Below are 72,089 nucleotides of genomic sequence, written 5' to 3' on the forward strand. Positions count from 1 at the left end.
ATACTATGAAGATATAACTACATATTAAACATTCAACGTAATGAAGTAAGGCACGCAGGTCAATCACCATCTTTTTTTTTTTTTGGAAATTTCATGTTTACCACATTGTTTGTACCATTATACATGTTAATTTTTACTAAAAAAACATTTTCAAAAAAAAAAATAGACATTTTCAAAAACATCTTCTTCATGAAGAGGCAAAAAATTCTTACACCTTTGTTCTCTATATATAATAAATAATTATTTAAATAAATAATTTCTTTTTGTATTTTTTATTTATACTTTTTCAAATTTGATTTTTTTTATAAATATTTTCTTTTTGATTTTTGTTTCGAATTTTCTTGTTAAAATTCAATTTTTTTAAACTATTTATTTATATATTTATTTGAATCATAAACTTTACATTCCAAAAACCATATTCCACCCTCTCCCCAACTCTCAACAATAAGTCTAGATTAGTTAATGTAAACATGAAAAGTGGTATTAGAAATCTTGTATTTTTGGTAATTTCCCTTTTATTTTCAAAAAGAAAAATCTCCATCTCTTTTAACCATTTTACTACTTTAAACCAACAAAATGCATGAAAATACCAAAACCAAGATTAACATAAGAGTAATTGATAGGATCAAAATATTATAATGAAATATCTCTTATATAAGATTAAAATTATATTATTTAGTTAAGTTTTTTTTTAAACAATAAAAATTTATAAACATTTACACTTTCTAAAAAGAGATATTTCTAAAACAATTATTTTGATTTATTTTATTTTAATAAAAAATTTGTACACGTGGTATCCTCATTAGTAAAATTAGTTGATGTAGCAATCAAGTTAACAAAAATTAGATGATGTGACAGCTGATGTGGTGTCTAATGTATGATTTCGCCAAAAAAATAAATAATACGTATATTATTTGAAATTTTCGAAAGTACATGTATGTTTTTGCACGGTCATATAAGTCAGATATGAATTGAACATTTTGAGTATAAAATGACCTTTTTTTGTAGAATTGACGACGGAATTCGATTCTGTCGTCCCGAAGAAATTTGTCTTCCTCATCAAATCTCACCGTGAAATTTTGGCTCTAAAACGCCGCCAAGAAGAAATTACGAATCATCTAGTTTTGGTTCATACACGAGAGCTTTCGCTACAGATTGAAGACGCTTTTCAAGGTGACATCTCATGTAGATAGGCAGTGTATTGACTCTTGGGAAATAAAGATTGATATTATCACAAGGATGGGAGATTGTGATGCCACGCTTGGTCAAACATGTACAATATTCTACGTGTTATAGTATTTTACGGATTAATAAAATGGTATACATTATTTTTTGTTTATAAAAAGAGTTGATAAATTTTGACTAGTGAAAACCAAGAAAAATATATCATTCAAATTTAATTATAAAACACTAAAATGTAATGAAACGAGTTAGAAATATATGAAAAATATTGTTATTTAGTAAAAAAAAAGTATAATAGTTTAATCAGTACAATATACGTCCAATAGTTTTATATTTATATTTTTATATTTATGTTTCTCAATTCCTTATATATATACAGTATATATATAAGAGGGAAAAAACAATGCACATGAAATTAATGGAGAAAAACCTGCGCGATCTAACTCTAGTGATCAAAATGTTGTAATTTTAAGCTAATATTAAAAAAAAGTTGTAATTTTTAGATTTGTTTTTTTGTAGTTTAGATTTTTTTTGTTGGCCGGCAAACACATTTTGTTATTAATAAGTCGAACAAGCTTTCCATCAATAGCTAGCTAACCAATGTATATAGAGTAAAAATGCTTACATATGAAAATTAAGACTTATAGTAGAAAAAATTGTTTTTAGACAAAAAAACACATACATTTGTCCTTATGGGTTAATACCAATCTAATCTTGTCCCATTAATCTAATATTTCATGAAAATCCTACTATACCCTTAGTTTAATTTTTAAAATATAATTAAAACTAACGATTATATATTAAGAAAATGTTAAAGATAAAACAAATTAGAAAAAACAAATTCATATAAACATTTTTAGAACCCAAAAAAAAACTTCTACATTGGTATAGGTATTTACAATGAAGTTCCTATTTTTCATTTTTTTTGTTTATAAAACTATTTATTTAGTTTATTTTTATAAATAGGAAATGGCATTATAGACCAAAATTGTAAAAACTTGAGATTTGTTTAATGGGACAATGTACCTATTTTTTGGTCTAGAAAAACAATTTTTCCCTTATAGTATGGCCATTTTTTATGAAAAATGAAGGCCTTTCTTTGGTAATTCATCATAAGTATAAACTAAATCTCTGTATAAATGAGAACAGTATCGATATTTAGTTTAGTTATTTAGAAACATGCACCTATACATGCAGAACCGGTCCTAGACATTTTTGGGCCACAAGCCCAAAATAAATAAAAATGGCTGGAAAAAAAATTAACACAAGGGGCCTCGAACCCAGCCTTACCTTAGAGAAGAAGAGCACATTTGACCACTACACCACAGAAAGTTTTCAGGAAAAAGTGGACGCTAAAATATTTATTATGTTGGTGGCCGGAAGCACATGCTTCACCTGCTTGGGCCGAGAGCCGGCTCTGTATACGTACCATTTCATTAACTAGCGCAGTACCTGAAAAAAGGTGCGTCATCTTGTGAAAGACTAATTCTTGGGTATAGGTTCACCTATAGGTCACCGGCCATTAATAAGTATTAATAAGTTGCCAATTCATATTCAGTATTTGAAAAAAATAGAAAGGTAAAAAATAATTAGAAATAATATTATCAACTGAAAAACAATAAGAAAACAAAAAAAAACAGAACACTACGGCTTGTAAACCTTGTTTTGTGACTAAGAAGAAGAAGAAGCTACAAAGTCGTTAACATAATTAACCATATAGTTGTTAGATTTTCTAACATAATTGAGGTGGCAAACATCAAAGTTGTTTAACGCCGTGGTAGATCATTCTTAGGGTTAATCGGTTACAGAGAAGATAGATTACATAGAAGAGACGAAGCTGTGTTAGTGATTTTCGAGTCTCCTAATCCTTGCTTTCAAACCCAATTTTGAATAAACCTCCGTCCAATGTACTTGTAACCCTAACAATCTATTTCTTTTTTTTGGTCAACTAACCCTAACAATTTATATATAAGAATGTTCTTGCCATTGGTTTGACAGAAAGTTTGAGAAGGAATGGAGAATAATCAATTAAGTGGTCAAAAAAACTATTCTTGGTGGTCGGGATCGATCTATTTTACAAGTCTAAGGTGATTCAAGTTTGATAAATCAAAATTTGGTTAAGGTTTCAAACTCTGCATATTCCAAATTATATAATAAGAAAATGCATCATTAAAGGAGTTGAATTCGTAATGTGTACATGTGGTCACTTATGTGTGCGGTCCTTTGGAAATGAAATGCAAATCCAACTTTGAGAAGCTCGTGGTCTAGTTTGTACCCAAGCGCATAGAACATACGGAAAGCGTTCTTGCTGACTTTAATTTCAATCATAGTTCTAACCATAACAGAGACTTGATCAGCATCAGCTCATGCACCTCTCATCGCACCTCCAACATGTTTAACAGTCCTATAATGACAATTTTATTGATTAGATTAGAAGACTTCTTTGATAAAACAATAACATACAAGAAGGTGGTAGGTACCATGTAGGCTCTGGGCCGTCATGTTGAAATTGTTGAACTTCTGGCTTGGCCTCACCTCACAGCCAGCTCACTCTTGCTCTTACTCTGTTTTTGTTCTCTTTTTGTCTCAGTTTTGCTTGTGTTTCAATCATGACACAAGCTAGCACACACTCTCTTTACTCTCTCACGTTTGGTTTGTTCTTGTAGAGAGAGAAGAGAGATAACTTTGTATGTCTACATTTTTACTTACTCCAACTCTTATTATTATGAGAATTGGATTTATCTTTCTTACAACACCACATATACATACTTATAGTAGTTTCTCACTAAGTACTACACATGCACCTAACAACTACAACATAGGTGTCCTCAACTTCTCTTTGGTTTGTAATCAATGTCAAGTGGCATCTTCTCTCACATTGACTATCTTCTTCTACGTGACTCTCTCATTGGTCACTTCTTCTTGTTTGTTCGTTTCTTGCGCTTCAACCTTCCTTCTTCTTTGCTACTCTTCTTTGCTCCTCTTCTTCTTCTATGTGACTCTAACATCAAAATAATATAAAATTCTATAACCAAACAAGGATAAATACTAGAGAAGAGGCAAGGAAGAATATACAAACCACAGAAACGTAGCCTACGGATCCAAAGACGTATCCAGTAGAGATGAAATCAAAAACATCTTTGCCAAATTCATTAGTTTTTGAGAATTTGACGTGATTAAAGAAAATCTAACAACTATATGATCAATTATGTTAACGACTTTGTAGCTTCTTCTCTGCTACTTTTCTTTGGTCCTCTTCTTCTTCTACGTGGCTCTCTCCTTGGTCACAAAATAGGTTTACAAGCTGTGTGTTCTGTTTTTTTTTTGTTTCCTTTTTTTAGTTTTCTTTTCTTTTTCACTTGATATTATTTCTAATTATATTTTACCTTCTTTTTTTCCCAAAAAATTGGATATGAGCTGGCAACTTATTAGTGGCCGGAGAACCTATAGGTTTTAGGAACTATTAGTAGTAGTCCTAGTGAAATAGCAATGGCACAGAGCCGTGACTACTAACAAAAAAAATGAAACATTGACTTAGGACAAATTTTTGTTGAACTTTTATATAGGACATATAACAAAAATGTTATTTAGTTTGACATATTAGTAAAAACACTTTCTTGAACTATAATCACTTTAACATAGACTATTATTGATATTATTAGAAACCTTTTGCTATATTCACAGCTTAAATTCTAAAATCTAATCTATTAAAATAGAGTCCTATTTTTTATCTACCATTTACAAGTTCTCATTTATTTTTGGACTTCCTTTAGAATAGCACGTGTTTGGACATAGAAATGTGTTTGGTTCCTTGGATATCTAATCTATTAAAACAAAGTTCTATTTTCTATCTACTTTTAACAAGTCATACTAGGATCCTCTAAAAAAATAACATATTTCATTATTTACATTAATAATAAAACAAATATAAATATAAATTTATTTTTAAATATAAAAAATTATGTTGAAAAAGAATCTAACAAAATCTTACCAACTTTCTAAATATTTTTATAAAATAACACTTAATTAATTTCGTAAATACTAATATAACTTTATAATTCAATGTTAATTAAAAATTTATTATAAAACAAGAAAATAAAATTCTATACTATTTTATATATTTTTAGTTATATTATATATTATATTAAAATAGAAGTACTTTATGAATTAAATATGGGTAAATTTATCTATTTTATTTTTAAAATATTTTCATTTAAATAAATTATCACTCATCATCAAAATGTATTTAAATTCGTAAACTATATTATATTTTTTAGAAAAATAAATTTATAAACATAAATTCATTAACATAGGTTAAACTATTATATCTACAACAACTTATTTTTTTATTTTGAAACTCTCAACAATATATTGTTTAAAAAATAATAATATACAAAAATATAATAGTTTATAACTAACCTTTAGTTCATATACTATTTAAAAATATGTTATTAGAAAACTATAGAATTTTAATTATTCATTCAAAATTTTAATGACAAATCAAATTTTAATTATAAATTTAATATTTATATTAATTATAAACATATTCTGAGAGATGTATAAAAATCTTACCGAAATTAAAATTATTTATATAAAATAATGTATTTATTTAATAACAAAACAATTTCAAAAATCATATAATCTCCCACCTCAAATATAGTTGTATAATTTTCTAAACAATTTTGACAAAATATAAAATTTAAAAAAATAAGTATGCAAACTTAAAATGATAATGTTTTAAATTTTTCAAAAGGTATAATCATAGATAATAAAGAATAACTTCTTGAAATGTTACACGGAAAAACAAACTATGTTATAAAAATTAAAGTAATCTAATATTTTGAAGTCTTAATTTAATAACAAAAAAAATTAATATCATAACATCCAAAAAATATTCTATATCAATAAAATTTACTAAAATAATATGATGGATGCTACCATGTATACAATTTACTACAGTAATAGGTTTATATTCACAATATATAACACTAAAATTAAAATTATATACTTAAAATGTTTATAATAAATCAAAAGTATACATTCATAAGATGAAAAATATCCGCACGAATGTGCGGGTCAAAATCTAGTTAATTAATTATATTGCACCTCAAACTTTTTTCTGTCTTAATGCTAATTTTTTATATTTGATAGAAAACATATTGTCCATCAATCAAAATCCCTATTAAAAAATTATTAGAAGTAGTTTCTCTTTATCTATTATTATTTAAGTGCAAAACAATATTGTAAAAAAAAAAACTGTAAACATATTTCGCTTGACCAAAAAAAAAAATTGGCTTATTATGGCATCAATAAACCTTCGCACGGCTCTGCAATCGCATACCAAACGGCCAAATATAAATAGAAATGTGTTTTCAGATAAAGTTAGGTGATATCGATAACTGATGAAAGTAAACTACTGATTCCATGAAGCGTAGTTCTAAATCGCAAAACCATCAAGTCATAAAGGTGTGATGTAATCATTAAAGTTGAAAGTTAAGGTTAGTAAGTGCATGTTCTCCACAAAATATTTCTCAAAGATTGCAAGTTCGAAATGTGTATAATATATAGATTGGAACTAAAAAGAAAATATACAGATTGGAACTACGCTCTTTACTCTTTATTATCACTGCCACCAGTTAAATAAAGTTATAGACCGAAACAGAAAGATACTTTGAAGCAATAATGCAATTTTCCTCGCAGTCACAAACTTACAATAACTAACAAGCGATGAAGAGAATCTTGCATTTGATAAGCCACAATAACAAAAAAAAACAGTCGAATTTTGAGAGAGAGAGAGAGACTTGATATATTTCAGTCCAGTCCATAATAGAAGCAAAATGATTGTAAAAAACAAAAGGATATTAAATACCAACGACGAAAGTCGCAAACTTGGACATCTCGCTATTATTGGTAGAAGAATGTGGTGGATGAAGAGTCAAACCCTTCAGTTCCACTCTCAACAAGACTGTTTTGATCCACAAAGGCATCAAGTTCAAAGAAATAATCCATACTAGTATTCGCCACATTCCAATAGCTATCGGTCTCTGGATAAGTAAGTTCAGCTCCAAAACAAGTACTTGGAGGAAGAGGTGGAAGCTCATGATCACAATGCTCATCATTAGTGTTTATAGATTGATAATCACATTCGGACTCATGTGGCCACCCATTGTATGAGAACTCATTAGAGTTTTGGTTTTCGGTGTTGGTCGATGAATAGAGATTGTTGGTGGTGATATTGTTAGGAGCTTCTGGTTGAAAAGAATGGTTGAATAACTCGGAAATGAAACGTTGGGATTCATCAGGAGAGATGAAGGAAGTTACTGAGGAGCCACGAGGCATATCGGAATAGACAAAGTTGGTCTTAGCAGTCAAGCCTCTTATGGACCGTGCAGCTCTATCATAGGCCAATGCAGCCTCCTCGGCCGTATCAAAAGTACCTAGCCAATACCTCTCTTTTGTAGTAGGGTTTCTTATTTCAGCTGCATATCTTCCCCACGGCCTCCGCCTCACTCCTACATACTTGATTTCTTCATTATGTTGTTGTGGTTGCGGCTGTGATTGTTGCTGCTTTTGCCTATTAGTCTTTTTTGATCTAGAGGAAGAACAGACATTTGAATTACCATTTGATGCAGATAAGTATTTGGAATATTTCCAAATATCTTGTTATTTATTTTATTAGTTATATTAATTTAGATAATTACCTTTTATTTATATTTTCTATATTTTAATGGTTTTCCTATTTTAATTAAGATTAGGATTTTTTAGATTAAGGATTTATTATAAATAGGCATTGAAGCCTAAAGTTGTAGGGAGACTTTGATAATTAATAATAGAGCTTTTGCTTATTACCTTAAAAGAGATTTGATTCAGTTCATCTATTTTGAGTTGCCTTGAACAAGATTCGATTAAATTCATCTTATTCAGGAAGTTGGTCTCAAGAAGCTATCGAAAGAAACTCTTGATTGATCCAAGAACAGGTCTCGAAGAACCCTAAATTCTTAGATCGACCGTTCAACCTAGTTGTCCGCTGCATCAGGTGGTATCAGAGCTGCGTCTCTTTGGTTTCTTAATCGAAGAACGATTCTGGATGTCATGGTGAGTGCGAACATCTATCCTATCCAGGACGAAAGTCCCTTTGTTGAGAGAGAAGAAAACTATGAGATCTATCGAGAGATCTATGGTGATCCGATCTACGATGTCTATGAAGATGATGTCCGCGTTGTCGATTTCGTTTTCAGTGAAGATTTTTTTGCAAATTTCGTCTGTGCAAAAATCGGGCAAGACGAGATTCGTGCAAAATTCGGGCGAGACAAGATCCGTGCAAATCCCGTACAGGACGAGTTACGTGCAAATTTTGGGGAAAGTCAGAAGATTCGGTTTTATGAAAATTTCGGATTTGAAGATAAATATTGGAAGATTTCAGCCACGAAAAACCTATTCAAGATTCGAGGACGAATCTTTTCCAACCCGGAGAGAATGATGCAGATAAGTATTTGGAATATTTCCAAATATCTTGTTATATATTTTATTAGTTATATTAATTTAGATAATTACCTTTTATTTATATTTTCTATATTTTAATGGTTTTCCTATTTTAATTAAGATTAGGGTTTTTTAGATTAAGGATTTATTATAAATAGGCATTGAAGCCTAAAGTTGTAGGGAGACTTTGATAATTAATAATAGAGCTTTTGCTTATTACCTTAAAAGAGATTTGATTCAGTTCATCTATTTTGAGTTGCCTTGAACAAGATTCGATTAAATTCATCTTATTCAGGAAGTTGGTCTCAAGAAGCTATCGAAAGAAACTCTTGATTGATCCAAGAACAGGTCTCGAAGAACCCTAAATTCTTAGATCGACCGTTCAACCTAGTTGTCCGCTGCATCACCATTGAAATCCATTTTTTATTAGTATACTTCTGCTTACACTCAGAATGTGAAATGAAGGGAGACTATGAGATGATTTGTAGTGATGAATTTTGTTATGTAGAACAATGGAAATGTGTATGTTTAAATAGATGAGGTAACCTTCACTATGTGGACTTTCTCGTTTATTCTAAAGGTCTCTTTGGGGAAATTTTTAAGATACAAAAAGTGGGTCACATGCATGAAAATGTGCAAAATGAGATGATCATCACCATCTAATAATATGATTGAAAGTGGAATGAGTTTGTGCCTTTTAGGATTGGCCCATGTAAATCATGTAAGATTACGAGACAATCTGCAATGGAGATTTCTTTTTCTCTATGTTTTCTAATCTTCTTTTTTTTTAGAACTAATCTTTTTAATACTCTTTCTTTTCTTTTACCTTTACGCATGCTATTATTTTTGGGAACGTGAGATTCTTTGTGGCTACTTATGATCACTTGCAGTTGTACCATATTTTTGGTTTTCAATTATGGACTTTGATAATAGTACTTTTCCCCAATCAACTCATGGTCAGAAAGTTCGTTTACTTATCATCCTAAGTCGTTTTTGTTCTTTCATCCTGTTTGGTTCGCCATCGAAATCGATTTATCTTTCTCCACTGTTGTTTCGGTGTAACTATGGGATCTCAGTTCGACATGCAGGTCATTGCCACTTGCACTATGACTGTTTTCTTATCATACATGTGGTACATCTACACACGTAAAATCATATAACCATTAAACTGAACTAAACTCAATTCCACCATGCATACAAGCGATGGTCAACAACGTAAACTGATGTTAAGCAAAAAAAAAAACAACAAAACTGATTTTTTTTAGTTGTTTTCTGGCTGAGTTTTTTGAGTTATATATTTTTACCTGCTTATTAATTGAGTGAAACGTGCTTAACATATATCGTATCATCTAACTGATTAAAATAGAAGTTAGAGCTTAGTTCTAACTTCTAATAGATAGTTATTAATTTTATAAATCAAACATCCACATGAAATAATAACGCAAGTTTTTTTTTTGGTAAAATAATAATAACGCAAGTTATTAATCGAAAGTAAAATATTAATTTTTCCTTTCAATTGCTATAATTGGACTACTTTGCCATTTACCAAATTGAATATATGCGATCTTCACTTATTTTTTGAACATATGCTAACTTTCACTTTCTTCTTCTTTTTAATAACAGAACTATACGTGAACTTTTTTGTTGTTGTAAATTAACTATATGTGAACTTAACTTTTTTTTGGTTCATTTGCTTTTCAAGTAATAGATCGAGTTGCCTTATGAATGTATGTGCCACTTGATCTAATGATGGGCTAATCACATGCTTTACAATACTCATGATTGCAATCTCTCGGATTCAAATGATTATTTTCATATATTTTCATCATGATCTATTCTATATTTTAATTATTTACATGATTCCACGAGGACTAAAAAGGAAGCAATCTGTACAAATATTATAGAAACTTTGCTATAGAAAACTATTTGTTCTTGTTTTCTTGATTTTATTTTGTTGTGTTTACATATGACTATTCCCAATGCTTTTATGATAAGTAGCATGAACTTGAACATGCTCTTTGTCTACGAAAGAAAGTAAACTACAGATGCATCGTACGGTATGATATTATTGTTTATTATTATTTCGTTTATACGTACGATCGATTTTACAACATAGAAGAGTTGTTGAGTGTTGCTGAACGTCAACAATAATATATAACCTTAGTACATATAAACGACTTACATAAATATATGCATAGATTTGTGCATAAAATCAAGTTTGGTTTTGGGTTATTACAATTTACAAACGTGCCAAAACTAAACGAAACACAATCGTTAAATTTAGTTACGTTTAAGGTTCAGTTGATCGTAAAATCTAATGTAGTTAATCATTGTCGTCACTGTTCTGTTTAAAAAATTGATTTTTAAAATGATGAGAACGTTCTGTTTTAAATTTGGCTAAGTCCTCGCATGATAAAAATATAAACCCTGATATTTTTTTGAACTAAACGAGTGTATAATCATGGACAAAGATTCAATCATGGACTTATCATTACTAGGGGCATAGCCCCCGCACAAGCGCGTGACCGGATACGTTGTTCATGCGCTTTGTAGTTTTGTGTACGGGATTTTGCCTGAGACCATTACCATTTTTAGCGGATTCATTCCAAGATAAACAAGGTTTGACCAGAATTTCGGAATAAAATCATGGACGACTTTCGTGTAAGTCGTCTAGCAGACAAAAATAAATTTTTATGTTTTATTTTTCAATGAAAGTCGTTTAGATATAACAAAATATTGATTTTTTTAATTTTCTACGGGACGACTTATGGGTAAGTCGTCCAGGAAAAATCAAATTTCTGACACAATCCGGTCAAATGCAAAACTAATATGTTTACCCTAGACGACTTACATGGAAGTCGTCTCAATTTTTTTTTACAAACAAATATGGACGACTTCAATGTAAGTCGTCTCTAAGAACACATTTAAAAGTTAATTGCAAAACTAACCTCTGCATTGACGAGAAGACTTCCTTGTAAGTCGTCTACAGCCAGAAGACTTACCCAGAATTCGACTGGGCGAACATATCTGAAAAAAAAAACTGATTTCATAGTTTCAACTAGTGAGATAACTTGTTTAGCACACATAAGTCTTCTCCAAGCATCCAAAATCTCAAACAAAAGTGACCCACCAAGAATCGTAAGCTTCAATGGCTCTATGAACCATAAAAATTTTATAATCAAAATCTTGAGTTATTTTGGATGAATATGAAGAGAAAGTGAAAGAAATGTTGTTTTTAGTTCATAAGAATTGAGAAAAAAGAAGTGTAAATCAATTTGAGAAAGAAGAAGTGTAAATCAATTTGAGGTGCATTAAAAACTTCAAATTGATTGTTCATGGTGGTTGGTATATTCATGACAATGACAATCTTGTAAATACTTGAAGATGATGAGCTTGAGAGAGTAAAAAAGTCATTTTCGAAAAAAATAATAATTTAATAGTATTTTCGTGAATAATCTGAACTTCTGGGGTGAATAGGACAAAATAAATGTAAAAAAAACATAAGTTAGTTTTGTGGTTGACTTTGAGTTTTGAGTCAATTTTGCAAAAAACCCATTTTTTTAAATCATCAATAGTGTGTATTTTATAATTAATAAGAGTTTACAAAATAATTGTAAAGATTTATAAAACCATTTATAAGGAATAATATATCATTCAGAGAAGCTTATGAAACTATTTATGAAAATTAACATGTTTGTAAATGTTTTAAAATTTAAACCAGCATTAAGTTATAATAAAACTATTCCACGAAGTCTTTAATCATTGCGAAAGTTTATAAATTATTTATAAGAGCTATTAACTTCTTTTCTTAATTTATAAAACCATTTAGTAGGATTTATGAAACTATTTATAATAATTTTAAATTTATGTGAAATTATTTATAAGAGTTAAAATTTATAAACCTTTTGTAAGTTATTTCATAAATGTATAAATTAATTTATAAGAGGTTATAAAATCAGAATCAATCGTAAAATATTATTTTCTTCACAATATCATCATTTGAAAAACTGTTTTCAATACATCAAAGATGAAAAAGATTTCTCTAATTTTATTTAGAAGGAAAATAATTATAAACCAATTTAAATCAGTTGTCAAACAAACAAAAATATTATAAATAAAAATATGTTTTTAAATTTATGATATATTTGTTACCAATTTAAAAAGAAGCTTTCAAATATTTTCCATTTTTTTGAACATTCAAAAGTGTAATATACTTGAATATTTCTGATTATAGAAAATAAAATCGGACACTAATTTATCTTAAATCATTTTTTTTAAGAAATGACTAATATTCTTGCGAACAATTACATTCAAATTTTATATAACTGGAACTTCTTATCAGTTTACGTTACAAAAAATATAACGATGTTATAAAATCAGAATCAATGGGAAAATAACTATAAACAAACTTATATCAGTTTCCGAAAAACCGAAACAATATTATGAATAAAAATATATCTTTAAATTTATGACAATTTTTTTTGTCAAACACATTCAATAATAAAAACATTAATTTGAAACATTCAATTAAAAAGGAAGCCTTCAATATTTTTTCATTTTTTGAATATTCAAAATTTAGAGCCATATTATAACATTTTAAATACAAAGTAAAATTCAATATATATATATATATGAAGGTTTCTTATTATGGAAATTCTAATCGAATAAAATTTTATCTTAAATAATTCTTTAAGAAATGACTAAGATTATTGTTAAAAAATACATTTAAATTTCTATAGTTAAAAATTCTTATATCAGTTTACATTATAAATAAAATAAAAACAAACTCATACACTTTTCTTAAAATAAAATTATCATCACAAAGCTAAACTATACATTTTTATTACCTTGAGGGTATTCCGAACCTATGGAAGGGTCTACACTAATCTCTAACGGAAGCTGTAACCCATGGATAAATCTTTCTCCTGGTATTCAAATGGGCGGAAAGTAAGGGCTGATATCCATGTGGATGTTCAAGAGTAATGTGATTTAGTTTCACGCAACATGTCGATCGAACCTAAAACGCATTGGCGTTCCAAGTCCTTTTCATTACCACCCTACCACCGGAGCTCAAAAATATATATAGTTATGTTCCTTCTTAATAATTTTTGTGGTTTTATTTTAGTTGTAATCGTGGATTTATTCGTCACATGAATTCATGTTTTTATAAAAACAATTATACAAAAAATTTGATTTACAAACCTATTAAACTATATATGTTATCGACGCGAATGTTATAATGAAATTCTCGTTTTTAATGAAAAAAATCTTAACCGCCTATATATGTTTGTTGATAGAAAACTCTAATTAAACATTACAAAATATCATTCCTATACTTGTAAGAAACAATCAAATAGTCAAAATAAATTAAATATTTTAAAAATATTTTAAAAATATATGCCAAACATTCAATTTTTAATAACAAAAAAAATATTATAGCAAATATTATAGCATGCCAAAAACATAAATACTATTACATTATATTAAATTTTTAAAAGTTTTGTATCTGCAAATTCGCTGAAAACCATCTAGTTACTTTTTATCAAATAGATAAAAAAAATAAAAAAAGCATTAGCCAATCAAACTAAGACAATTTTAATGAAAATTCTTGTATGAGCGACACATCATAAAAAGTTACATAAGTGACTTCTTTTTAATCAATCACAACTTAAATATATATATATACATACAGCTATGAGAAAATCAGGTACCTAAAGGAAATATTTCTTGATACCTTGTGATATAGTCCAAATTTAACTATTCAATCAGAAAAATGGTTGAAGAACTTCCCAGCATTTTGTTAATATATATTAAGATTTTTTAAAAAATTATACAACATTATTAATTAAATTTTACCTTCAACAATTCCAATTATAAGTACAAAGACAAGTATCTCCACCAGCTTTAACATCTTTAACACATTTTCCAACTCCATTGTATCCCTCATAGCAGTTTTGACGACAATCAACAATATTACATGGATTTTTTGGATCCATAAATACAATACAGTTTTCATCATCTTCTCCTTCAGCTACTAGAACCACTAAAGACATTAAGAAGGTGAAAAAATCATATTATGATATGAAAAGCCCATACATACACACAGTTATATATTTTATGTAATCGAAATGATTCAATTATATATTATTGTTTGAAAGTTGAAAGAAAAAATTACCTGAGAACACAAACATGAGTATGAGGAAATAAGAACATGATAGTTTTGCCATAATCAGTACCACAACAAAACAGACTACTAATAATTTGTGAATTAGAAGCTGTAAGAGAATTCTTTGATTTTTAGTGATTGTGTTTTGAATGTTTTAAAGTCTATATTTATATACTCCTTCTATTTCATAAAGTTACATATTTTAGAAAAAATATTTATTTCAAAAAGATTCATTTTTTTTATATTTTCAATGCTTATTTTTATCAAATAACAATAATTAATTAAAAGTTTTAAAAACCTTAATTGCACTTATTGGATTCTTATTGGTTTAGAATTATGGGAAAAAGATAATCACAAAAAATATACATTTATGTGATATTTTATTAATAAGTTAAAAATCTAAAATATGCACTATATTGAAACATTGATGACTATGATTTAAAAATCTAAAATAAGCATTATGACATAAATATGTGAAGATTGTCAGAGGAAAGTGAATGAAAGTTAACAAATGCAAAGCTGACTACATTGATGACTATGTGTACTTTCCGAGATCTCACCATGAAAAAATATTGTAATCAATTAAATAGAAAAAATATATTCTAATTCCCTATATATTATTTATGAACACATTAAAATGATAAGTTTCTATTTTTTATTAATTTCATTTTAATCTTGTTGAGTTGTCATCACCTTAAGACTTTACACTGCTTATGTGGCAGGTTTACAATGAGTCTACAAAAATATTAAACCAACATTTTAATCTCTAGGAAAATTTATTAACCCCTTATATATTAATGTATGTATGTTATTAGAACTAACAATAAAGTTTTGTATCAATCCCGCGTATATTAATCACGTTTGTTAATGAAATAACAATAATATATAAGGGATTGTCTTACTATTAAAAAATCCTTTTTTATTAATTAAGAAACATTGTAAAAAAAAAATCTTGCTTTTGTATGTTAATTACAACCAAACCAGCTGATGTGTGGCTCTTACAGACACTCTCAGCCTCATTAAGTTAATGTCTTTAAATTACTAGAATATTTATATCTCTGCTATTGAATAATTCATTTACGGACCATATAATCATTTCAACCACTATGAAGAATCATAAAGAACACACAAGAAAACCCTCACTTCTGCCATAAACCAGTCAAATACAAACGTAAAAAATTGTTAAATGTTCAAATGTGTAACTTGGTCTTTAGAAATAACACAAAATATGTGTTAGTAATATAATTTATGAACTGTTCTAATTTATCATAGAGTTGGCTATACAAGCATATTCATTAATTCATTGATACAGCTGAATAAAATTTTCTGTTCTAATTTATAGTTTCTTAATATTCTTTGGACAAGGGTTTACAGCATACTAAATAGCACACTACTATATAGACATATATTCATATTCATTTATATTTACAGCATACTATATAGCCTCTCTTACTTATTAAAGGATAATCAAATTTTAAAACTATCCTAGCTTTTATATTTTTTTACAACCTATCATTTGCTGATGTGTCGATTTCTCATGCTTTCTTAGCCTACATTTATAACCAGTTTTCCATTAGACTAATTATGAATAATCTCATTGGTACTACACTACAAAAAAAGAAGTGAATTACATCACTTAATTGGTATCACAAAATTAAATGATTCTATTTTAAATCACTTATTTATAAATGAGACAAATATATATAATTTAACATCAGTTATACTAAGTGATGTTTTTTTTTATTTATTTGACATCAATTCAATAAAATGATATATATCTTTTGTAATTTGTATCACTTTAACAAAATGATACTATTATATATAGTTATATCAATTATATAAATGATGTATTTGTTTGTTTTTGTTAATATCACTTATTAAAATGATACAAAATTTACATCAATAAAAATTGATGCTAACAAAAAATATCAACTTCGATTATAACAACTGATATAACTATTTTTTCTTTAATGTCAGTTAAATATAAACGATGTCATTTGATCTTATTTTACATCATTTAAAATGCTTGATATTAAACAAAACTATTGTGCATCACTTATACAATTGACATATATATAAGTATAATTTTTATTGTTATTTAATTTTTGTGTACGCTAGATATGTAACTGCACCAACTCCAAAAAATAGAGATCACGGAAGTTACGATTTTTAAGGCTTTGATTTATTTTCTTTAACTTAATTAGATATTAATCTTCCTATAACTGCTTCACCTCAATAAAGTTATATCTTGTTTTATCGTGGTTCTCATTCTGTCATTCATGGAGTTTTCAGTTTCTTATAAACTAAGAGTTGAAAGGATCGGATACTAGGATTTGCTAACCAGACGAATCAATAGAAAGATTAAGAAAAGGTGTATTTTCTTCATCTTCTTCTTGTTTTTTTATTGCTTAAATTCTCACTTTTTCTTTTGAAACTTAAAGTATTTAGAACATTAAATTCATGGCAAATTGATCTTTCATTAATGTTAAAATCAGGTACTGGAAGAGGTGATGATGTTAAGGAAAAGAGGATGATGGAGAATTCATCGACAAATCTCGTTAAGTAACTTCACTAATTAACGAGTATAATCTTCATGCCACCAACAGAGATTGATGACAGAAAATAAGAAAAAGGAGGAGGAAGAAGAAGAATTCGAGTAAATTTTCATGGCTAATTCAGTTGAACTGTTTTACTATCTTTTATTATGAATTTATCTTTTTCTTGTTGTTTTTTTTTTTGAAGCTGCGCTATATAATTTTTTGAGCCATAATGTATTTAGTGGAACAATAATTAATAAAAACATCTTATTTAATTTATCTATTAACATAAATTTATTTACTGGCATTATTTAACATCAATTACATATAAATAATAATAATAATATTTTAAATCAGTTGCTATGAATAATATAATAATTAAAATTATTTTGAAAACGTGATATTAATTAACTTCAGTTATTTATAAATGATATAAATAATTAGAATCAATTATTTTAACCGATGTTAATACTTATATCATTTAAAAAACCTGATGCAAATGTTAATATCATTTTTTTATAATTGATACATATTGACATCACTTCTAATTGTTGATGTAAAAATTTAATATTTTTGTATCAGTTCTTAATAAAATGATTCAAATTATTTGCATCACCACTTTCAGAGTCATTTATTTAAATGATGCAAAATGATTTTGTATCATTTATAATTGATACAAATATATAATATAAATGATGTTAAACCATCTATTTTTGTAGTGCTACTTAAAATCATTGTATTATATTCTCTTTGTTTCATTTTAATTTTTTTTCTTGACAACCTGTTTCATTTTAATTGTTATTTTAGATTTGTAAACATAAATTAAGAAAACATCTAATTTTGTATATTTTCTAAACAAAAATATTTTTAATGATACATCTAATCATATTTCAACCAACAGAAAAATAAATAGAAGAATATAAAGAATCATATATCATATTAAGTTAATAAAAGTTTCAATGAAATTCTAGAACAACACGTATTTTGTAGTAAATTATAAAATGATAACTAAATGAAATGGAAGGAATATTATATAGTAGATTGGTTTTTGGAGTCCCCTGATCGTTGATGTAAAAAAATATAGTTTGAAGGTAAAAATAATTAAAATCAATTTTTTACTTGGATCAATTTCAATAAAAAGGTTATAGATTGGTTAATTGATTCGAGATTATAGTATAAACGAGATTAGTATTGACGTATGATTTTAGGAATATTCATAGCTTAACAACTTGGACAAGTGAACCGGATACTGAACAATTTGACCAGACATAAGTCATAAAAAATCCATTAATCGGCAAAGTAACTAATAATGTTATAAAGCAAAGAAACATTAGTTATTGTAAGGGTACATTTTTAGTAATACATTAAATCTAAATCTTTGCTAAGTAGGACTTTATTTAAATGATTAAAGGTTGATTTATATTGTGATCCAACATATAAATTTTTTTAAAAAAGTGTAAGATATACTAGAGCATCTCTAAAAAGACTCTCTATTTTAAAGTTTGCAAACTCTACTTCAAAGTTAACTTTAAAATTATTTGTATTTTACACTATGGTCCTTATATTGTTATAATTAATAATCCCTCCGATATAAATCTACAGAAACTGTTATAAATAACTAGCACATATATAAAAAAAATTATGTGAATATATATTAATAAAATCTTACATTAAACATATAAAACTATAAATTGAAATACATAATTAAATATAAAACTACAAGCAAGATACCACAATATATCATAAAATTATTATCGTAATGCTCCATCTTCGGTTACACAAAATTTGTTTGGACAATATTTTAGAAATTTGGAGGTTTCGGAGCTAATTTACCAGACTATTAGTGTTGTTGTAATATTTAAATTTGTGTAATAATTATGTCTTCATGTATCTTATTTGAAAGTTTCTTTTATTAAGTTTCTTTCATTAAGTTTCTTTTGTAACTCTAGTCTTAAAATATAATAAATATAGTATTATAATATTATAAATCTTATTTTAAATTTTTTATTAATTTTATGTGTAAAATATGAATCTATAAAAATAATTTTGAAATATTTATGATATTTAAATTTTTTAACGATTATAACGATAAATGAGAAAATACTTAAGAATCATAAATGTGATGTGTAACTAATTATAAAGATCAAAATGTAAACAAAAAGATGAATGAAAGAAAAATAATTGGAGAAGGTTAAAAGAGAAAAAAGGAGGAAGAGGTAAACGAAAATAAATGAGAGAAATGAAGAAAAAAAAAAAACGAAAAAAAGAAGAAAAGAAAAGGAAAAGACTGAGAATGGAAAAGAAGAGTAGAAGAATAAAGAGAAGAAGAATAAAAGGAAAATGAGAACGAAAAGGTGTTATATTATGTTTATATTAGGTGATTAGTTGATTATCCGTGCGCATGCGCGGAATGAAATTTATATCTATTATATCATTCAACCATAATTATATCATTTATAAGCCCAATATATGTTAATCTGAATATCTATTAAATGTGATTTTTAATCATATGGTTTGATGATCATTTGTATTTTATTATAACAAATTTTTAAAAATATAGATCATAAAATTTTCAGTGAGACTTTTAACAATTTTCATTATTTATAGTCATTTTATATGGTTAATATGATTGTTTAATTTATTTTAATAATATAACATTAAAAATAATGGAAGATATGTAAATTGTTTTCAAATATTTATTATTAAAATCTTTAATTGTCAAATATACATTTTATTCAATTTTGGTAATTCTGTACCTTTTTATTTAAGGAAAGAAGAAAAAATAATAAATGTATATTGTTAATTAATTTTATGGTTAGTTTAAGTATATAATACCCCTTCCGTTTCATAATAATGATGTTTTGATATTTTATATTATTTTTAACTTTATTGAAAATTGTGTAACCAATAAGAGTTTTGCAGTCAATTCTTCAACTGGTTGAATGATTTTTAAATTTAGTTTTTAAAGAAAATAATTTTTTTTTAAAAAAATTGTGCATTAAGCCAAAACTTCATGTATTACGATACGAGGGATTACATGTTTAGTAAAATAACATATTTCTCTCGAGACTTTAAAAAATATTTTAGTGATGACATTTGTTATAGTTAAAATGCTTTAATGCTTGTCTTTAATATATAGGGGATTATAGCTTCGGATGTTTTGCTACTTCAGTTCAGATTTTAGTTCAAGGTCGGGTTCGGGTGCGGTTTCGGGTATCGGATAAAGTGTCCACCTTTACTTATGACTTTAACAAAAAAAAATGAATTTAGCTTTTATTCACTGTTTCTTTCAGGAGCAATTAGTTAAAATCTTTTACTTTGACCCCCATGTCACAAATTCGACTCATTGACCCTTTTTAATATTTTCCTTCGTAGTATCATATAATTATTTTAACAACTGACCCCTGTAACAAATTGTGCCGACTCCGTCAGTGAATACAACGCAATGTAAACTGTTCATTTTTCCCAAAGTTTAAATTTATATCTCTACTAGTAGTTTTTCGACGCTACGCGCCGGGTTCGTCTGTTTTATTATTAAATGAATTTACAATTTATTTAGTTTTAGTAAATAAAATGTTTAAAATTTTTGAAGATGAATATATGTAGAAAGAGAATGATATTTTTTTCTGATCCATTTGATAATGGTTAGCGACAGTAATGTATTATTTTATTTTGTAATTGCTTATGTCAGTGTGGAATAGCATAAGTGGTTGTGACTGATTGATTCAATAAAAGTAGTGTAAAAAGCTGATAGTCGTAACAAAGTAAATTCAGTTGAAATTTAAACATACAGTAAAGTTGATGTCTGAAAATGAAACATGTAAATACTTGTGTTTGTTTTGTGATTATCTTGTTTGAAGGAAGATAATAAATTGTTTTCTCCTCTTAAACTATTAACAATATTTGCATACTTTATATATGTCAATGATATGGCAATTTGTTAGAGGCTTCATTTAATGAATCTAGTAAATGAATTCTTAATCATGCTCTAGCATTGATCGGACTTGGATTGATTATTTTCCCATGATAGCTTATCCAATTTTTTTTTTATGATCCTGGTATCCGGAGCCTCGAGAGGAATCGACTAGCGCCAATGACCGTCCACCGGAACTTAGTCGGGGAAGCCCGCAGAGGCATTCAGGAGGGCTGATGATCATCCCATGTAAATTCCACCAGTGGCCACACATTAGCAGGCTTCTCTGTATTGGGCTCGAAGGTCCCTCAAGATAATCACCTCCCAGCGACACTCGAACCCATAACTTCCATGTTGAGTTTAACCACTGAACCACTAACACGTGGTTATCCAAAAATTATTTTTCCTCTTCAAAAATGCATCTGCACAAATGTTAATTTACCATAAAGAAATGTACTATTATCATTGTTACTATATGCGGATTGGCGAAGACGAAGATGGTTGAGTCCTTTGATAGATTTGTGTTGGAAGAAGTACTGATTTAACCCCTCAATGTAATGAGCCTCTAGATTATCATTATCCAAACATTGATTTATCCTAAGTGGGTCCGCTGCAAAATATAGTAGGCTAAGGTTACATAAAGGTTTGTATCTAAAGAGTTTCCGTCATAGCTGTCAATGTTTTTGTCTGAGCTATAAGTGTTGACTAAAGTATCTGATACCATCTTATTTGTTTTTATGTGTTTTTTGAATATAGTGGAGAAACATGAATCTTATATCTTTATTTCTTTTATTTTCAATTAAAAATAATAAAACATTACATTTTTATTATTTATTTTATTTTTCTTTTTAAAAATCATATATTTATTTCACCGTTAAAAAATCATGAAAAATGTAATTATTTTACTTTTAAATATTTGTCTACTTTAATTTTAATAGTTATATATTGAATTATTTATTTAAAACAGTAGTTGATTATGTTTAACACCGTAAACATATATATTTTTATTTAATAGCACAATCTTTTTTTCTTCTCAAATTATAAATTGAAACGATGGAAAGATAGCTAATCTATCATTTAAAAAATTACTTTAAGTTAGGTAAGCAGCATTAAAACCTAACAATAACTATTATTCTTTATATATACATGTTTGTTTTAATCTATATATGTCAGTCAATATTTTGGAAAACCAAATGAACTATGTTAATAATTTGATCAAACAGTTTTTTTCTAAATTTTGAAATTTCAAAAAATGTAATGGATTTCTAAAAAATATATATTTAAAATAGTGTATAATTTTATATTTTTTGTATTAATTCATAAGACAATAGATCTTTAACTAAAGTAATAAAATAACTGATTTAAATAACTGATTCATAAGACTATAGATCTTGTATTAATTCAGCTATTTACTTTTTATGGGCATTTAGTGTGTCTCTTTAGATTGGTGATTTGATTTAGTTATCTTCATCAAGCATGATTTCAGCTTCCTCCAGCCTTCCTGATTCTATTATCGCGTGATTATTATCGCGTGATTATTATCACTTCTATTTTATTGCAATAAAGTCCCACTACGTTGTACGATGGTGGTCATATAAATACATGTTTTAGTCATATAAATATATGATAGTTTAAGTTATGGCAAAATATTTGTGCACATATTTAGTTTTATTAAATAAATGTGATCATTTTTGGATCTGAATTATGTTCTTTGGTGTGTTTATGTAGCCATATTATTTAAATATATGTTATTTCTGTTGGTGTGGCATGAATTTTCACATTCCAAAAACCATTTCACATCCTTTAACTCTAAACTCTAAATCTAGATTAGTTAACCTTAGGCATATATTAAAAATGAAGGTAAAATTAGTTAGTATAAACATGAAAGTGGTACTATAAATGTGGTATTTGTTGCAATTTCTCAAATATATATGTGTACATATATATAAATATTAGTATTTAATCGACTAAAGACAAATTTACAAAATTTTATATAAATCTACAAATAATTAAATAATATATCCTAACTAAAAGGGTATATAAATATATTTTCTGGCGATATAAATTTTTAATTTTTATCTCTGTATAAATAAATAAATTTATTTTGATAAAATACAATTTTATTAATAAAAGAAAAGGAATAAAAATATACATAACATGGTTTAGTCATTTTTAAAAGTTAGAATCCTTCTGAAAAAATAAAAATTGTGGGATTTGCATTTGAGAAATATCCTAGGATAGCACTAAAATTTTTATTGTCACAAATATAGATTCTAAGGATCAAAATGACCAAAATATTTTATAAAAGTGGTAAATATATATTTATACCCCTAAGGTTAACGAATCCAAACTTTAAGGTTTAGAGTTAAGGGTAGGGATTTGAGGTTGAAGTTTAAAATTTTATAAAAAAAAAATATATTAAAAATTTGAAAATAAAAATTTTAAAAATATTTTCAAAAAGTATTTTCGAATTACAAAAAAAAAAATAAAAAAATAGAAATAAGAAAAACAAGAAAAATTTATAAAAAAAGTTCGAATTTGAAAACATATAATCTAAAACTATAAAATAATTTTTTATATATATCTAGGATATTATGATCCTTTTAACTATTAACTGTAACATTTTAGTCATTTTTTTTATGACCTATTTTTGTGACCAAAATTTGAAAATGATATATTTAGGAGAATTGCCCTTTGCAATTTTGCTTCTGCATTTTGTAGATAATATGCAGAGGCTGGTAATCTAAGCTATTCTTTTGCTTCAGATTTGATATTTTCTAACGCGAGGAAGAAAAACAAAGCAATGGGTTTTGTCTTAATTTCTTCTTTTTCCCCGTCCTCGCTCGTGCTCGCTTCTCAGCTTCACCAGGTCCGTCTTCGCTCTTCTTCTTCCGAAGCTTATAATCCGATTTTTCTTTCCAATCTATAAACAACGCTCTCTTGTTGTTGGTCACAATTGTTTTTTTTTTCGTATTGATTTAGTTCACTGCTCGAATCAAAAGCACTGAAATTTCGGTTCGTCCTCAATTTTCTCCGGTTTGTAGAAGTAGAACCCTTGCTGCAAAACCATGCTGTTTCAATCTCCCTCAAGAACCAATTCTCTCGGAGGCTCTCAAGGTACTCTTATCCCACTTAAAGCTAGTGACTTTCATTCGATTTGAGCTGCAGGTTAGTATACACCAACTACGTGATGGGTTATTCCAAATAGCAATAAGCAAATTGTATACCAAATCTTGATTGTGTGTGTGTTCTAGATGAATAATGGAGGCTTACTTTCATGGCCTAATCCTTGGCATGATATTGATGCATCTAGCAATGTGGTTTGTTTATTGATGTGTTTAGGAGCCAATTGCATTTGTGGGTGGGATGTTTGCTGGATTACTAAGACTTGATCTGAACGAAGAACCGCTTAAAGAATGGGTGACGCGAACAGTTGAAGCCTCAGGTATTACAGAAGAGGAAGTAGTTGATGCAGATGGAATGGCCTCCAATGAAGTAGAATCTCCTCAACAGATAGAGATTGAATGAGGTCTTGAACCTTTACTCTTTACCGTTATCTCACTTCATACAGAAGTTGTGATTGTGGTTACTGTTGTACCATCTCCAAGGAGAAATGTAGCAGTTTGCTTTTTGTATGTATGTAACCGTAAAAACTAAAATAAACACTTTTTGTTTACAGTTTACACGTTGTCAATCTATCACAGTATAGTTTCGTAGATGAAACTAGCCCTGCGGTTTTTGTCCGAACTGATCAAGGCCAACCGAACTAAACCGAAACTTTCGGCTTTCGGTTCGGTTATGGTCTTGAGTTCAGTTTAGTTCAGTAGAATTTTGAAAATTTGTTTGGTTTTAAGTTTGGTTGGGGTTTTAAAAATATATATCCTCTATATACTAAAGCACAAGTCATTTCACCAATTAAATTCTGACACATGGAATATGTTTTGAAAAAAATAATAATGTCAATTCAAAATTAATTTGCGATTCCAATTTTTCTCAACATCCGATAACTAAATCCCTTAAAAAAATCAGATTATCAACACCAGTTACACCACGTTCAGAAAAACCATCAACACCACGTTCAAGAGTAATGATCATGATTCAAAACTGTTGTATCTTCCATATTTCATCAATTAATTTTACTTTTTGTTTGATCTCTTCTCTCTTACGTTTTCTCATTCTTCTTCTCCATAGCTTCATTTTTTAAAGGCAAAAGTCAAAATTACAGACTAAAAAGGACGAAGAAAACACATATACAGACACAGAAAGAGGGATGCTTGAGATGAAAAACCAGCCAAGGTAAAAGACAACTTAGACAAGATAGCAAGATAATTTTATATTTATCGCTTCGTATTCTTCGTTTTTTTGGAATGAGATTTTTGACTCCTGCAAAATAAAATCCATACAGGTTTATGATTACTCTTAATTTAGATTCAATTTCCTTCTATTCTCAATCAATAATCTATTAAATTTTTGTTTTTGTATATTCTAGATAAGAAATAGCCTTTTGAGTTTTTCATAACTTATTTCTTCAATAAAAGAATAGAAAATCAAAGCTTTGTCATTAACGAAGATAACAAAATATTATTTTAAAACAAAAGTGGAAATAACTAAATATTAAAACTAAAGTTATTTGATCCATATAGTGTATTGAGAAAAGAGACCGAAGAATACAAATTTATGATTTGGTGGAAATTTTTGGCAAATGAAAGTTAGAAATCAAGGTTAGTTAAACTATTTTTTGTTGATGAAAAAAACTATTTTTTTAAGGTTAGTGAAACTAAAAAGAGCCAAATTCTTCAATGCTCAAATTATAATTCATGATGTTAAATTTCCTTTTTAAAATAATTTTCTCTTCTAATAAACATAATTTAAGTTTCTGCATAAACATGGCACTGAATTCTTTCTGTATAATACCTTATATAGGCTGTAGTATTCTACATATAAAGTCATCTTTATGCTACTTTTCTGCTTCTACTTAAACATTTAAACATGGCATTGAATTCGTCGCTGATCAGTATGTTGCTTGACTTGCTGTCTATGTGAACTACTTTTGGCTCAATTGCTTCATGCAGATAAGCAAGACTACACAGACGCACAGGATGATTAGTATGCAGGGCCGAGCACAGCCCAGTAAGGTTACGGATGTGTAAAGATAATTTTCTCTTCCCAAATTACGTTTACTCACTATGGTCTACATATAAAGTCATCTTTAGAAATTGGAAAACTCATATGGTCAAAAAAGAAAACTGTAATAAACTTTAAAAAATATATGTCAATAACATACTCACTATGGACTAAATCAATTTCTTTTTTTTTTGAAAAGAAATCAATTTCTTTTTTGAACTAAATCAATTTCAATCTGCTGAAAATTGTTTATTACTTGGTGTGATAATTCAAAGAAAGAAAGTAATATTAACCTCTTTTTCATTATAAATTTTATAAATACATTATATATATATATATTTAAAATATATTCACATAAAATAACGTCCGTGCTAAGCACGGGAGATAATACTAGTATATATATAATAACCAAACTAAATTAACTTAATTAACCAAAATTATCAAAATTATCTAAAATATCCGATTTTAAAGCAAAAAAAAATGGTTATTTTCAGAAATAAAAGTAAAAGCCGAAATTAACCGATAACCGAAGCAACATATAATTTGGTAAATTTTGGAATTATTTTTTAAAATTTCAAAAACCAAAAATTCGGTTTGGTTCGGTTCTAAGTCTCGATGAAACAATTATTAACCACAGAGACACTTCGCGGTGCAGAACAACTGAGCCACGTCACTGACAAAACGGCATCGTTTTGAGGCATCTGATGAATCTGCCCACTTGCCAAGACAGACGTGAGTTCTGTTCCGTCTCTTCTTTAATCAATTCACGACTATGGCCTCGCGTTTATTATCGACGACACTCATCACACCGCCGGCAAATGTCAACAAATCGTCGTCGGGTCTAACGGGGAGAGTGAGGTTGAGAAAGGGAAGGCTTAGTATCAGGGCAGTAAGCGGCAGCTCTCAAGGAGGTTCCGTAGATGGAACCGTGTACAAAGGCGTTTATGGTCCCTGGACCGTTGAGCAGTCTGATGTCAAAGAGGTGCGTCTCTTCCATACGAGTTATACTTCAATTGGGTTCCTTAAAAGTTAATATATTGGAACATGCAAGTATCACAGTTGTAAGTCTAATTTGTTCATGTAACTTAGAAAGATAGAGTTTTTATTAGCTTTATGTTGAAAATTTTTGCTTCTTGAACTTTGAAGTTAAGCCTATCAAGTATCTCTTTCTCTTCAGGTTATTTTGTACAGATCAGGACTGGTAACTGCTGCTGCTTCCTTTGTAGCCGCTTCTTCTGCCGCCTTTTTACCGGAGAACTCATGGTTAAGTGAAATAATCAAGCAAAACCAGGACTTGTTCTACCTTGTTGGTGCTGGTGGTTTAGGGCTATCTCTGTTTCTGATTCATATATATGTAACGGAGATCAAGAGGACCCTTCAGGCTTTATGGGCACTTGGTGTTGTTGGTTCTTTAGCCGCTTATGCTGCCCTTGCTAGACCAGATAGCGATAGCTTGGTTCAGTATGTCGTTGATCATCCAACTGCTGTTTGGTTTGTTGGTCCTCTTTTCGCTTCCCTCACTGGGCTCGTTTTCAAAGAAGGTAGTTCGATGATAATGGTGGATGTATCAGGTTTCATATTTGTACTCATACTAATGTTCTTGATTTTTTTTTTTTTTTGCAGGGCTCTGCTACGGTAAGCTAGAAGCTGGTCTTCTTACGTTCATCATACCCTCAGTACTTCTCGGTCATTTGGTAAAGTATCTTCCTGTTTCAGCTACCTTAGTATCACATCCTTGAATCTTGGTTAGACCATGTTCTGAGACTAAGTAATGGGTGATGAATTTGCAGAGTGGCCTGATGAATGATGAGGCGAAACTGGTGTTGCTAGGAACATGGATGGCACTCTTTGTAGTATTTGCTGGAAGAAAATTCACTCAGCCTATAAAGGTACCACTGTTGTTCACTACAAATTCAAATATGGAAGCTTCAAAAAGAGTTCTTGCTAATCTCCTTCAAGTATCAGAATGCTTTATCACTAATCATATGTGGTCTGGTTTGTTGGTTGTTGAAGGATGATATTGGGGATAAATCTGTTTTCATGTTCATGGCTCTTCCGGAAGATGAGAAGAAGGCTGTAGTTGCAAAACTCGAGCAAGATAATTCTGGTTAAGACTCTGAATGATTATACAAAATGTTTTAAGTATCTTCAAGAACATGTAAATATCATGTACCCGTAGGTGATGTATACTAGTGGGGAGAGACGCTACCATAAACATTTTGTGTATCTTTATCTTGCATTGATAAATGACAATAGAAATCACAAAACCTAGTTTTCTCCCAACTCTCTCTGCGCGACTGTAGATCAACGCCTCTCCAGTGGCTATGGCTTTTAGCCGGTGCTGGGGTGGGCTCCCTTGCTCTCTGTTTTGCTCTTAGGAATCTCCTTGGTGCTTCTTCTTCATCTCGTGAGCTCATTCTTACTCGATGTCATAGCTTTTGCAGGCTGATGGTGCCTCTCTATTGACGCCGGTGGTTGTGGGAGGCAGCAGATCTGATGGGACTTCGATTTTTGTTGGTCTCTGTTATGGTTTTTCCGATAAGGTTTGGATCTACAGGTTGTGCTGATTTTTGTCGGTTATGTTTCAGGCTTCTCATCGGTGTTTGCCTGTTGTGTTGGGTCTTAAGTGCTTGGTATGGCAATACTTTAGAACTGCATTTCTTTTCTTGGTTTGCTCAGAATCCTTATTGGGTGTGTTTCATTATGAAACTTTTGGAAGGGAGTTGTCTCTTCTGTTACCCTGGTTGTGTTTCTTCCCACTGTTTTTTTCTTGTTTGTGTATGGCGTGGTTCGTTACTGTCATGGTTCTGGTTCTCTTGTGATTTTGGTTAGGCGGTTTCTTTGAAGTGTCTCCCTTCGATGCTTGGGTTTTAAGGGTTCCTATTTCTAGCAGTTGGTGTAGGATGAATGCATTGAACTTGTAGCTTCGTTAGGTCTTTGATTACCTTGGGACGAAGGCTAAGCAAGAGATCATCTTATCCTTTCTCCAGTCAAGTTTAGGCTGGTGCTTTTAACTCCTTGGTTTGGGACTGCTCTCTCGCGTCCTTTATGTTGTAGCCTTTAGTAGTTTTCGGTTACGTTTGGAGTGACGGTATTATCATTTATTTTTGTTTCCTTGAGAGTGAGGTCTTTGTCGTTTATTGGAATTAGGCGTTTCAGTGGTATTGCTTTGCTAATATCTCTTTTGTTGCGACGGTCAGAATTGGTGGGATTGATTTCACGGAACCAGATCTCTAAAAACTGATTTCTTTTTAAGCCGCTAATGTAGATAAAAGTACTTAGTTATATTTTAGTGCAACTAAAAACTGTCTAATCCTAACTTTTATTATTTATTATATTTTTGTCAAATTAAACAATCATAAAACATAAATTCAATATGATAAATGTTTGTACAAACAAAAATCTAACATGATAAATTTAGTACATAAAATATTTTTTTTATACTTATCATCATTTTTTGATTTATAAAAGAAAATGTGAGGATGTACGAGTTATATTTTTAAGGGGAATTAGGGATCATGTCCATAACATATCAAAAATTAAGAATATACACATAACAACGTTTAGGCTACTGTATAATACATATTATTATGAAATTGGACAATAATGGCCTTAACTGCGCGTGAAAAAAAAATGTATCTTTGTGTTTTGCTTCATGAAACTAATAGAAAAAAAGATTTTGAGCAACAGCTGGAGAACAGAAAAGAGGTACATCAGAGAGCGACAATTACAGAGTGTTCGTAGAAATAAGAGAATCACTTGACGGCATGACTACCGAGGAACCAGCTGAATCTCGGTAAATTTGTTATGATTGAATAGAATCAGGGGATCAAGCAACAATTTCGGTTACCGTGAAACAAATATGTGAATCAATATCTTTAAGAATATGAAGAACAATGCGATGGATTGAACTGGGGAAGAAGAACAGTATCTTATATCATGTATTCCATACTAATTTTCAAGTACAGTATAGTATGCTTCACTTACATTGGAACCACCGTTTATTTATTTTTTTGCTTGATCAAGAATCAGATGATGGATTGAAAATAAATTTTGTGTAATATATTTTATTTTATTTTATTTTATAATCACAGTATATTATGTTATAATTCTCCTTTTTCTCTTTGACAAATTGTATCTCCTTCGCCTCTTATGCTATTGTGTTGAATGAATGCTCTAAGTTAATGGAGATTCACATACATGTTTGTATTGACAATTTATATAGCTTTCATACAGTATTTGAATAAACATTACATTATAGTATACTAATCTATTCATCAAAATAGTATAGTTTTTTTCTGTCGCTTTTACTCTTACACTCCCTCCTACTCTTTCCCACCTCCCCTCTCTTCCCCGGTCTCTCTCTCCATTCCTCCTTCCTTTCCTCCATACTTCTATCTTTCCTCCTTCCTCCTCCTCCCCTCCTGTTCCTCACCTCTCCATTTTCCTCCTTTTCCCATTCATCAATTATAGTAACTATCATTGCCATACTATTCTAAATGAAATATAGTATATTTTAGTTTCCAGATCCATAGATGCTTCCGTGTTTAGCCGGTAGATTCGTTGTCTGGCTTTGCCTCACTCCATCTGTGAGGAGCTTCTTCGACAGTTTCGAGTGAATTGAGTTTACGCGCGCTTGGTCGAGTCTCAGGATCTCCGCATGGTCTGGACTCGTGGATTTGCCTCTTGTTAAACGCGAGCACGTGCCGTGCCTATGTGTCACGTGCAGTGAGGACTTTGTGTTAGACGCTGAGTGGGAAGATAAGCTCACGTTAGAAACAACAAAAAATGCATACCGATTCTCCAAAAAAATAAATACTTTTTGTAATAACAAAATATTAATTACAGTCATATATGTTTTTTTGTTATACATGTTTTTCATTCCTACACATCTAAACTATCGCTTCATTCCTAATCACGTTATAGTAATATTAATGACATATTTGCAGAAATCTGGAATTAATTGTAACTTAATTGATAGTAAACAACTAAAGTATGCATCCATATCATCATTACATAATGAAATCAATAATATAAGTATATAAAAGGGCAAATTAATACTGTGTATATATATATATATATATATGTGTGTTTGTAGTATGCAATGTGCATCTATCTTATGTATAACACTAAAACACAATGAATCACCGTGAATTGAATTGGCTAAGGGAATATTACCTCTTGCAGAAAGAACATAGGGTGATGATGGTGAAGGGAAGAGAGAGTTAAGTTGGATAGTATGAGAATCAATCTCTTTCCTCTGTTTCGCTCGAGCTCCCTCGCTACAATCCCAACTGAAACATACACAAAGGATTATTGTGATATTTAACAAATTCCTATTAAAGCTCATTTTTGCTCTCTTCTTCTCCCTCGCAATATTAGAAGTGTCGCTCAATTTCATGTTAAGGTTGGTCCTTTTATAACCAATATCTTGGATCAAGAAAGCCTCGAGTGGAGGTTGCTAAAGTTACGAAGCACTCCAATCATCAGCTAATCTCTTTAAACGATCTACATTGGTTAATTTATTTAATAATTAATATCCTTTTTTTTCACTTAACAATTCAATACTCATTTAAATTTTAGTTTTGAAAAATAGTTTTATTAGATAAAATTTAACACTTTATTCCACAATTTTTATTTTATATTTTTATTTAATAACTACATGTTATTAGTAATTTTCAACTGAAATTTAATTAATTAAAATTACATATTTTAAATAAGATTTAGTTGTTTTATTATATATTCTTGACTATTTTAAATACAATACTGGACGGTAGTTTCCAAGGAATGATGGTATACAGAAATTTGGTAAATTTTACTTTGGAGTTGATTGAAATATTAATTTTGAAATATGTAACTGTTGAGATTTGAATAGGGGAAAAGGTAATTAGCTGTATTTTTTGGATACTGAAAAGATAATTGTTAGGATCCATTTCACAAAAAAGAAAGATTTTTAAAGATATAAATAAAAGTTTTAGAGAATAACTAAAAATAATTATAGTTAAATGATGTTTTTGTAGTTAAATGAAATGAATCAAACTTCTATTTATAAAGTAAAAATAATGAATTGATATATAAACATAAAATTGTTTACTATAGTTAATTTTAATTGGATGAGATACAAATGTTAATCACTAATTAAAAAACACTTGTCACGGTCTTACCAATTAATTTTCTCTTTCACACACCGATTTAATTAGCGTAATGAAAGGGTATAATGATTCAGTCAACTATTCATTGAGTTGTATGTTAAGTAAGTATCAAGTTATGCATGGATGTTTATGAAGCATGTTAATTAGTTTGTGATGTAAAATAAAGTTTCAATTATTTTAATTAGGTCTGCTCACATTTATCTGGAACCAACGAACCGAGCCAAAAAATCCGGTTCAGGTTTTGATCAAATTAGTTGCACGAAGGATTTTACATCTCTAGAACCGAAAAACCAAAACTGAACTGAGAACCGAATATCCAAATTTTATAATATAGTTTATATGCTTATAAATTTAAACTATATTTAATTTTAAAATAAGCAAATCATTTAAAATAATATTTATAAAAGAAAATACCCTAAAACTGAATTACCAGAATACATTTTATCCAAAATTTAAATTATTTGAATAATCTAAATTTTAATCGAAAAATCCGAAAAAATCTGATATGTAATTTAAAAATCCTGAGTTTTCTTATTTTTTAATTGGAGTTAACCTAAAAATTGAAACCGAACCAAATGGGATCCAAAATTACGTAGAATATTATTTGATTTCCAACTTGTTACTCAAACTAAATTTTCTAAATATTCGAACAGATATTAAACCTCTAGAACCAAAGAACAAACAGAAACAAAACAGAAAACTGAATAGCTAATATTAAGTGTCGACAACACATGTATATGTTTTTTTCTTTAATTAATACATGATTGTAGTCATTAAGATATTTTGGCTAAATAATAGAAGAGACCATTTCATAAGCTATTTTACATGGAATGGCTGTTGGAGGTGCATTGCTCGTCTCTAAATAATGATGTAAATGTATTATGTTTTTTCACTTATTCGTTTTGTTTCATGTCGTTTGTATTATTCAATTGTTGTACATTAATTGAGTAATTTTTGTGCTTTATTTGTCAGTTTCAAAGCAATATAAATAAATACATGATTTACATATATTATTATATTGTTCTATGTAATTATACAAATTTTGTGAGTTACACTATAGAATTATGTACATGATATTAATGTTTACAGTATTTTATATATTAATTTTGGTGTTTATTATATATATATATACGTTTCTAATTTCTAAATATTTTTAAGTTCTCATTGTTGCGTTTTTCTAATATTTCTGTTTCCACGTATCAGATTTCGATCCTAATTCCATGTAACATAATTCATATGTTTCCTTAATACATGCAGTATTTAAGGTTGCTTTGCATTCAAATAATTTGGAGTAATAAACTATTAGTATCAACAAAATGTGAAAGAAATGACTTAATGCAATTATTTAACATTGTATCACTTGATTCCAGCATGTGAGTACATGTGAGTAACAACCACTGTACACATGCTTGTATTTATTGGGAAGTAATCAATCTCAACGAAAATTATTTCTAATATATTTTAAATCATGAACGTTATACACGTACAATAGTTTAAACAGTCTATAAAAACCCTTTAGCAAAAAATATATTTTAAACAGTTTACCGTAAAAGTTTTGTGAAGTTACATATAGCGAGTTATATAAAATTTATTCATTAATTAAAGCACTCAAATATGGTTATCAAAAGGTTGAATCCACTTTATTCAAACTAGTAATTTCTTTAGAAAGAAGAAAATATATGACCATCTGTCTGGGATTTTGACGAGTTTAGGACGCAACATATTTCAGATTTGATTTATTAGTTAGGAGAAATTAAAAACTTCTATTTAGAATGACTAATTTAGTCTTTCTATCATAATATAAGGATATTTATGTAAATTTATTTAAAAGAAAATTTGAAAAGCGATATCAAACTTATGCTAAATAAATAATTCATTTATAGAAATTGTTTGAAATACCACAAATTGATTACCACTTTTAAAAATGCTTTCAATTAGAAATTTCCTAACATTTTAGTTTAGTTATTATTGTTTAGAGTTTAGTATTTAAGTTAGTTTTATAAACTTTGATAATAATTATTAAATATTTATAAATGATTTAGGAGAATTAATTTTCATTTAAATTTGAAAAGTGCTATAAAATTTATGGTAAAATAAGAATTCTCCCTTAATATTTTAAAATATTACATTGCTTTTGATTTTCCCTTAATATTTTAAAATATTACATCGCTTTAAATTTTTTTCAACACAATTTTTTTTTTTCGTGTTGAATTTCAAATTTTTTTTATCATCTATTATTTTATCTTTTGTAAAATTTTGAATATTTTCATTTTGACTTTGAAAAAATTATGCAACTATTTTTCATCTAAAATATTAGATGAATTTTAAATTCTTGTTACTAAAATTAAAGAAACATTTTTATTAAAAAATATTTGATTTTTGATTGTGAGTTTTTTTTAATTTTTTGAAAGATTTTTTTGAAAGTTAGCAATATCTATATATATTGATATTTAATAAAAAAAAATTCTAATTTTATCACAAGTTTGATAACACTTTTCAAATTTATCTTTAAAGGATAGACATTTTCATAAATATTTTAAATTTGCGATAAAAAAACTAAAGTAATCCTCATAAATCATTTATAAAGTTTAAGAATCATTTATAGATTTTTATAAATGCAACCTTGCCCATAAAATTAAACCCTAAACAATAATCACTATAAACTAAATTCAAATGTTGTAGTGTTATTAATTGAAAAAGATTTTGAAAAGTGATATTTAACTGGAGGAGTTGCCAAAAATGACCAAAAATTTAACTTAAAATGCAAAAATGTACCCTAAGTTCAATAAACTATTACCCAAAAAGAGAGTAAAATTACAAACATCTCTTTATGACCAAACAAAAACATTTAATCACTTTTACAATTATAACCTACGAAGTCTTCTCGGGTTAGTGAAATCTTCTATGAGAAGATAATTCTTCTTAGGTATTTAATCTTAAAATAATTTTAAAATTTATAAAAATATTTTTATGGAAAATAAATCAAAATCTTATAATTATAAACATTTCTAAATAATGTAATTTATATATAATAAAATTAAATTGTTTTCAATATAGCAAGGTGAAAATATGTTGTAACTCATAATTGTCTTTTGTTTAGGGTTGGATAGCATATGTTGTTGTATTGTTTGTATTTTAGGGTTAGACTTTAGAATCTTATTTTTTTAAGAAAATTAAATTTGACATATATATGTTTAATTTTGTATATATTAAACACTTTATAAGTTGATCTTATGTTTAGTGAAATAATTATTGCTATTTAGTTAGTTATTTGATTTTCGGGTTAAGAAAACCTTATAAAAAGACTTAATATGATGTATTGTTTTAAAAAAACATATGATGTATTAAAAGACTTCTTTTAGGATGAATAGTAAATATAAGGTTTAGAAGTTTTTTTGGAAGTATTCTAGTGCATTTTATGTTAGAAAAGTCTGCCGAAACAAAAACAAATTAATCATTCAAGTGGCTGCAACAAAAATGTAATGTTTCTCACTCTAAAACTCTAAAACCTCTCTCTAATCTCTTTAACTTGATGATATCAAACTTTCTATTAATTTCACATTTTTTCTCATGTTTTTTCTACTATTTTATCTTCTTTTTGCAGGTTTTTCATTTCATTATTCTCATCTTTCACTTTTTTAAAGGTAGATATATAAAATTTGGATATTTATTTTTTTGTGTTTTATATGTTAGATTCAAAAAAGTTATAGAGTAAACTTAATATGACTAATTTATTTATTATTTATACAGAAATTAAATTATTTTAAAAGTTTTTCTCTATTTTTGAATCATTTTAACATTTTTGAATTTGATAAAAAAAATATCTATTCTATTAAAATAGACTAGCTATTTTATCTGCTATTGACATTTTTTTTTGTAATCCAGATAATCCGATGACCCCGGAGAGAACCCGACTAGCGCCTAAGTACACTTCCACAGAAGGCATCCTGGAGAGCCGTCTTTTTCACCCTATTTTAATCGACGATGGCCAGCGAAATTCGAATCCGGACCCGTATTGGGGCCAAAGCTCCCTCAAGACCACTGTGCCGTCCTCCCTTGGTTATGCTATTGACATATCATACTAAGATCATTTAATTAATTAATTATTATGACATGTTATATTATTTTAACTAACTAATCAAATATATAACATTTCTAAAAAAACTTAATGATCAATAAGGATATTAATAATAAATTGATTTAAATATAAAAATAAAATTTAATTCAGTTATAATAAAATTTGTTAAGAAAAAATCTAACAAAAGCTTACTATAAGTTTTAAATATATTTTTACAAAACAAAGCATTAATTAATTTGCTAATTCGTAATATAATATTTTATAAAGTATTATTAATTAAATATTTCTTATAAAAACAGTGACATGATGTTTTTCTAACTTTTAGTTATATTCTATATTATATTAAAATACAAATACTATACCAGTTAAATATGACAAAATTTTACTGAATTAATAAATTAACCTATTTTATTTTGAAAAACATTTTTATTTAAATAATACTTAGCATTCAGTGTTAACTTTAGCTAAAATTAGTAAACTATGTGAATTTTTAACAAAATAAAATTATTAACCTATGTCAAACTTTTAGTCTACTATGATTATCTAAAATGATTATATACAAAGTATAATAATATATACCTAACCTTTAACATCTATTCTTAATAATAAAATAATTGTATAAAACTAATCACTATATATTAACAATGTCGAATAAAAAACTTAAACAATAAGATTATTGTTTTTGTCATAAACAATAAGATTATATAATTACACAATATATAACGCTAAATGTAAATTATATATTTTAAATATTTATGATAAAATCAATGTTATATATCAGGTTAAATTCTAACATACAATTAACGTATATTAATCAAGGGTAGAAAATAATTAAATTTTTCATATTGGGCATTTTTAGATGTCTTGTGATGATAGACAAACAAAGACAGATCTGAAGCATTCCAGCTAGTAATGATTGAATGCCGCATTGTTTGAGACCTCTGATTGCGACAGACGTGAGTTATGTTATTGATGACACTCATCTCACCGCCGGCTAACCTCAACAAATCATCGTTGGCTTTGTATCAGGGCAGTAAGCGACAGCTCTCAAGGAGGTTCTGTCGACGGAACAGTTTAGAAAGGTGTTTGCGTGAGCAGTCCGATCCGAAAGAGGTACGTCTCTTTCATACGAGTTCTACTCAAGGTCAATGTTCGTTTCACAATCCATACGATTTATCTAGATGAAAATAGGATTGTTGTTTGTTTAAACTTCAAGTTACAAGTCATCTGAATTGCTTATCTGAATGAGCATCATAAATTTAGACTTAATTTTTAAAATCAGCCAACTAAACCAAATTGAACCATTTGGAAGGAGATAATTCAGTCAAAATGGTATAATGTCTATTATACTTATGGTATAATGTCTATTATACTTATGATATAATTTACAAATTACAAATCTAAATTTAATATTATTTTTTGACGCTCACGAAAAATGACAAAACCACAAAAACACATTTTCCTATCACATAATGCATTTTTCGTCAGAACCAAAAATGCATTTTCCGGCCAAAATCACAAAACAACATTTTCCACCTAAAACCATAAAAACGCATTTTCCCGCCAAAATCGCGAAACTGTTTTTTTTTCGTTAAAACTACAAAGACACATTTTCTCGCTAAAACCGCACTTTCCCGTCAAAATCGCAAAAATGTATTTATCCCATTAAAACCACAAAACATGTTGTCGTGTAAAAAACTACAAAGCATGTTTTCACGCTAAAACCACAAAACCACATTTTCTTGCCAAAACTACAAAATTCATTTTTCCAACAACACCACAAAATAACTTTTTTTCTTCTAAAATCGCTAATTCTTATTTCTGGAATTAAGTTGTGAATACGTATTTTTTGCTAAAACCGTAAAATTATATTTCCCACCAAAAATATATTTTTAAATAATTATATTTTAAATAATTAATAAAAACTAATATAGTGAAACAAAAATAAAATATGATTAAATCAAAACAAAGATATATTAGTAATTTATTTTCTAAACTCATCTAAATGGAAATAGAGATAAAGAAACTAACATAAGTCTATTTAGATGATTCATCTAGATGATCCAACTGGAAGAAAAAATGAACAATGCCAATATTATCTGGATGCATCATTTGGGTAGCATGTAAATGAATCATTTGGATGGAGATGATAGATGATGAAACGAACAGCTCCTTATACTTAAAATTTCATTTCTTGGATTTCTCAAAAGTTAAGATATTGGATGATTATAACATGCAATTTGAATCCTTTAAGACAAATCTGTTCATGTAACTCAGGTAAGATAGAGTTTTGATTAGATTTATGTTGTTCTTGGTGAAAAGATAGAATTTGAAGTTAAGTCTCATTCTCTTTAGGTTATTTTGAACAGATCAGGACTAGTAACTGCTGCTGCTTCCTTTGTAGCTGCTTCTTCTGCAGCCTTTTTACCAGAGAATTCATGGTTAAGTGAAATAATCAGGTTTCATATTTGTAGCCATACTAATTTTCTTCATTTTTTTTTGTCTGCAGGGCTCTGTTATGGTAAGCTAGAAGCTGGCCTTCTTACGTTCATCATACCCTCAATACTTCTCAGGCATTTGGTACAATATCTTCCTGTACATTAGTATCACATCCTTGAATCTTGATAATGAGGCTAAGTAATGAGTGATGAATTTGCAGATTGGTCTGATGAATGATGAGGCGAAACTGGTGTTTCTAGGAACATGGATGGCATTCTTTGTAGTATTTTCTGGAAGACAATTCACTCAGCCTATAAAGGTACAACTGTTATTCACTAAAAATTCTAATATACAAGCTTTAAAAAGATGTGTTAAAAAAAAAATACAAGCTTTAAAAAGAGGTCTTTGCTAATCTCCTTCAAGTATCATAATGTTACATCACTAATCATGTGGTCTGGTTTGTTGGCTTGTGAAGGATGATATTGGGGATAAATCTGTTTCCATGTTCATGGCTCGGGCTCTTCCAGAAGATGAGAGATAGAAAAAAAAAGATGTATAAACTGTTTATGCCAGCGTCTCTCCTCATTGGTTATATATATAACCTACGGGTACATCATTGATACTTACATGTTCTTCACGTACTTAAAACAGTCTGTAATCGTTCAATCTTAACCAGAACTTTCTTGCTCGAGTTTTGTAACTACAGCCTTCTTCTCATCTTCCGGAAGAGCCATGAACATGAAACCAGATTTTTAACATGAACATGAAAACAGTATAAGCCCTTTTACAAAAAAGAAAAAAAAATGAAAACAATTTGTGCATCTTTATCGAACATGAATATTGACAGTAAAAAAATGCTTTGAAAATCTGATAATCCTAAGACCATCTCCAAAAATAATTTATTTTACGGTTCAACTTCAGATTTAAGGTTTGATGGCGTTTTTTTTCCGAAACAAAGTTTTATACTATTCCTGTAAAAAATTCATTTTTTTTTGGTAAACAACCTTAAAAAATTTATACTTTAACACTTTAGTATTTACTATTGAATAAAATTAGTTAAAAGCATACTATTTTATAAAAATATAAATCTATACTAAAATATCATTTATAATCTTCTCTATTAAATTATTCAATTTGAACACGAAAAAATCATATAAAGAATTTACTAACATCAGTGAATTTCTTCTGTTAAACCAAATTTATAAGAATTATGTTTAGAGATTTTGAAAAAAATAAATCAAATTTACATAAATGTTAGTATTATTTTAATATTTTAACTTTATATATGATAGTAAAATTATAAAATTTATTTATTATTTTATGAGATAAAAAATTGTAAAGATTGAAATAACATGAAATTTTAAAATTATTTGTAAAATATAAGTGTAAGGACTTGAAAAAAAAAGTAAAAATCTCATACATAAAATTTTGAACAGTGAAAACTTTATATTTGAGGTTTTATTGTTCAAAAATTTTCAAATTTAAATTTTAGATTTGTTTTTAGAATGTACAAAGCTTTACATTTGAAATAATGAAGTTGTTGTAGTGATGTTTCTAACACAATCGAACTCTTTATTCGGCCTTGATTCAGCAACTAAGATAAGCCCTTGGTTCTTTCGTTGTTGAGATATTGTTAATCTGCCCATGGTTCTATTGTAATGGGCCGGCCAACCTGACCCACTAATTTTGATCCGGCCCTGATTAGTCCGGTCCTTCTTTAGCCTTGATTTTGAGGATGTAGTATGGTTCCTGTCGCCCGGACACTCATCGGCCTGTGGCTTTCTCTAAAATTACAAAGAACGAAATGTATTTTCTCATAAAGTCTCTCTTTTTTTTTTTTGCTAAATTTGTCATAAAGTCTCTCACCAATTAACTAAACAAAAAAATGGAGAGAGTATCATTTGAGAAATTCTCAATAATTTATAAGAAACACATTTCACATGTATCATCCAACTGATCTAGCTATCTTTTCAATTAAAAAATCATAGAAACAGAGTCCTATCCTGATTTTACAAACCATAACATGGTCCAACCTGGCCATCAGTCTAGAACTGCATCAGATTCTCCATTCATGGGCTTTCAGCCGACATATCCTTACTTGTGAGTTGCATTTTCACTGCTTTAGTTAGATGGCCATGCTTTGGAGGAAGAGGACCAAGGCCGAGAGTTATCTTAATTAAGCCGCAAGATTCTGCAATAAAATGAATATAGGTCTCTTACATTTTTTGGGTAAAACTAGGTCTCTTACTTTGATAGATCAGACATGTATTAATGCACTTTGATGATGGCCTACAATGATTGCCCTGTTTTTGCGGTTTTCCTGATTAGAGAAAAGAAAATGCGAAAGAAAGAGATGTTAAGTTTAGCTATAGCCTATACATATAGCGTGAAATTAGGGAAGGAAACAAAGGTTTTGTCGTTGAAACTGAATCGAGACAAGCAATTGAAAGACAGGACACACGAGTGGGGTGTTAAACTAGTATGGTCCACACTCAAGACTACTATAATGTGGTCACACACACTCTCTCTCACACAGTCTTGTTACTTTCTGTCGTAATCTTCTAAGCGTTTTTGCATTTATTCGGAATAATGACTAGAAATTATCCCAAAATGCATCATGTCTAAGTTGGACCAAAGTGTGTACATTCCTAAGTCTGACAAAATGTGACTATTATACAGCTATGTACAACGCATACGATACTACGACCTTTTCTACTTTCACAAACAAATTAACCAGAGTGAAATAAACGAAGACCAGTAATGACTCTATATTATATAAAGTCTTATCGATTTTGGATTTGTTTTCTTTAAAAAAGGAGAGAGATAGATGAAGCGAATCAGACCAAAACTGTGGGAGGGAGCAAGTGTTTAAAAGAGAGAGCCCACCACAAAAATATGAGGACGAGACCCAAATTGCGTGCGGACGAGAAAAGAAGGAGTTGTGTCAAATGCTGCACCTCTCTAATCGTGTCTTTCTTTTTGTGGGTCTCTCTTTGTTTTTGTCTCTTCTTTTCTGAAGTCTCCCCCTAACGTTTTAATTCCTTATTTACCTTTGTTCCCTCTTGTACTCGTGGCCTTCTTCTAACCTCTTTATTTACATTGACCACACACTCTGTTCAAAAAAAAAAAACTTTTTTCTTTCTTTGCTTCTTCAAACGATAAGATAACACTGAGGTTTATAATTTTTTATTATTAATAATTCAATAAATTCATTTTTTTTTAAATTTAAAATTTATTATTATCAAATATACAAAGCTTCACAGAAAAAAAATTATATCATTCTGAAACAAATTTCCAATATTTTAATCTTTGTGATAGAGCAGAGATAGCATAATTGTTAACATTTTATTTTCTTTTGCATATACATTCATATAACAACCACTATTAACAACCAGACAACCTCATATACATTAGCTTCTCTAACTAAATTTTGTATGAAATGAAATCTAATAGAGCTATACCCAAACCTAGTAAACCTTGGTATGTGGTGTGACATATACCTAATTTATTGTCTACTAAAAATAAGTGTTCCATAATGTTCGTTTCTATAGATGTTTGTTTTTTTCTTTCTATAAACGACTTACGAATGTGGATGTAAACATTGATGAACTAATTTTGGAATAGACAACTGTAGATGCACAACGTCTAGGTCTCGTTAGGAGACTAGGAGTACAAGCTGTATAAGGTTGCTATCTCACAAACTAGTTTTACTTTCTTTGTGTCTAATCGAAACTATTGTGGATAGATTTATATATGCATGCATTATTTTGAATCAGCCCATTAAGTTGACAATACATGTATATATATTTGGGTTAATTTGATGAATGAATATATTGGGAAAAATATTAGATTTGTAGTAAGAGGGTAGAGAGAGATAGGAAGAGAAAATAGGAGAGAAGGATTGATATGGTTAATTTGTGAAATATAGTTTTTTTTTTGGTTATTGGCTCAAATTTCCCTATATTTTCAGACTTACATGGAAAACATACAGTAGTTAACAAGCACGATTAGATGGGGGTTGGAAGGGTCTGTGTTGGTAGCTAGAGGAAAACGACAGTGTTTTTTGCTGGAAGGCGATACGATACGGAAAGCAACATGACAGGACAGTTGCGAGGAAACTCATCGTGTTCTCTTAAGTGAACAGTAAAGTGTGTTCCCTTTTTTCTTTTGCTTTAAAACTTTGGGTCGTTCATCTGTCTCTTTTACCCATTTGCTCACCAGAACACATCCGTTAGATACAAGCCATGTAGGTTACTCACATCCGATATTAACCATTCTTTTAATACATTCATCATTTCGATTCTTATGATGAATCTTGGAATGATAGGTTGTTCTCTAAGCCATATTATCGGTTTCAAAAACCTGTATATGTATACGGATAGTACAAACAAAAATTGGATACAGATCACATGTTTAGTTTTTAGTTAAAGTAACTGATCCAGTTCAAATTTATATATTATAATTAGATTAAATTTGTATGTTATTTCTCTTTTAGACCATTGTTAAGAGCTTTTACTAAAGACATTGTTAAGAGCTTTTACTATTATTTTGTATAAAGTATATATTAGATGAATAACTAGTGATGTGGTGTTTATGTGTTAGTTTTGGTGTTATATTGGCTATCTCAACGACGAAATGGCTACATGCAGAAGAGCTTTAAGTTCTGTTTGACATACATATTCGATAAAGAAAAACCAAACTTGTATATTATTTGACATACATATGAAATCGGCGTTGAATAAGCAATCTGTTAAACGCCGATTGTGATGAATACGCCAATATCAACTAGTGGGATTTGATTGTGGGAGCTGTCTCAGGCCACATAATTTTACAAAATTCTACATCTCACCGAATAGGTACAAGGTTATTAGTAAAATTGTTAATGTTTTTTTCTTATAGTAAAATTTTTTTTTTTTTTTGGTCAAAACTTATAGTAAAATTGTTAAACTCAAAATGTTGTAGTGGAACGAGGGTGAAACAATCCTCTTTAATATCACATGTGATAAACGTGTCCTCGGCCGTGGCCAAGTATTCCAGCGCATCTTGAAAAGAAGAATACTGGTTTACAAACAACCTTTTGTACCTATACGGCGACGTGTAGACTATTTTTACTCCGTTTGATCAAAAGAAAAAAGAAGACTATTTCTACTCCTTGTGTGACTTGACAGTTGACACGACTCTTATTCCTTGGATCTCCTCTCACTCATTGCCCTAATCATACTTATTATACATAATCTATCATGAACAAGACCGATTGTTGTATTTTAAACTCAGCTTTTTTGGCAAATCTTTTTTACGCAAATTTTATGTTTCATCTGTAAATTTGAAATGTTGTGTTTCATCTAAAATGAAAAAAAAATTAAAGCTCTTAAGTTCTCCGGCAATACATAATATATTCGGCAGCAACATTCAATCAGCCATTGGAATTTGGAATTTAATATATTAAACTAGTAGTCCTACCAAGTAGTCATATAGTTTGCATATTTAATTATTTCACTGAAATATTATAATTTGAAAATAATAGACTAATGATTGTGAATTGTTCGAATAAAGAATTTGTCTTTCATATTATATACTTTATGTGATACTGATTTTATAAGACGATACATCTTTTATTGTTGTTAGAATATTCTTCTGCAGTTTACATTGAAGCACATGGTTTACTAATAACGTTTAGCCTACTGTGTGCTAAAAACGTACCCGAATATTGTTAAATGTCAACATGAAAGAATTTTAGTCATGAAGTCTTCTTACATATAAAACTAGTATAACCACTATTCCGAACAAATCAACGTGGGTCAGTTGTTTATTTTAACAAAATTCTTTTTTTTTGCTGTTTTATTCAACTTCAAAACGTATTATCTGTACAAGTACCAATGATGCTTTATATAACTTATTTTCAAGATTTAGAAAGGGCAAAAGAAGGTAAAACCGTTGACGAGAGAGAGTTGAGATTGTGAACAAAAAATATATGTAAGAAAGAAATGTGGATCTCAATGATGTAGCTGTGTGTTGGCTGGCAAATTAAACCATCACCATCTTCATGTGCATCCATACGTCACTCTACACCTCTCTATCCAGTCTCTCCGGATTATGATTTCATCTTTATATATACCCAAGTAAAAATATTGCTAAAGAGAATTACGAAAGTTTTATCTTTAATTTAAAATACTATTTCATTTTTATATGTTGTTCATTTACGTTCAGTGGAATGTGAATTTCTGTGACGACTATTGTTAATTTATTTTACATTGTCCAGATTTTTCATTTTTATTTATTATCTTTGTAATCTAAACAAACTGTCTTGTAACATCAAACATTTTATAGCACAATCACATATAGTTTTTCTAGGTCTAATGACTATGTTGTCGACTTGTAATCATAAATTTATGAAAGATTGATGAAGAAAAAAAAAATGAGAATCCTTTCTCCCCAAAGATGAGACTTTATGTAAAGGGTTTGGTACGAAAAAAAGTACTGTAGTATATTCTTATAAATCAATACACATATTTTTATTTTAAAAACTTCATTAAACAAAATTTTATTTTAAAAACTTCATTAAACAAAAAGAGAGAGGGAGGGATAATAAAATAATAGAAAAGAGAAACAACAAGTATACACCATTCACAAAATGAGAGGACTTTACTAAAAGTTTGTTACAAAAGAGACAAAAGAGCAACAACATTTAATAAACAAACATCAATTAGCAACTTAATAAATGAGGATCTTACTTAAAATCTTTAAATCAAGACTTTAGTTGTATATGAAAAAGTAAGTAAAATTGAAAAAAAAGCTACGAATCTAAACCAAGTGGTTGCCATTGAGGAACTCTTTGACTGAAGAACCTCCCAATAACTCTGGAATCAAGAATCTCAAGAGCTCCTCCAGGTTTAACACATCTTGGAGTCTTGTACTGATTCACTGAAGATCCTTGCGAGACACAAAAATCCATCAACAAATCAAAAGTCCCCAAACTCACAACCCTTATCTCCAATGGCCCTATCGATTTATCTTTGTTCCTGCATCTCCTGTATACGTAATCCAAATAATCCTCAACCTCAGAGCAACATAACTCCATTGTCTTGTTCTCTAGCTCTGGTGGCTCGTTGTTATGACGTGGCTTTAGCTCCCAGAAGAGAACGTAATGCCCTGGGATCGAGGACGTATCCGCATAGCTAGTGTACTCCGTGAGCAAGGGGCATGAAGGTTTTTGAAGATGGTTGAGTTTAGCTTGTGTCACCGCGTTTAGTAGATCTCCCTCGCTAGTTTTGTCGGTATCGATGCTTAATACAACGTTTCTTCTCTGCACAAAACGGAACTGAGGCGCTTTGTTATGGAAACCGGTCACTTTAAGAATATCTCCTACTCTGTATCTGTATAAACCTATCAAGAAAACAGACCCATTAGGTTACTTGTGTAACAAGCTTTCTAATATTAGACCAAAAATTTCAGGACCACTGTTAGATAAAACATCCGCTTGTCCCTTAATTTTTTAAAAATATCTTACATAATAGTATGGCTCTCTAATTATCAAAAAAAAAAAAAAAGATTAACCTAAAATATTTATACCCTAAATTTTTTCAAAATATTAGGAGAATAATGTACTGAGATTATGTCGTGTAGAGAAACTAACCTGTGAATGTAGTAATGACAATCTCGTAGTATCGGCCAACTTCAACATTAACAAGATCGACAATAAGATCTTCCTTGAGAGCATCATCATCATCATCGGTGTTAGAATGCGATGCAAAGTGAATCTCTTCGTGAGATTTGTCATCGACGGGCAAGAACTCGAAATAGGCCATGTTAGGAAGAAGCGTATACGAAACATCCGAAGGATCACACAACGGGTTAAGGTTGATACCAAAGTAACACTCAGAGGAAGCATACATGGTTGAAACCAACGGTAAACCACCGCTATAAAACTCGAGTGTTGGAATGTATTGAGCCATTGAACCCGTCACAATCACCTCAACATACTTAGCCTTAGGCCATAGCCTCCTCAAGATTCCCTCCCACGACTTCTCAGCACACTCTGACTCAATTTCATCAGCCAGTTCTTGATTAGGTCCTTGAAGGACCGACAAAACCGAGTCTCTGCATGCTGGTTCAGTGATCCAGCTAGTTACTGTACCGGTTCTAATGTCGGCGCAAAGCTCCTTGTAATGATCTTCCAAGAACTTGACCGCTCGAAGAAAGGCAGAGGCAAAGACAGCTCCAACTCTTAGGACATGAGATCGTTGGACCAAGCCGCAGAGAAGCTGACAGTACATGCTCTGTTTGCTGTCTTGACAAAGAATCGTCTGGTCAGGGCTAGTGTAGACGTTGTACTTGTTGAATGGTCTGTTTCTGAAATGTTGACTTTTGTAGTAACTAGTCAACACAGGACGAGCCATTAGACCTGAAGGAGTCTTGATCTCTGGTTTTATGAATAGAAGATACATTCCTTTACCTTCATCTAGCCCATTCACATATCTGCAATTATATATGTAACAAAATACATTAACAAAGTGTTTACCGTTACTGTTTCATTAGCGTGACTAAAGAAGATAAAAATGATTATTTTTCCTCGGGTTAGTGAAAAGGTGGATTATTTACTATAGTTAAGCCAGATTAAAATGATGTTTTGAAAAAAAAATATACGATATCATAAAAGTTTTTACTTTCGTATGATGTATTTTCTAAAAAAACAAATTATGTAAATTGACATATAAATACTCAGTCTTTCCTTTTGACGCCAAAAAGATAAAATAATAGTAACTTCATTTATTACTTGTTCATGACAGGCACAAGCATGCTGTAGAAAATTGTCTTCCGTTCAAGTTCCTCAGCTGTGGAAGGCATCAACTTCGGCTTTCCCGCAGAAGTCCCCGAGCTGCATCCAATATATAGCCAAAAAAAATATACAAAATGTAACGAAAATATTTATTTGTAATATATGGTCGAATTTGAATATATATATACATATTAATAATATCCACCTAGTGAGGAGCTCTGTGATGGGTTGAGAGGAGACGATGTCAGAGGATTCTCCATCTGCGATTCGTTGAATGAAAGGCTTTATGTCATCGTAATTTACAACAGGCACTTTGTTCTTGAAACTTTGTTGATTCTTGTCGGATTCTCCATCAAGAAATGCTTGGAGATATTGAGTTTCACAGTTTTGAGAGAGTATTTGGTGGAGAACTTGTTCTTGAATTACTTCTGCATTTGTGGTTAGATCCTCTAGAAGCTTGAGACCAGCTTCGGTATCATTTGGGTCGTAACTTGGTATCATTCTTTCTTTCTTTTTTTTTTTCTGAAAGCAGACACAAACAAATCTTATGTTTGTGTTGCAATGAGAGTTCAAAGAAAAAAAATGAAGAAAGAGTTTTTATATATTTATTTTTTGTTATTGATGGAAATCGCTTCTTCTCTGTTCTTGAAGGTTGGTTTAGTGATATGAGGAGAAGGAAGAGGAAATGGTTATATAATAAATTAGGACATGATGAAAGTTTTATTGGAAAATATATTTGGCGGTCCTACAACACACATGGGCTTGTCTAGTTAGAATGAAGCTGTTGGTCAATATTACCTGTGCAGGCTTTCCTATTATTTTGTATGTTTTTTACTATTATCACATTTGTTTATATGTTGTTTAGTCCACCAATCAAGCTCTTTCTTTATGATCCGTTGAATATTATTAATCCAACGATATTCACAAGATTTGCATATGTCTGCCAAAAGATATACTCACTTAGTCTTTACTAAACTCAACTAATGCTATTATTGGCTCTTAGATTTTATTTAGGAACTTGTTGATCCCTTTATAAACTCACATGCATATATATAAGCTTCAGTAAACAGATTATTCTTAAGTATGGCTATGAATTTTGTTTAACAATTCACTTACAAGTTATTTTTAACACGTAGGAGCATGCAATAACATGCATTGCTATGAATTACACAACTCTTTCTTTAAATTTCATATGCATATATATGCTCATAAATTAATTAGGAGACCTCTTTATGTGCGATAATTGGACTCCACATTGTAATTAAACTAATCTCAAGTTTGACTTATTGCAATCAAGATTAAGAGAGAGAAGGATGTTAAATCTCTTGGATATACTATATGATAAATTTATCATCTTGGTGATGCAGATCCAAGTGCATATGAGAGATCGTTACGTTTATAGACATAAATTATAAATTGATCAATTGACTACTTAACAATTTATGATGAAAATTACAGCATAAAATAACATGCATCAACCTAATTCAATTAAGACAAATATAAATAACATGGAAGCCATGGATTAAGTTAATGAATACGTGTTATGGTGACGAGGAAACAGATGTGAACAGAAAGAATATGCTTGGGAAATGTTGGAGAAGATGATAAATTTCTCTTGAACAAATTTCATTCAAATACGCTATGTCATACATTTAGGCATGTTCCGTCAATTCCTTTGATTTAGGCTTTCTTTTATATTGCTTTCTTTATTAAATCTACAATGTATAGCATATACTCTACCACTTCTCATTTAATTTTATGAATTGATGTTATCTACTGGCAACGGGTTTTACTTTTTATAATGTGTATCAAGTATCAACCATTAACAGCCATTTTGTGCTAGTGTAGATCAATTATTTATTAACTTATATACTTATATGTTTTTTGCTAACATATTAAGTTATATGTTTTCAAAAGTTTCATTATGATAATTTTTTTATTGTTCTCTCAAAAGAATACATCGTGGATCTTTAATTCACAGCATGGTCTTTACGATATATGACTTACACATTTATTCGAGGGGGGAGTTAAGAAATTGCTAAATTGAAAATTTGATGAATGTTGAGAAATATATGTATATAGATGAGGTAATTTATTCATTTTCAATTATTTTAAGTTAGAAATTCATGGAATTTATAAATAATCATGTTGGTTGTGTTCATCACATTACAGTTTTTTTTTTGTAAATTTCACTTAAAATACTTTGATCTATAGAGGTGTACACATATGAAAGAGCGACACTAGTTAAAGTTGGAATATTTCTTTCCACAAATATATAGATCGTCCACAAAGTTTTGGAGAGATGCAGAAAATGACCAAGATATTAGAGCGAACCATCAGCTATTAAATATTTGTTAACCTTACTATTTTATTTTCCTGAAGTAATAAAACTCTTGAAATTGTTGGCAAAATGAGAAAACTCTTGATGTTTTTGTTGATTAAAACTCTCTTTTTTTTGTTAAATATTTATTTATTCTTTGTTTTTCTAATAATATTCCTGAAACGTAACACCTTTTTCTTTTATCATGTCAATTTAGGGGAACTCATAGGATATGAATCGCTACTTTGAAATTAGTAGTTTTTTTGTTCTTTTTAGTTTATATGAAAAGTGGTAGTTTCGCAAACCTTTTGAATTTTTTTTTTTTTGAACTTGTCCTTTTGAATATTATGTCGTCGTCCAATTCGTGAAACCACCATAAACTACTTTTGAAACAGATATTTTTTCTTTTTATAAAAGACTTTCATACATAAACCTTTACCGGATTCGTTGTTCCGGTAAAACGAATTTGTTAACAGGAAAGGTATTTATTCGGATATACGTCAACGGGATTCTAAGCACTTCCATTGGAAACGGTAGAAGTTCAAGGATCAAACGTTGGCTGTAGCGAAAGTCATCTATACACACGCACAAAGTATATCATCAGTCATACCAAAAAAAAAGGGTATATCATCAGTTCGAAAGCTGAGCTAAATAGCTGTAGTTAAAATAAGACTTGGGTTTCAATACGTAGTTCTAACATATAGTACTATTGGTGGAAATATTTTACTTAGTACGTACGGTTATGACAAAAGACAAACCTCCTTGCAAACTGAAGTTAACGTTTATATTCTCCAGACTGGTTGACCAAAAAAACTAGAGAATGTATTTACAAAAAAAAACTAGAGTGTGAAGAAATGTTGTAGTTGCTGGTTTTTGATCAATTTTCGGAGAATAATTGTAAATTCCAAGAATAACAAGGTCCTGGATGTTGTAGATTATATTTTATCCAATGATCTTGTACACTGCAGGTTAGATCTATCAAATGCAAATTAATCAATGATTTTGTAAGCAAAAGGTTAATATTTTATTTAAGACAAAAAAATTAGGATATATATACTTAGATTAGAAAGTAAAAATAAACTCAAGACACTAATAGAAAATTCTTTAAAACCAAAAAATAATATTTGCTTTAAATATACTTGTTATACATTTTATACTCGTTCCGTTTCAAAAAGATCCATGTTTAAAAAAAAAGTTCGTTTCAATAACATAAATTTTTATATTTTCAATGTATAAATTAATTGTAAACTTCAAAAAGTATAATGTGTTTATTAAAGTTCTATTGGTTAAAAATTGTAAGAAATAATTAGTTACAAAAATTAATGTATTGGTACTAAAATCTTATATGTTTTTTAATAAGTGCGAAAATTTTAAATATACATATTTTGAAACAGAGGAAATATATCTTTCTGTCAAAAACTTGTATAGCTTTAGTTTATATGCTGGAAAGTGAGAGAGCAATAATGATTTTTTTTCTCAATAATAATAATAATGTATTTAAACATGGCAAAAAAACAATCAAAACCGCAATAGGACAAAAAAAGTCAAAGTTACGAGCATTGCAGTTATTGCTCTTTGGGTAGACTACTTCAAAGTTCAAACCAATTCGCACAACACAACTACTTCTCATGGCTGGGGAATTGGGGATAACGTATTTAAATTGATATCAAATCGGGCATGACGACGTGAATTAATTACTCCGGGTACGCGACAAAACCTGAAGAGAAAAATGAGTTAAATAAATTTCCAGACTAATGGGCAATAACAAAAATGAAAATTAGATTGATATATGCTTTTACAAATATACTTAGCAGTCGAAGTTTAATGAATCAAATTTAAGTATGAAATCCAGTTACAAGAATATCATCGAATTTGTTTTGACTTGTGATTATTGATTATGAGTTACCCCGAGTTCAAAAATAGTCTTGGGTCTAAACAAAATCTACTCGTTAGAATTTATTCAAGGAGAAATTGAAGACATATAAATTGAATTTTTTTTTTAAGTCAAGTAAAACACCATCTAAATATCCTGCTCTTAGCTATGTTTAGAGTGGTTTTCTTCAAATCTTGAGTTATGCCTAGATAAAAATTAAATTAAGTTAAACAAAATTACATATTTTTGTCCCAAAATAGTTTTTCAATTTCCATCTTATGTAAGTTATGTAAATGAAAAGAAAAAAAAAACAAAAAGTAGGAAAATAATATTATAGGAGCAAAGGATTATGTGTCCCAATTCGTCTCTGAAATCCATAAACATGTATAACCAAGCAAATAGGAAAATTGACATTATATGAGAATCAATCACAGTGATCTTGAAACATGTACAAAGTCTATAACTAATTGTTTACACGTTTTAAATTAATTGCCTTGTTGATTACTAAACTTAACACCATCGACAATCTTCTGATGACACTAGTTTAAGTCTACGCCTATGTATTGTTAAAAAGAAAAACCTACGTCTATGTTTCATTTGCATGATAATCTTTAAATAATGTGGGTTTGACTCTAAATTATCACTTGCAGAAAGGACCACTTCAGTCCCATTAACAAACTTGAAATCAAAGTGAACTCTTGATTTCATATTACCCAATTCATGAATAGTCTTCACTTGAGTTTAGTCAAGATATAACCGCTAACATTGATTTAAAGAGACCAAAAGCCCTAGAGTTGTTTTTTTTAAAAGGTGGTTTCAACAGTTAAAGAAGAGAATGGCGGTCGTCCAAAAAAAAAAAAAGAGAATGGCGAACCACAGCTGAAGTATATCACCAACATCTTTCGCAAGCTAATGTGTATTCTTTCTAAGACTTCTGAACACCTGAAGTATATCACCAACATCTTTCGCAAGGTAATGTGTATTCTTTCTAAGACTTATGAACACAAACCATATGTATTAGCCTGTAACAATACTAACAGATGTTACCAAGACGTACTAAAGATTAGACATTGTATTTACTTGGGAATTTGTATACGAATTACAAGAGTTGGTGAGTTTATGAAATGACGAGAGCTCTGTATATAAAATATTACAATATAACTTTTTTTTTGACTAAATCTTTAAACTAAATCTTCACAATAGAAATTTTGAAAAAAAAATAGATTTTCTGCATCTTTAAATTATACTTTGTTTCCCTTCAAGAAACAAATATATATTTAGAAATTCACAAAAACAAAAGAGAATTATATGTTGCATCCTTATCATCCAAAAAGTACCCTCCCACTTTCCTTCAACATTAATCAACAAATGGACGTGCAATACCCCAAAAGGAGGAAATGATAAAAAGGACTAATAATAGCTAAATGTTGCTATATTATAGTATTGATTTCTAGATGCTAGTGGTCACATGAAATTTTAGAACCATATCTACTTTTTTGTGATTTCAGTTTGAGATGGTTACCATCAAATCAAATATAAACACAAAGAATTATACTTTGTTTTGCTATTCTGAAGATTGTTATTTCATCCGTTTAATTTTTATAGGTAAAATAAAAATATATAGTATAATTATATTTATTTTTAATATGCTATGGAATTTTGTTTAGTTAGTTTATAGACTAAAATCATAAAGATGAAAAGAAAATATTACTTAAAAGACCAATTTAAAACATAAAACAAACCAAAAGTAGTGGCCTGGTAATGCAAGAGACTATATATTTTTATGGGCAATTCTCTCAAATATATTTTTGTAAGTTTTTGTCACAAAAATAGACTTCAAAAACTACAATGATCAAAATAGCATTTTTATTTTGAAAAATTTAATTTTTAATTTTTTAAATTTGAAATACTATCCTCAAAACCCCCACTCCTCAACTCCAAACCCTAAACTCTAAACCCTAAACCCTAAACCTTAAACCCTAAACCCCACCCCTTAACTCTAAACCCTAATGTCTAAATTAATTAACCCTAGGGATATAAGTGTATATTTGCTTCTTTTGATAAAACATTTAAATCTATTTTGTTCATTTTTATTTTTAAGGTCTATATTTGTGACAAAAACTTTTTTAGGTCTATCCTAGAGAATTATTCTATTTTTATTTCAGATGGAGAAATTATGGATTAAAGACCTAAATTTTGCATGGTTTTCTTAAATCATGTTCTTTTTTCAAAACACAAACAATATATGATTTAAAACAAACCGACATTTATTTTAAACTTGGAGAATAGTACATACTACTTCTGTTTCATAATAAATATTGAAATTTAACATTTACATTTTGTTCCATACAAATGAGTATTGTATTTACAATATAAATTTCTGAAGAGTTTAAAAATTAATCCTATTGTTTAACATATTATTTAAGGAAATAAACTTATTATATATGCATAAGGGTAATAGTAGAAATTTTCATATCTTTTAATGTAGGAAGAATCAGGGAACAACACTCATAATTATGTGTGAATTAAAAACTATTCTTAAGTCATACTAATTTATTAGATGTTTAAATTATTTGTTTTCTGGTGCTCAAATAAAATCTAAATAAGTAATTTCTTAGGATCCGTGATGAAACAAAATGCGAATTTAACTAACAAGACAAAGACGTTCGCAGGCTTCATATATAGTGTTCAACTATATTTGGCAATTAAAAAAACGAAACTATGTTTGGCAATGCTAATGACTTGTTAAATTGAATACGTCCCTGGAATTCTTAAAATATTATCAGTCCTTATATAATTGACTCAACACAAGTTTTTGTTATATATACTCAACGAAACTTTAAATAAAATTGGCAGCTTGAACAGAATAATTTTCTGTAGTTTGTTTGTACTTATATAGGTTTAATTATCCTAATTTCTAAGTATGTACTTATGGAAAGAAATACCTTGGATCTTGAGGTCCAACTTATTATTTTAAATTGATATTTAGAGATTGATCCCTGCGTCTACGCAAAATTGGTTTTTACATTTTATAAATTATTTAATGAAAGGACATGCAGGGTTAGTTTTACTTTTTATAAATTATTTAATGAATCTTTAAACACATAGATATATGTTATTTAGATATTTTTAGATTCCTACAAACCGAGAGCCGATCCGTGGGCCAAGCGAATGAAACCCATACTTCCGGCCGTGTTTAAATAAGTCAAATATCGAACACAAAATTATAAAATGTCTTTATAGTCTAGTGGATCATTTAGGAGGTAATGAATTTCTTGCGGACAATCCGTGTTCGAATTTTCTTGATATCGGCCACATTTTTATATTTTGCTTTTAGTCTCTATTATGCCAGGACCGGCTCTGTACAAACCTATCCGGACTTAGAAAATTCCGACTCGAGTTCCGTCTGGAAACTTATATAATGCCCGAACAGAGATTTAATTTTAAAATCCAAAAAGCCGATATCCGAAAAACTGATATGTATCCAAACGTGTACTTGAATGTCCATGCTTAATTGATTATGTAAACAAAACAAATTATGTGTTAACTGGTTTGAATTTTTGTCGATAATGGAACAATTTCACTCATACATGTTAAATTTTAAACAAGTAAAATAAATGATGAAGAATTATTATGGTATCTATGTTATTAAAGTTGAAGTACACATTGAGATTGTTTGGCAATATGGATAGTATGTTTAGTGAAAAATGTTTGGAAACATGTATAATTAAAGTCCTTTTAATAAGTAGTTCTCGAACATAAGCCTTTAACCAAATTTAAAAAATTTCGTGGCCCATTTATCTTCTAAACCATCTGGTTTTACTAACCTTAACGATGCTTGCTTCTCACGTCTACCCACACAGACAAACACTAAAATAGCGAAAACAATATAACAAAAAAAAGATATTACAATCCCAATAATATCTCGGGAAATATAAATTAGATTTGTTTGGAAACATAGATAGCAATTTTTATAAAAAAATTGTTTGGAAACATGGATTGCAGTTTAAAAAAAAAAGTTTGTTTGAAAACATGGATAACATTATATTAAGAAAAATAATAATTGACTTATATTTTTAAGAAAAATTGGGCGCCCAATATATTGTGAGAAACTATCTATCTGGTACCTAATCGGGTTCGGTTCAGGTCTGTTTGAGTTTCGGGTTTCCGGAGTCAAAGATTTCAGCCCCATTCAAATATTTCTAAATTTCAGTTCGGGTTCGCTTCAGATTCTTGCGGATTCGGTTCGAGTTAAGATAACCCATTTAAATTACTTTTAAATTTTTAAAATTTATTATATACTTTAAATTTCGTAAAAACTATAAACAAAATAATATATTAAATATAAATTCGAATAACATATGTCAGAATACCTAAACTTAACATATAAATTAGTTTAGTTCAAATATTTGGATAGCGAATCAATAATTATTTTAAGTATTTTTGGTGTTTTAGGTATACTTTTACTATTTTAGATATTTATTATTGATTATTTGTATATATTTTCAAGTATTTAAATCAGCTTAAAAGTATCATATATATTCTAGATGTTTTTATCTACATTAAATCTAAAAATAATTAATATATATCAGTATATAAATCTATTTCGGATACATTCGGGTACCCGAAATACTTTGGTTTGGATCGGATTCGGTTTTGGTTCTCCAAAAACCAAAATTTGAATAATTCGGATATTTAATCAATTTTGGTTCGGATTTGGTACTACTTTTTTGGATCGGGATTGGTTCGATACTTCAGATACGGGTATTTTGTCCAGCCCTTATATTATTGATATGAAAAATAAATAGAAACTTTGAAAAAATACATCCGTGCGGGCGCGCGGATCAAAGTCTAGTATATAGTTAATGAAATAGTTTAAAAAGTGAAAAAAGTAAAAAATATAATATAACACTTAAAAATAGGTAAGTTTTTTTTTGTACTTCTCTAATAAATGATGTCCAATTATTTTTGGAAAAGATGTATGTCGTGTATCTATAAAAGCTCAGGCATTAGTTGGTTGTTTAATAAATGGGAAAATTGAAAAAATGAGACACTTTGAACTTTTGTTTGTCACAATAAGACTTCTCATACTTTTGGCAATTTTGGACATGTTTTACCCTTCTTTAATGAGAAAAATAGTAAATTGAATTTTAAAAATGTAAAAAAATATAAAAAGTGTTGGACACATAAGTATGACAATATATATGTTTAAACTTTTTAAAAAAAAAATTGGAATCATATTTTATTTTCTCTTCTAGGTACAGTTAGAAAACTCATTTTTGTAATCTACCTAGTTTATATGTCCGATTCTAAGTTTTAAACATAGATATATCTAGGGTATATACTGTAAACTAACATTTCTTGTATAATCTAGCACAAATATAATTGATTACGTTATAATCAAGAAAGATGTGTTCGGTCTACTTACAGTTTGATAACGATATATAGCCACAACTCAATGATATAGGTCGGTTATATTACGTGACATAACTTGTTCTGCCTTTTACCTTATATGATGCCTTAAAGAAGAATATGTTTCTCGCCTACTATATTTTGTTCTGCGTAGGTAGTATACATATTCTAGGTAAATCCAGAAAATATGGAAACTTCCATATTCAGTCCCCCATTCGGGTTCGGTTCGGTCTAATCGGTTTTTCGGTTTTTCGGATCTTAGCATATAAGTCCCATTCGGTTATTGTAGAATTTTTGTACGGGACCGGTTCGGAACTAACCGGGTTCGGATCGGTACCGTTTTATAATTCAAAATCCGCTTAAACCCGAAACCGTATTAAAATCGGTTCGGTTTCGGATTTTAACCAAAGATAACCTAAAAAAAATAACCAAAGAACCGAAATAAACTATATATAACCAAAGATAACCGATAAAACCCATACATATCCGAAATTTTTTCATTGAAAGCAAAATGGATAGCAAAGCTATCATAGCATAACATAAGTTCAACTTGAAACACACCAAACTGAAAATAGATAGCATAAGTTCAATAAGAAACAGAAAGCAAACTTAAAACAAGAAACAGATAGCAAACTAAAACAAGATTCTTCAACGGATGAAAGCCATGAACTTCTCCTCTCATGCTTCATGAACTTCTCTTCTCATGCTTCACGTTCACGCCATGGCATAGTCATCTTCTGGAATTGTGTTGTCCCCAAACTCTGAAAAGAGAGTAAAAACCATTATTACACAGTCAAAGTAGTACAAGAATTAAAGATAGAAATTCTTGATATTACCTCTTTCAAGCTTGTCCATGTCTTCAAGATCAGCAAGTATCTGCGCATTTGAAAGTACTTTTGACTCCATCTTGATGTCTTGCTTCAGCCACTGCTCAGTACACATTAGAACCTCAACCATGTAATGTGTAAGACAACTCCTATGTGGTTCAAGAAGCCTTCCACTAGTGCTAAATGCACTCTCCGAAGCAACTGAAGAAACCTGTAAGGCTAACACATCTCGGGCAATCTCAGACAAGATAGGGAACTTAGACGTGTTCTTTCTCCACCATGAGAGTACATCGTACTCCACTCCAAGCATCAGATCAGGGGTTTCCACAGATTCTCTGAGGTAAGTTTCCAACTCATCCTTCTTTTCTCTAACTCCCATTTCGCTTAATTTCTGCTTGTACCTAACATCCATCCTCTTGTAACCCACATAATCATCAACAAGCTCCATCCTCTCAATACTCTGGTTCCTACTCTGAGTCTGAACTTGCTCGGATGACTGAGATGCCTGATCATTTGGATGTAAACCGCCTCCATGTCTTGCACTGTACTCCTTGTACAAACTTCTCAACAGAGTGATCAACGACTCCAACATGTCATTATACTCAACGCTATTCAGCCCATATAACTCCTCAAAACACATCTTTGCAAGCTCCAACTTATTGCTTGGATCGAACACAGTAGCCACAATTAACATCTTGTTAATGTTCTTCACACCATCCCAGTATTTTTCAAACTTCTTCAGCATCTCTGTTGCCTTTGACTTCAAATCAGGATCATGGCTGGTAGAGAGACTTCTGAGATTGGTCGCGATAGTCACTATCTCACCATAGCACTTATGCGAGTTGAGTGAAGTTGAAGCTGAAACCACCAACGTCGAGTTGTAGAAAATCATGAGAAACCGACACAGCTTATCAACCGCATTCCAATCCCTTGGCTGAGGAGGTCCTGTCCTTTTGACTCCATTATCAAGCTCATAGAAGTGATCATTGTAGAGCTTGTCTTCTGTCTCCATCCTATCGAAAGCCACCTTGAACTTCTGAGCTGTTGTCAACATTAGATAGGTTGAATTCCACCTTGTCTTCACATCCAATGGCAAGCTTCCTCTTGTAATCTTACCGGAATCAACTTTCAGCTCAAAAGACCTCAATCTGTTAGTGTGTGATCTAACGTAGGAGATCGCATTACGGATAGCCACTACATTCTGATCTATTTCAGCCATTCCATCTCTAACTATCAAGTTAATGATATGAGCACTACAACGCATGTGTAAAAACTCTCCATCTAAAACAAAAGCCTCATCTGAACCCATAGCATAAGTAGTCTGAAACTTCCTCAAAGCAGAACTATTGGCAGTAGCGTTATCTACTGTTACGCAGAAAACCTTATCTATTCCCCATTCAGACAAACAGTCGAGAAGAACAGTTGATATAGTCTGACCTTTGTGATCCATGATATGTTTGAATCCTATGATCAGCTTCTTCAAACGCCAAGAAGAATCAATGAAGTGCACTGTCACAACCATATAACTCGCACCTAAATAAAATTTACAAAAAATAATATGTCAGTTTCAGATAACAAATAACATGTCGTAGTGATTAAAAGATCATAGCTAACCTGTTGTTTGGGAAACCCAAATATCTGTAGTCAGAGATACTCGTTGCTGGCTAGATATGAACCATTTCTTGAGTGCTTCTTTCCTTGCCACATACATCTTCACAATGTCTTTACGTGCGGTTCTTCTTGAAAGAGGAGTGAACAAGGTTGTCTACAAACATGAAACATATTATATTAGTTACAACAAATGATAACAGAAAAAAAAACATACAGATTAGAGAAGCAGGGAATTTACCTTCTCTACGAAATGTTTCCATGCTGCACTCTCAACAAATGATAAAGGCAATTGCCCTATCACCAGCATTTGATTGGTAGCTTCTCTAAACTGAGCTTCAGTCACCTTTGCCTTCTTAAGTTTCCCCTCATCATCAATAACGGGCTGCTTATTTTTCTGTCCAGCTAACCAAGCATGATGGTTCTTGCATACTTCAAGATGTTTCTTCAGATTTGATGTTCCTGAGGAGGTGAGACACGAGAATGAGTTCTGGCAGTGATTGCATATACACCTATCTCGATCTTCTGGAGTTCTTGTGTAATGTTCCCAAACATCTGATCTTGTCGGGAGGAGACGCTTCACTTTGATCGGTTGAGATGATGCTCCACTAGTTGGCGGAGTTTCTTTCCTCTTGCCCCCACTAGTCGGTGTTTGAGTTTCTCCTTCATCATCTTTGTTACTGCTTTCTCGGCCAAGAGTTGATGTTGAGTCCATCTGCAAAATAAAATTAATGAAACAGACAAAAAATCAGTCTGAGTTCTAAACTTTGTTACAACAAAATCAATCACACTAAACTTTGTTCAAACAGAATCAGTTCCACAAACCAAACCGTATCCTAAACTAATTTAACTCCACTAAGTTCAATCACATAAGCTCGTAACTAGCCTACTCGTAACAAAGAAGAACAAGAGTCGAAGAAAGGGAGAGACAATACCTCTGATTTGATCCTCGAATGGTCTGATGAAGCATGAGATGGAGAGGAGAGGTGATTTATAGTAGCCAGTTTGAGCGGCTTAATGATGAAAATCAAGAATCGAGGTTGCTTTTTCGTAACTAGGGTTCGTCGCACTCGCCGTAAACAAGTCCAGGAACCGAAGAGATTCTCAATATATGTGTAAGTGTATTATGAATGTATGTATATACGCGACATGTTATAAATGCTCGGTTTAAACGGTTACCTACTATGGATATCGGTTTACAACCGGTCCCGATCCGTAGTCCAAAATGTTGGGCCTTAAAACCCATTCGGTATTTTTAACGGATCCGTTACCGATCCGGACCCACGAGTTCGGTTCGGACTAGGGTGTGGGCTTCGGGTTCAGTATAATACGCCCAGGCCTACCTGCGTCTACGCAAAATTGGTTTTTACATTTTATAAATTATTTAATGAAAGGACATGCAGGGTTAGTTTTACTTTTTATAAATTATTTAATGAATCTTTAAACACATAGATATATGTTATTTAGATATTTTTAGATTTCTACAAACCGAGAGCCGGTCCGTGGGCCAAGCGAATGAAACCCATACTTTCTGCCGTGTTTAAATAAGTCAAATATCGAACACAAAATTATAAAATGTCTTTATAGTCTAGTGGATCATTTAGGAGGTAATGAATTTCTTGCGGACAATCCGTGTTCGAATTTTCTTGATATCGGCCACATTTTTATATTTTGCTTTTAGTCTCTATTATGCCAGGACCGGCTCTGTACAAACCTATCCGGACTTAGAAAATTCCGACTCGAGTTCCGTCTGGAAACTTATATAATGCCCGAACAGAGATTTAATTTTAAAATCCAAAAAGCCGATATCCGAAAAACTGATATGTATCCAAACGTGTACTTGAATGTCCATGCTTAATTGATTATGTAAACAAAACAAATTATGTGTTAACTGGTTTGAATTTTTGTCGATAATGGAACAATTTCACTCATACATGTTAAATTCTAAACAAGTAAAATAAATGATGAAGAATTATTATGGTATCTATGTTATTAAAGTTGAAGTACACATTGAGATTGTTTGGCAATATGGATAGTATGTTTAGTGAAAAATGTTTGGAAACATGTATAATTAAAGTCCTTTTAATAAGTAGTTCTCGAACATAAGCCTTTAACCAAATTTAAAAAATTCCGTGGCCCATTTATCTTCTAAACCATCTGGTTTTACTAACCTTAACGATGCTTGCTTCTCACGTCTACCCACACAGACAAACACTAAAATAGCGAAAACAATATAACAAAAAAAAGATATTACAATCCCAATAATATCTCGGGAAATATAAATTAGATTTGTTTGGAAACATAGATAGCAATTTTTATAAAAAAATTGTTTGGAAACATGGATTGCAGTTTAAAAAAAAAGTTTGTTTGAAAACATGGATAACATTATATTAAGAAAAATAATAATTGACTTATATTTTTAAGAAAAATTGGGCGCCCAATATATTGTGAGAAACTATCTATCTGGTACCTAATCGGGTTCGGTTCAGGTCTGTTTGAGTTTCGGGTTTCCGGAGTCAAAGATTTCAGCCCCATTCAAATATTTCTAAATTTCAGTTCGGGTTCGCTTCAGATTCTTGCGGATTCGGTTCGAGTTAAGATAACCCATTTAAATTACTTTTAAAATTTTAAAATTCATTATATACTTTAAATTTCGTAAAAACTATAAGCAAAATAATATATTAAATATAAATTCGAATAACATATGTCAAAATACCTAAACTTAACATATAAATTAGTTTAGTTCAAATATTTGGATAGCGAATCAATAATTATTTTAAGTATTTTTGGTGTTTTAGGTATACTTTTACTATTTTAGATATTTATTATTGATTATTTGTATATATTTTCAAGTATTTAAATCAGCTTAAAAGTATCATATATATTCTAGATGTTTTTATCTACATTAAATCTAAAAATAATTAATATATATCAGTATATAAATCTATTTCGGATACATTCGGGTACCCGAAATACTTTGGTTTGGATCGGATTCGGTTTCGGTTCTCCAAAAACCAAAATTTGAATAATTCGGATATTTAATCAATTTTGGTTCGGATTTGGTACTACTTTTTTGGATCGGGATTGGTTCGATACTTCAGATACGGGTATTTTGTCCAGCCCTTATATTATTGATATGAAAAATAAATAGAAACTTTGAAAAAATACATCCGTGCGGGCGCGCGGATCAAAGTCTAGTATATAGTTAATGAAATAGTTTAAAAAGTGAAAAAAGTAAAAAATATAATATAACACTTAAAAATAGGTAAGTTTTTTTTTGTACTTCTCTAATAAATGATGTCCAATTATTTTTGGAAAAGATGTATGTCGTGTATCTATAAAAGCTCAGGCATTAGTTGGTTGTTTAATAAATGGGAAAATTGGAAAAATGAGACACTTTAAACTTTTGTTTGTCACAATAAGACTTCTCATACTTTTGGCAATTTTGGACATGTTTTACCCTTCTTTAATGAGAAAAATAGTAAATTGAATTTTAAAAATGTAAAAAAAAATAAAAAGTGTTGGACACATAAGTATGACAATATATATGTTTAAACTTTTTTTTAAAAAAATTGGAATCATATTTTATTTTCTCTTCTAGGTACAGTTAGAAAACTCATTTTTGTAATCTACCTAGTTTATATGTCCGATTCTAAGTTTTAAACATAGATATATCTAGGGTATATACTGTAAACTAACATTTCTTGTATAATCTAGCACAAATATAATTGATTACGTTATAATCAAGAAAGATGTGTTCGGTCTACTTACAGTTTGATAACGATATATAGCCACAACTCAATGATATAGGTCGGTTATATTACGTGACATAACTTGTTCTGCCTTTTACCTTATATGATGCCTTAAAGAAGAATATGTTTCTCGCCTACTATATTTTGTTCTGCGTAGGTAGTATACATATTCTAGGTAAATCCAGAAAATATGGAAACTTCCATATTCAGTTGAAGATGTTTCCTGAATCTAAACTAAATATATCATAAATCTTCAAAGAATATTTTATTAATATCTTTAATAAATTTAGTCTAAACCAAAAATATGGAAGTACCATACTTTTTTAAATATCTTTACTAAATACCGATTAATCGGGGATTAATTTTAAACACTGTTTTTCAATTTTCAGAAAATTGTTTATACTACATAGTGATTTGTATAGAGAACATCATTTATTGAAGCGGCCTAGTGGGAATTGGGTAGGTTTATGTTGTCCGGTTGTCAGGTTTGATCCCCAAGAATCGCATTTTGCTCTTTTTAGTGTTTATTTTCATTAATGGCATAACTGTAAATAAGTCATCATCTTCCTCGACAGTTTTTAGGGTTACAGAGATATTTTTACAGAGCCGCCATGCTTTTTTTGATTGATTTCGTCCATTATTTTTGTATTTTTTTGGTTGGGTATGGTTTAAATTTGTAGATTTAGCATGTATCTTCCAGTTTCAAGCTTTCAAAACTTAAAAACGTGAATAATTTTGGTGACTCCGATTTAATGGCCGCCTTTAACAAAGGATCTAATCAAGAACAAAAGAAAATCACCCAACAAATCAAATACGAAATAAAATCGAAGATGCTATAAACCATCTTCACATGACACAATGTGAAATCAAAGAGGCTAAGAAGGATATCAAGTAAAGATGGAGACAATAATCTGAGAAGATAAAGAAGAAGATGAGAACAGAAACCTCATAAAGGTATTTGTAAAAAAATGTCGTGCCTTGAATTGTGGAAGAAGAAAAAATGAAACAGACACAATTACGTAACTGATAATGCTTTTGATTTTTCTTTCCATCTCTAATGTAAAAACAATTATAAATAAATCTAATTAATAAACATTCTATATTTTAATTAAATTAAAATTTCAATAATCTAAGGGCATAATCGTATTAACATTAATTAAAATCTTAATAAGACAAAAAACTTAGACAAAATCTTATTGTGACAAATCAAAGTTCAAAATGTCCTATATTTCTAATTTTCCCTTAATAAATTCAAGAGAAAGTTCTACAGTTTTGAGTAGGCAACTTGAATTAATGGTGTACGTAGCACATTAACAAAGTAGTATACATTGCTTGTAATTGAAGAGATTATGTTTATTTAATTTATAGTATAAGGAATAGCTCGACATAGTAATAAGCACATCACCAATCCCAAAGTGAATAAGACTAGTTTTGTGTAAAGAAATGTTTGTTTTTTGGTAAACTCATAGAGGGAGTGAACAGAAACTAGATACTATTAACTAAATTGTTGTTTGGTCATTTGTTCAGGGATTTGCTTGGATTTGGTCTTTAGAGGCCTTTTATCGCTCAGATTAACATAAAGTAAAATGCAAAAGCAAGTGTCTCTATGAGGGCACATGTAGTCGTGAAATGAGGAGAGGAAATAGGACCGCGAAAAGGGTATAGCCCAGTGTTATATTATTCAACTCATTTTATAATCATAGTGATTAGCTCAAGAGTGTATGTTGAAAAGACGAGCCATGCGTAACTACGCAGCCAATGTCGAACAAACACAAACCACAGATGATTCGATATATCAAAATAACACTGTCGAGGTCACTGTGCATTTTCATTTGAAATTTAAAAATGATTATTCATAACGCCACGCAAATTTTGTTTTTTTTTGTTCTAAAATATACAAATCCACGCTAAGAGATAGTTACAGTCAATAGTTATACATCATTCCAGACATGCAGATATACAGATAATTAGTTCCATATCATTCCAATCTTAAGGCTGTAGTTTTAGCATAACGTGTGAATACAAATATTGAGTTTCAAACTGCTTTTTTCAATATAAATTAGTACAACATGCGTAATTTTCTGAACCATCTAGAAACTGAAGCTATATCTTAAAGTGCAATCCCCATAAAGATAAATGATTGAATTTTGTTAAGAAAAATAAGACTAATTTCATTTGATGCACACTTTAGATTTGATACATGTATTACTAATAAATCGGTTAGAACGCCAGAATAAATATTAAAAGGAGCAGGGTTTTCTCTCTCTTCTCTCTTAAAACTTTTTAGAGAGAGAGATTCGCTTTTCTCGTCGATCTCGTTTCTGGTGATAACCAAAGTCTGAAATTCAAGTCTATTATTTGACTTTGCGATGGCTCTTGAGCACCGATGGCTGGTACTTGGCTCTAGCGACTCACTTTTCTCGCCGGCGATGTCGGTTTGCTCTTAGCGCTGGCGTCACACCTTTTCTTCCGGTGTTGACGGCCTACTGCTCTCCGAGTTACCCTAGTTTTGTTTTATGTTTCTTCTCCTATGTTTTTTCGATCTTCGCCTCTATATTTATGTTCTAGATTTAGTCGAGTTTTGATCTTCGAATCAGATTTGTCTTTTCCTTTCTATTATTAGGATTGGTTCATCTTTGGTCTTAGCTATATACTCTCTCCGTTTCAAATCAGTTGTCATTGTAGAGAAAAAAAATTATTACAAAATAAGTGTGTTTCAGAATTTCAAGACAAAATTTATGAACTTTAATTTCTAGTTTATTCTTCAATTGATTGAAATATGGTTAGGTATATTGGTAATGATGTTTTTATACTGAAAATGTATAAAATTAAATGTGTTTTTAATCTGTGTGCATAAATCTAAAACGACACTCAAAATAAAATGGAGGGAGTATCATTTAAGATGATCCGCTGTTGATTAGGAATATATGATGATTTTGATCGATTGCATGCGGCTGAATCTCTTTCATACATGAAGCAATGGCGTTTCTTGCCCCAATTTTCTGCTTGCCTCGTTGCTATTTGGGTTTACACAGTACATCATGTCCCGGTGTGTTCCCAGTGGCTGCCGCGTAGACTTGACGACACCTTTCCAGTCGGTGTTGGGAGGCGATGATTTGCTCTCTCATCTCGTATTTCCTCTACGTTTTCGTCCGAACACGTGGTGCCGACCTGGATCATTAGCTGGTTCTTCTCTACGATTTCCTCCGGCTGAGCCTTCCTGTTGGACTACCCTTGTAATTTGCTTTGTTTTTAATGTTTGGTTGGGCTTGTTAGGCTCGTCTTTGTAATTCTCCTCTTTTGTTCTTGGGCATGATAGCCATAATAAAGATGATAAAACAACCTCCCGAGTTAAAAAGAAATGTGGCATAAGTTTTCTTTTCAGTCGTTTGCCAATGCGCTACATCATGGAAATATAGGAAAATAGTACTCCCTCCGTTTCCGAAAGTAAATTTTAGATTTTTTTTTCTTGTTCCACAAAAATAGATTTTCTATATTGTTAAAGTATTTTTTTATACTTTTGAATAACATTAATTGAGAATATTTGAATTGATTAAATTTCATTGGTGGAAAATTATTAGAAAGTATATAATAAAGTAAAAATAAATTAAATTATAAACATTTATTAAATTCTTAATAAGCGTGCATACTCTAGAAAATCTTACTTTCGGGAACAGAGGAAGTAAATTGATACGATTTTCTCTTTTTATTAAAATCATAAAATTAAATTGTCGTTAGAGCCTAACAGGCAGATAAAATAGTCGTCTACAATTAGGGTGCATGTAAAAGAACTATAATTTGGTTGACTAGAAGTAATTGAACATGTTGTTTCGGTTGGCCTTTTTTTGACATCTCAAACTGGTTAAGTTAATATAAACACTTAATCTCCATATAACCTCTCTTGCTTTAGATTTAACTGGTTAAGTTAATGATTGTGTTGTTACAGGTATTGGACAATGTGGAAAAATGATCATTTGACATATCATAAAACCCATTTAAGAGATGTTTACAAAAAAATGGTAATATGGATTCATGTGGATGAAACCATACAATTACATCATTTTTTTATACTTGATAATGATCAAAACCCTTTTGCAACATACATGGAATAAACTTTTTTGTTTGACAATGTCAATGACAATCTCCTTTTGTACTGTGCAAGAGTTTGCCATGTTTCCAGTACAGAGGTCTAAGTTTGTTTGAATGGCTTGATTAATGTCTCTAAATTGAATAAAATATATTCATCATAAAGAAAAGACAAGCCATTTGGACCATTACTGGTTTTGTTGATATATAGTAGATACTAATCTCTCCCCCCCCTCCCCTCTCCCAAAATGTTGCAGAAGAGTCCAAAAAGAAGCGTTAGTGTCACTCCCTTGTCACTAGTAAAATTATGCTCTGTTCTATCCATGAGTACTATTTCCTTTTTGTCCACAACCCTCCAAAGTCTATACTGTTGAGATTCAGTATATACAGTGTCTAGTTATACGTCCTCTGTTGTTTGTCACTTTCTTCTTTGGAAGCTTGACCCAAAAACAAAGAGAATCCATATATACATCCTAAATGAAACTAAGATTAAAACTGAAGTCCATTATTCTTCTAACAGACCACAAATTTAAATAGTGTTACAAAAGGTTCAATGAAGTGTGTTTCCCACTCCCACCACCAAAAATCTTCACTTAGGTTAGGTCATAGACATTCTACTTTTCGGATTAAATGTACAGGAAGATTGAACTAATGTGTAAATTTAAATCGAACCTCTATATTTTTCTCTCTTTTTTGACCAAAGGGTTTACAGATAAGTTTTTCTTTTTGTGATGCATTTTTAAGCTCAGGAACAAATTTTATAATTTGTAGTATGCAAAAAGGTCAAGATATATTTTAGTGAAACAACTAGAAAAGATGGTTTATTTTGTAGAAGATTATAGATAAGAATAATAGTTACTAAGGTGGAGACAAAAGGTGAAAATTTAGATGAGAGGAAAAGAGGGAGAGCTAGGTATAGGCATGTTCTCACTTTCGATTAACCATTCCTACCACCACAAATAATTTAGTTTTGCGTTCAATGCCAAAACCTTACAAAGAAAGAAGAAGACAAACACATACACACACGCACATTTGTTACCGTTGATAATATTACATTTAAAACTCACAGCCTTTCCTTTTGACCTAACCCTTTACCTTTCTTTTCCTCTTACTTCAGGCTCTATCTAGCTTTTCTATTATACATACATATACATATGCACTTTCACCAATACGTAAAGGTAAAAAATAAACCAGCAGTTTCTTTAATATAAGGGATTTTTAACGGATAAAAACCTCCAAAGTATGTAACATTAAAAACTCTAAACGAACTGTAATTAACGTAAAACCCCCTTCCAAGCTAACTTTAGATATAGAGTTTTTTGTTTTCCCAAAAAAAACTTCAAAACTTCAAATTTAGAGTTCTGAAGAGCATATTTGAAGTTTCATCTTTTTATTTGCATTTTGGTCATTATAATTAATTATAAATCACATATATAATTATTAAGCATTTTTTCGCTTATCGTTTTAATCATTAAAATTTTTATATCTCATATATTTTAAATCTGTTTTTTAAAATAAGATTTATAAATATTTTAGTGTAAGATTTTATGAATTAATATTACTGTAATATTTTACTGAAAACAAGAGTATCACAAAAGAAACTTAATTAAAAATTATATTTTAAAAGATAGTGAAGAAATATTTATAACACAAATTTAAATATTACTACATCACTAATTGTCTGGTAAATTTTCTCCGGAACCTCCAAATCTCTATAATATTCAAAAAAATTTTGTGCAACCGAAGATGCAGCATTACAGAAATAATTTATGGGATAATGTGGTATTTTACTTGTAATTTAATATTTTTAATTATGTATTTTTATTTATAATTTTATATATTTAGTGTAATATTTTCTTAATTAATATTACCTTAATGTTTATATATATGTGCTAGTTATTTATAAAAAAATATGGATTTATAATAATTATAACAAATATAAGGACCATAGTGTAAAATAAAAATAATTTTGAAGTTAGGTTTGAGTTTTGTTTTTGGAGAAGAATACCTTAAAACTTCAAATTTAGAGTTTTGCAAACTATAAAATAGAGAGTATCTCCAAAAGACACTCTATAACTTTAAATATAGAGTTTTTTGTTCTCAAAAAAAAAACTTCAAAACTTCAAATTTAGAGTTTTGAGGAGTGAAACTTCATTTTTGAAGTTTTACTAATTAAAATTTCAAATTTGAAGTTTCATCTTTTATTTGTACTTTGGTCCTTACAATTTATTACACATCACATATATAACTATTTAGTATTTTCTCACTTATCGTTTTAATCCTTAAATTTTTATATCTCATAAATATTTTAAATTTGTTTTTGTAGATTCAAGGTTTACATATGAAATTTTAAAAATAATATTTATACATATTTTAGTGTAATATTTTATGAATTAATATTTCTGTAATATTTTATAAATATTTTAGTGTAAGATTTTATTAATTAATATTGTTGTAATATTTTTATATATGTGCTTTTCATTTATAATTCTTATATGGATTTACATTAATTATGACAAATATAATAACTATAGTGCACAATACAAGTAATTTTGAAGTTTTGATTTTGTAGAAGAATACCTTAAAACTTCAAATATACAGTTTTGCAAACTTCAAAACAGATATTCTTTTTGGAGAAGCTCTTATCGAATAAAACGCTCTATCTACAGTACCGGTAAAAGAAAACCAATTGTACCAATAAATCTTTAGTTTAGAGATATTTACACTAACAAACTTAGTTGGAGGTTTTGATATTAAATAACCAAAAGTAAAATTATGTAAATTTTAGTAACTTAAAATTTAAAATTAGAAATTTAAATAAAATATGTAAATAGATGAGTTATATTTGCTTTAAAATCAACACTATATACAATATAGTTTGATATTGTTTTCCAAATTACATGTTTTTTGGATCCAAATCGAACTCGATTTCTTATGTATAAATATATGAAGGGAGTTTAAGTCTATGCTCCTGAATATCCCAATTGGTTGTTCAAGTGTTGTGAATCATGTTGCTTTTTTACTATGTTTTAAGAATCAAGTTCTAGAACAACACTTGAAAACAAGTTCTTAACATCAGAAGGACTTTTTTCCATAAGAACATCATAAGGATACTCCATATCTTCTTCCATCAAAGATTTTTCTCCGGCCAAAATATCCAATTTCTCAGGTTGTACTTCATCTATCCACTTTAAATTTATATTATATATAATTTTTAATCAATAAAATCGTTACCATTGATCCATTATGGTTGATATAAATTTAAATATTAATGTTAATGTTCACTTTTATTAAATTTTAGTTATTTAAAAATTGTTTATAATTTCTTTCAAAAATTTAAAGGAGCATACATAACATTGAAACAGTGGATATCCAACTACTGAAGGACTATATACATATATATTTGAAAGGTGTTGCCCAAAGTATAAATACCACACAAAAGAATTAGTATATGAATATCCTTTATATTCACTCCTAGTGTAAAACCATCTGGTGCATATACACAACAAAAAAAATTGTTTGGACTGCTTTTCTTTAGTAATCATATTAAATATGGATCATAACTCATGCTATTGCTTGGTTTGGAGCATATGTTTCAAATACAAATTACGATGAAGACTCAGAATTTGGACCTAAAGTGAATCAAGGCAAAAAGACAGAGAGAGAAAAAGATACAAAGAAAGCCTTGGGGTTTAGTTGGTGTTTCCCTATGTAATTATGATGGAAAACCAATAAATTAAGAAGGTAATGAGAAAACAAGGAAATAAGAGACAAGACGTGAGAGGGTGGGGATGGGCCATTCCCACTCCTTTAGCCAACCCATAAAGACAAAAGTTGTTTTTCAGGTTCAGACCAAATGGAGTCTGTCTCCTTCGTTTTATTTCTTTTCTTTTTATATTTTCAGTTCCCAACAAAATGACCTTATTTATTTACTGATAAAATATTCGCACAATCCAAAGTTTGATCATCGCGATCAAATTTCCTTTTCTTCTTAAGTTAGTTAAATAGATGATCATGTTAGTTATTAAGGTGACATATTTTCATATGGTTTCAATAAATGACTTTAGAAAATAGTAACACAGAATTTATTTAAAACAAATGCATATTTTCTCAGAAAGAAGCATAAGCTTTTAGTCCGTCAAAAATGATTATACGTTAAAGACCAGAGACACATGCAACAGTTGAGACTCAGATTCCACCAGAATATGATACCGATCTTTTTAACATTCGATAACCTGATTAATTATATAGACGAACGAGTCATTTCGCTTTACCAACCCATCACAATTGAGAAAGCTGTGATAAAATCTGGAGTCTTTACTATTTACGTCATGAGACAATAGTTTCAGTCCTCCACGTTAC

General features: G+C 29.7%; 4 protein-coding genes and 2 long non-coding RNA genes across 6 annotated transcripts; 2 read left to right on the forward strand and 4 right to left on the reverse strand.

Moving 5' to 3' along the window:
- Positions 1-5,514: 5,514 nt before the first annotated feature.
- LOC103839098 (ethylene-responsive transcription factor ERF087-like) lies at positions 5,515-7,845 on the reverse strand (the record flags this gene model as incomplete). Its single annotated transcript, XM_033279243.1, has 1 exon — positions 5,515-7,845. A coding segment is annotated over one exon (759 nt), but the record flags the coding sequence as incomplete, so codon positions are not given.
- Positions 7,846-8,713: 868 nt separating this feature from the next.
- LOC103838981 lies at positions 8,714-19,395 on the reverse strand. Its single transcript, XR_004451077.1, has 2 exons — positions 14,840-19,395; positions 8,714-14,707 (listed from the first exon to the last, which is right to left on the reverse strand). It is a non-coding gene; the product is annotated as an uncharacterized LOC103838981 (long non-coding RNA).
- A 1,995-nt stretch (positions 19,396-21,390) lies between these two features.
- Positions 21,391-24,981, forward strand: LOC103838982 (UPF0426 protein At1g28150, chloroplastic). Its single transcript, XM_009115448.3, has 3 exons — positions 21,391-24,149; positions 24,263-24,397; positions 24,623-24,981. Exons 1-3 carry the CDS (start codon positions 24,084-24,086, stop codon positions 24,806-24,808), a joined length of 387 nt encoding a protein of 128 aa, XP_009113696.1. The 5' UTR covers positions 21,391-24,083; the 3' UTR covers positions 24,809-24,981.
- A 2,124-nt stretch (positions 24,982-27,105) lies between these two features.
- Positions 27,106-28,683, forward strand: LOC103838985. The gene is made up of 5 exons (XM_033279242.1): positions 27,106-27,386; positions 27,582-27,945; positions 28,028-28,098; positions 28,195-28,293; positions 28,418-28,683. The coding sequence occupies exons 1-5, from the start codon at positions 27,177-27,179 to the stop codon at positions 28,514-28,516; spliced, it is 843 nt and encodes a 280-aa protein (XP_033135133.1). The 5' UTR covers positions 27,106-27,176; the 3' UTR covers positions 28,517-28,683.
- A 296-nt stretch (positions 28,684-28,979) lies between these two features.
- On the reverse strand, positions 28,980-34,714 carry LOC117128006. Its single transcript, XR_004451078.1, has 2 exons — positions 31,583-34,714; positions 28,980-31,153 (listed from the first exon to the last, which is right to left on the reverse strand). It is a non-coding gene; the product is annotated as an uncharacterized LOC117128006 (long non-coding RNA).
- A 1,709-nt stretch (positions 34,715-36,423) lies between these two features.
- LOC103838986 (indole-3-acetic acid-amido synthetase GH3.17) lies at positions 36,424-56,495 on the reverse strand. The gene is made up of 4 exons (XM_009115450.3): positions 48,055-56,495; positions 47,847-47,948; positions 46,707-47,548; positions 36,424-46,456 (listed from the first exon to the last, which is right to left on the reverse strand). Exons 1-4 carry the CDS (start codon positions 48,348-48,350, stop codon positions 45,867-45,869), a joined length of 1,830 nt encoding a protein of 609 aa, XP_009113698.1. The 5' UTR covers positions 48,351-56,495; the 3' UTR covers positions 36,424-45,866.
- Between the last annotated feature and the right edge of the window lie 15,594 nt (positions 56,496-72,089).

This window comes from Brassica rapa, chromosome A09 (assembly GCF_000309985.2).
Source record: "Brassica rapa cultivar Chiifu-401-42 chromosome A09, CAAS_Brap_v3.01, whole genome shotgun sequence".
NCBI lineage: Eukaryota > Viridiplantae > Streptophyta > Magnoliopsida > Brassicales > Brassicaceae > Brassica > Brassica rapa.

Excerpts from the sequence above, each read along its gene's own strand:
- LOC103838982 (XM_009115448.3), top strand. The coding sequence starts at position 24,084 with ATGGGTTTTGTCTTAATTTCTTCTTTTTCCCCGTCCTCGCTCGTGCTC. Across the intron at positions 24,150-24,262 it reads TCGCTTCTCAGCTTCACCAG|TTCACTGCTCGAATCAAAAG; the intron begins GTCCGTCTTCGC and ends GTATTGATTTAG. Across the intron at positions 24,398-24,622 it reads TTCTCTCGGAGGCTCTCAAG|GAGCCAATTGCATTTGTGGG; the intron begins GTACTCTTATCC and ends TGATGTGTTTAG.
- LOC103838986 (XM_009115450.3), bottom strand. The coding sequence starts at position 48,350 with ATGATACCAAGTTACGACCCAAATGATACCGAAGCTGGTCTCAAGCTT. Across the intron at positions 47,949-48,054 it reads ATCACAGAGCTCCTCACTAG|CTCGGGGACTTCTGCGGGAA; the intron begins GTGGATATTATT and ends TATTGGATGCAG. Across the intron at positions 46,457-46,706 it reads TGTCATTACTACATTCACAG|GTTTATACAGATACAGAGTA; the intron begins GTTAGTTTCTCT and ends TTTTCTTGATAG.
- LOC103838985 (XM_033279242.1), top strand. The coding sequence starts at position 27,177 with ATGGCCTCGCGTTTATTATCGACGACACTCATCACACCGCCGGCAAAT. Across the intron at positions 27,387-27,581 it reads AGCAGTCTGATGTCAAAGAG|GTTATTTTGTACAGATCAGG; the intron begins GTGCGTCTCTTC and ends CTTTCTCTTCAG. Across the intron at positions 28,294-28,417 it reads AATTCACTCAGCCTATAAAG|GATGATATTGGGGATAAATC; the intron begins GTACCACTGTTG and ends TGGTTGTTGAAG.